Source organism: Ictidomys tridecemlineatus, chromosome 5 (assembly GCF_052094955.1).
Source record: "Ictidomys tridecemlineatus isolate mIctTri1 chromosome 5, mIctTri1.hap1, whole genome shotgun sequence".
NCBI classification, from domain to species: Eukaryota; Metazoa; Chordata; class Mammalia; order Rodentia; family Sciuridae; genus Ictidomys; species Ictidomys tridecemlineatus.
In genome coordinates, this window is record NC_135481.1 from 124,743,980 (window position 1) to 124,816,068 (window position 72,089).

Consider the following 72,089-nt stretch of genomic DNA (forward strand, 5'->3'; position numbering starts at 1 on the left):
TTGAGGGATTGTTGATTTGGGGGGAAGTTGTTTGTCTGTTTCCTTATGTTTTCACAGGTCTTCAATTTGTGCATCTGCTAGTTAAATTCCTTTTTCTCTTTGTGAAGGGACCTTTTAGTCACATGCTGTCACTTTATCTTAGCTTCCTAACATGGCTTAGCCAAATCCGACTGTTAACCTCAATCTCCAGGCTTTTTAGAAAAGAATGTGCTGCAAGTAACAGTGTTCCTTAGAGGTAAGGCAGACACCAGTGAGTACTGTCAGTGGGCTACTCCTCATCTAATTCTATGAGCCCAGGCTCAGTGTGGGTGAGGAGAAGGCAATACTGACTCAATAGTTCACACAGGAATGATTAGAACTCACTTTAACCAAAACATGCAATAAAGTGTGGGGAAGGTGAGGGGTGGGTGATGATGGGAAGACTGAAGTCGGGGCAAAGACAGGGTGAGTGGGCTGGATGTGTGTTGGAGAGACACCTGATTAGCAAATGCCATTTGGATAATGAACCAATTTTCCCTCAGACGTTCATATTATTTGTGGTAGCAGGACCTGGGGCAGTAGACCTAGGAGAGGCTGGTCAGAGTGGAGGTCACTTCTGATAAGCAGGAGGAGGACCTCCAAGACAGCAGGAGGCTCTGGTGAGTCACCACCTACTGTGCACCTGCAGCAGTGCTGAGAGAGCAGGCTTTGATTTCTCACCATGGAATGGTAGAAGTCAGAACTGCAGCACCTGCTAATACTTGGATTAGCCTTTCCAATATGGGTGCCCATCGGGAACCTTCATGCTAGGTAAAGGGTCTCCAGGGGCCCTGCTCTGCCCTCTGTGGAATTTATAAGAATTACATTTAAATAGTGATGGCAGCAGACACTGAGACCCAGAGGTTTAGTGCCCTCCTTGTCTGCAGTGTTCTCTTTGGAGAATGGTGAATGTGTTAACTCAGAGAACACGGCCATGACCTCAGGTCAGAAGATTGAGCTTCATAAGATTGTGGAGTTAATAGTTGACAGAAGGAGGCACATGAGGTCCATTAGCATGATGGGCTTCTCCCACCTGTCAAGTGGAGCACTGAAGTGTCCCTGCTGCTGTGCAGACAGTGTGGGCACAGAGGACCTGGGCTAAGGAGCAGTCCAGGCCACCCCTCCACAGGGCTCTGACATGCCCCTCAAGGTCATGACTCACAGTGTCCTAGTAATACAACCAGGAAGCACTGAGGTGGGGCCTGGGTTGTGGGGCGCTGCGGGAACTGATGAGGGAACAGACACAGCACCTCGGGGCCCTGGCTCAGTCTCTGCCCTGAGCACATGAGGTCTGGTTTCCCTTGATGGCCCCTGACCCCACAGGGAGCCAGCAGTGGGCAGCACCTGGGGCTCATGAGAGGACAGGCCCCAGGTGGGTGCCCACCTGCAGGAGGACCCTCCTCAGGCAGCACACTGAGCTCTGCCCAGGAACGGGCTGGGCACCAGGAGCATGGCTCATGCTGCTCAGGAAAGGACCCCACAGGTACCATGGAGATGTGCAGAGGTAAGGCAAGGACTGGGCACTGTGGCTGGTCAGACGTTCCCTTACTCCAAAGAGCAGGGTCTTCTCCTAAGCCCACTGCTGAGAGGGACCCTCGGTTTTGTTGGCAGCATTTTGACTGCTCAGCTGTGCACCCCATCTTCCCTGGGGCAGGACTGACCCCAACATTCTCTCCACCCTCCCTCCTGAGGATGATGGAGAGTGGGCACTGATCCTGGGACCAGAGCAGGGCTGGCCCCTGGGTCTGCAGACACATTTCCCAGTGAGACGTGGGGGGAGGAGGGGGCTGGAACCTGACAGGCAGGTGGTGTCACTGCTGAGGGTTCAGACAGCAGCATCCTGGGCCTGGGCTGCTCTACACTGCCACCCCGGTCTAGCACAGGCAGCTGAACTGAAGTCACTGTGTGAATTTGGGGTGACACAAAGTACCACACAGACACAGAATACCTTTTATAAGCTTCATGAAGGCTTTCTCCATCTCCCAGCCTCAGACTCCCAAAAGGGGGGCAAGAGAAGGTCAGAGAGGCTGACAGGAGAGAGGGGGCACGTTCAGAAGTGGGCTTTTATTTTGGGTGATGCTGTTTCTTAGAATTTTCTATCTGAAAAAGGCAGAAAGGGTAGGATTACAAAGGAGCAGGTGAGAGTGACTCAAGCCCAGCAGGTGACACCTACTCCTGGAGCCACACCCTGGTGTCCCAGCTGGGGGAGCACCCAAGTTCCTGGACCTGGCAGTACCCTGCTCGACTGAATGCAATAACTGTTCAGACCCTGGAGCATCAGGACTTAGGAGGTTCATCGAGGGCGGCTAACCTCATTAATGGCTGTCCTCACCTGGGACCTACGCTGAGCTGATCCCTTGGAATCCAGGGAAACCTCTGCAGATGAAGAGGGAGCTGGACATAGAGAGGAAGTCACATGTCAGTGCACAGCTCCTCTGGGGACAGCCACTTAGACAGTCTGTCTCCTCCTCTTCCCAAATGGTCTCAATCACATGTTGCATCCAGTCTCCCTGCTGGTGCTGATGTGTCCTAGATTACAGGACATTAGAAGATGAGAAAAACTGTACCTATGTCACACAATCAACATGGCAGTGTCACAAGTTCTCCAGGAACAGAAGGACCATGTCACAGTAGCAGACAGTGAGAGAGAAAGCAGTGTGCTGGATTCAGAACTGAGCACTAAGCACCCAGAGCCTGAGAGGGTGTGGTGAGTGAGACTGGTCACCAGGAAGGGATCAGGGTCCTGAGGAAGGTGCTGGGCTCAGGAGGGTGGACTCCCCTTCTGACAGCCTTCCAGCCCCCTGAAACCACCTGCTCTCCTCTCACAGGTAAAGCTCCACCTGGGTTCAAGACAGGGACACATCTCAGGAGCACACAGGACCTGGGCAGCCTGACCTCAGCCTCTCCAGATATCATAAGAGCCTCACCCACATGCAAATCCCTCCTCCTGCTCTGGGTTCAAAGGCCCTCTGGGCTATGGGAGCTCCCAGCTCTCTGCTCAGACAGGGCTGAGGTCTCTGGGAAGGCAGGTGTGGTCTAGAAGATGAGGCTGCTGGGTCTTGTCCTGTGCCTGGTCACAGCTCCCCAAGGTGAGTGTCCCCAGTGTCAGACCTGGGTCCATGGGGAGGTTGTAGCTGCAGGTGACTGACAGGGTGTGACTCTCTTTGTCCCCAGGTGTCCTGTGCCAGGTGCAGCTGCAGGAGTCAGGACCTGGCCTGGTGAAGCCCTCAGAGACCTTGTCTCTCACCTGTTCTGTCTCTGGATTCTCCATCACAACCAGTGGTTACTGTTGGGACTGGATCCGCCAGCCCCCAGGAAAGGGGCTGGAGTGGATAGGGGAGATATGTAGTGGTGGTAGCACTTACTACAGCCCATCCCTCAAGAGCCGAGTGTCCATCTCCAGAGACACGTCCAAGAACCAGTTCTCCCTGCAGCTGAGCTCCCTGACCTCTGAGGACACGGCCACCTATTTCTGTGCCAGACACACAGTGAGGGGACCTCAGTGTGAGCCCAGACACAAACCTCCTGCAGGGTGCCCAGGGCCAGCAGGGGGCGCTCTGCACACAGGAGCTCAGGTCAGCCCAGGAGCAGGTGTAGAGGAGGAGAGAACTTGACCTTAGTCCTGGGCCTCGTCACCAAGCAGCTCCTCCTGAGAGCACCAGCTATGGGGGTCCTAGATAAGCCTCCTCCCCTTGGACACCCTCATTTCCCTCCAGGTGAGGTGTGTCAGGAGTGCTCCTCTTCAACAGCGGCTGCACAGTCTCCTCTCTAGCTGAGGCTTTCTGTGCAATGACAGGCACTGCTCAGGGCCATCACGTGAGCTGTGTGGACACTTCATGGCTTGGGGAACTCCCTCCACTCTCAGAAGGGTCTGGATGTTCTCCTGCCCAGTGTCCCTCCCAATCCAGTGTTCCCTGTGACCTTCCTGTGACTGATCTGTGCACTTGACACATGTAGAGGTCATAGCCCACATTGTTCCTGAGCCATCCAGCACAGGGGACCTTTGGCAATGACAAGGCACAGTCTGTCTTGTCACAGGTTAATGAACAGATGGTCATGCCACCATGTAGGTGATAGAGACCATGGATGCAGCTGATAGTCTAAAGCCACCATCAGCAGGCACAACAAGGTGTCCTCTGTCCCCAAACACAAGCAGGACTGAGCTGAGGGATGCCGACAGGAAGCCCTAACCCTGGTCTAAATGCACAGAACGTGTGTATTCAGAGTGAGCTTTGGTGTATGTGAGCTCTAACCTCATGATGAGGCTCTGTGACACCAAACCCCAACCCATGGCCCCAAAGGGAGAGGTGCCCACTCCTCCTGCAGCTGTGTGGCCTGTGGACAGGGGTGACCTGAGGAAGGTCTTGGAGGGAAAGGGGCTCCCTTGGCACAGACCCAGGAGGGAGGGTGGTCAGCTCTGCATGGACTGTGGCAGCTGCAGGTTGGCTCTGCCACTGGCCTCAGGACCTGAGACATGCTGTGCCCAGGACCACTCTGACCCCAACTTGGTTGGGAGCTGACCCTGAGCCTGAGAAGCCCCAGGACACCTGGCTGCTGGGGGGAAGCAACTGGAGCCTGGTTACTGCTGGAGCTGGATCCGTCAGCCCCCAGGGAAGTGGGTTCCAGCCACTGTGGCTGGACTGCAGGGTCACAGTCAGGGACACCCTGGACCCCATTCCTGCTCACGTCAGTGCCCACCCTGTCCTGGAGCCCAGCTCCAGTCTGGGTGAGGATGACCATGAGCAATGTTTACATCCCAGATTGTCCTAAGCCTGTCCTGGAACATGCCATGAAATAGAATCACTTTATGTATTTTCAAATTATGTTTTGAGAGCTAGAGCACAGATTTTATATAAAACATTTACAATTTGCTAACTTAAAGTTTTATGTTCTGTATCACCATAAGCCTCTTATGTTTTTATTAATAATGAATCCAAGTTTTAATCACTTTTAATATTTTATTTGAGATCATAATCATAGAAAAATGGGTGCTTCATTATCACATGTTGATAGAGGATAAACAGATGGTGAAGAGGAAATGCTTCTGTGTATTCTGTGTGTCTGACATTTCTCTATGGGGCTTACTCCTTTCAATTTATTATCTTTATTTATACAAAATATAAAAACAATGATTTGCCTTTGTTTTTAAGTCCTTTGTAGCCTTACAATTAACTCACTATAATCATAATTCTATACTTTTTTGTATTTTAGCAAACAAAAATAATATTGCATTTTAATTAAGAGAGACTTTCCACAGTGGTGTAGGTTCTGTCTCTCAGGACTTGCTCTGGGGGATCACTAGGCTTCTCCCTGAGCCCTGGTAGTTGCTGGGAGCACTTTTAACATACAAAATGCCCCTTAATAGTAAAGATTCTGTATTTGATTGCTTAAGCCTGTTTTTATGAGTATAATATATTCACTTAGATACATAAACTAGACTTATGGATTTGACATTTGAATATATTTTTAAATTCATGAATAAGCAATGAGGTGTTCTATGCTGTTGATTTCTCATGTGAGGTTGTTTGATCATGAACATCACTAAGAATGTCAGCATCTCTCCATCAGACAACAGCTGGCCATTCCAGCTGTATTTTCATTCTTACACTGAAACCTAGCTCTAGTGAGGCAGAGGACAGCACCCTGACACAGGGGTGCCAGGTGCCATGATGGGTCCCAGGCTGTGCACGCCCAGCTGTCCATCACCTGTCCCTCCTGGGGGTGGGGGCCCACCAGGTGCTCTGCCCCAGTCACTGTGAAGCACAGCCTGGCTGTGGGCCACAGGTGCCCTGTGAGCTGCAGAGCCCCAGGACAAGGCCCTCTCTGCACGTGGCCCTCACCACCCACCCTCACCCCTGCCCTCCCTGCACCTTCCCATCTCCAGGGCCACTGTCCTCTCTCTTTCCAGGACCTGATGCAGTAGCTTCCCCACATGACTGATGGTGTGGTGATGGTCTCCCTCTGCCTGACCCATTACAGCTAGATCCATGTGCTCCAGGGCCATGCTCAGTGCCAGGAAGGAGAGCTTGCCACTGTTTGGGGCTATATAATATTTCCTAGTCTATGAACAATACATATTCTTCATCTAGCTATCCCTGATGGACTCATTGGTTGATTGTGAAAGGTTCTTCAATAATCAAGGGTGTGCAAATACTTTCTTGACATACAGATTCTCTACTATGGATAATTATTCAGTCCCTGGGTGGCTATATCAATGGTAAGTCCTAATTTCATTTTTGAGGAAGCTGCACAGTGTTCTCCATGCAGCTGTGGAGTGTGTGTTCCCAGCAGTCAACCAGAGCTCCCTGCCCTCCCCTGTGAGCATCTGCCATCTGCTGCTCTTTACAGGGGGCCTTTCCACCAGAGAGGATTGGAATCTCCCTGTGGGTTTGTCAGCATTTTTATGGATTCGTGGTATCAAGTATTTTATTTGATGCTGGGGATTGAACTAAGGGCCCTTTGCACACAAGGTACACACTCTTCCAACTGAGCTATCTCCCCAGCCCTCAAGCAGTTTAATGAATTATTTCTGTTAATGTCTGTGTGCTCATTGAGGAATGCATATGCAGGTCACTTGTCCAAGAGCTGCCAACTGTCGGGTACTTGCTCTGGGTCATCTCTGGCTGCTGAGCTGCTGGCTTTTCCCACTCCTTCTGCATTTCTGACCCTTGTTGGGGAAACAAGCTTCCAGATGCCTGTTCTGCTACTGTGTGGCTGTTCTCCTCCTCAGTAGCTTCCTTTGCTGTGGGGAACCCTGCTCCTTGGTGAATCCCAGTGTCCACTTTGACTCTATGGCCTTTGATTTCAGGTTCTGACCCACAGTCTCCCCTGTATTAGCTCCATGCAGCGTCTCCCAGGTCTCCTTCCAGGGCTCTCTCATCTCAGGGGCTGACTGTGAGCCATCACTGATTTGGAGCTGAGGTCTGCACTGGTGAGAGTCAGGGTCCAGTTCCTCCTCCTGCCTGTGGTCGTCCAGTTTTCCCAGATCTGTTCAGTAAAGAGTTCACCTTCTCCCAATAAGTGCTTGTGGGGTTTTGGTCAACACCCCGGGACTGCATGTGTGGGCCACCCCTGACCTCTAGTCCCCCTCTGGTCTGTGTGTGGGTTCAGTGCAGGGCCAGCTGTCTGGGCTGCTGTCACCTGTGGTATGTGTTCTGTCCCATTTACTGATTCCTGGATTTGACCCTTGCACTTTAGTGACCTGGTTGAGGAAGTTGGTGTCTGTGTCAGTACAGACGAGTTTGGTGCAATATTTGATTCTAGCCATTGCAGAGGGTCCAGGCTAATTAGTCAATATCTGATCAACTTTGAGGTGACATTTTACAGGGTGAGTGATAGTGACCTAGTATATTCTTTTACATGTTGATATTCAGTTTTCCCAGCACTCTCTCTTGAAAAGCCTGTAATTTCTGCAGCATGATTTTGGAAACTCTGTCAGGTGCCAGATCAGTGCACTAAGGTTGGTCTGTCTCTGTACCTCCTACTCTGTCCCCTTGGTATCCATGTCTGCTTTGGTGACAGTGCCATGCTGGTTCAGTTACTGCAGCTCTGTCAAGTAATTGGAGGTCACATGTTGTCATGTCTCCAGGTTCACTCTTCCTGCCTAATCACTTTGCCTACTGTGTGTTTGTGACTTCTCCACACCAATACTAGGACATGTGTCTGGTTCTTCTAAGAATGTTGTTGGTATTTGTTGGAGATTTCACTGAATCTGTGTGACATTTGAGGTAATCAAGGGTGTGCAAATACTTTCTTGATATTATTGATTCTGACGATAGCAGAACATGGGGGCCTTTCCATCTCTAAGTTCTTCAAAGTCTCCCGGAGTTATTCACTATTTCCATTGTAGACATCTTTCACCTCCCCAGTTGAATTTTTCCCCAAGTTTTTTTAAAGGTCATTAGAATGAGAACATTTCCTTGGTTTATTTTCTCAGATGACTCATTTTGGAATATAAGAAAGTGGGTTATTTATCTATGCATGATGCATTTAGCTCTATTGCTACAGGTGTTTATCAGACCTAGAAGCCTTCTGATGGAGATTTTGGATCTCCTAGATATTGGATCCCATCACCAGCAAGCAGCATATTAAGACTTCTTTCTTTCCTCAGTAATACTTTAATTTCTTTGTCTTGCCTGGTGGCTCTTGTTAGAGGTTTTAGGGACTATGGTCACAATACCAACTTTCAAATAAACTAAGAGATGTTTTCCAGAAAACATAAAGAAGATTGAAAATCCCCTAACAAACTAAACAAATCAAAAAGAAGAAGATGCAATCAACAGAGATAAAACAGAAGATATTTCTACTGAAATAAAGAAATTAGAAACTATTTTTAAAAATATCCTCCAGTAAACTAGGAAAAAGTAAAGAAATTGGCAAAATTCTAAATGCATGTGAACTAGACAAATTGAAGCACAAGAATCTACAAATGAAAAACAGAAAACCATGAAGCAATGAAGCTGACCAGCCATTAAAGACCTTCCACAAGAGGAGAGCCCAGAAGCAGAATGATTTACAGTTGATTCTAAGAGACTTTAGCAAAGAGATGAGGCCAAACTCCTCATGTTGTTCCATGAAATGAAAAAGAAGAAAACACTAAAAACATCCTTCTGTAAACTCAGTAACACCTGGAAACCAAAACCAGACATAGAGACACCCAGAGAGAAGACTTGAGACCAACATCACTGGTGAACAGAGAGACCCCTTAATAAAATATTGGCACCTGCAGTCAAGGACACACGAGAAGGTGGGGACCATGATCAGTGGGTTTCTCCACAGGGTCGGGAGGTTGGCTCAACATACAGATCAATAATGTCACATCCATCTGTGAGTCACCACATGAATAGAGGTGAGGACAAGAGTCTCACCATCACATCAACAGAGGCAGAAAAATAATTTGACAAACTGCAGCTCCCCATCGTGTTTAAAGGACTGGAGAAGCTAGAGGTACAAGGGCCTTACCTCAACTTCATCAAGGCCACATGTGACAAACCCAAGGCCACTACCATACTAAATGGAAAAAACCTCAAAACAGTTCCTCCAAGCTCAGGACAGGACAAGGTTGTCCCCTCTCCCACTCTGACTCTGTGGGGTCCCTGCCCTGCACACATTGACACAGGAGCATTGTCACAGGAACAACATGCAGAGCAGCATTATTGAGGCTCAAGTGACTGCTCTGGGGTCACCAGGGTCAGAGGTGAGGAAGCTCAGAGGACCCTGGTGAGTCTTTCCCATCAACTCAGAGGGATTTCAGGGGGATTCACTGATTAGGACCACCCTCAGGATTCTGTGTACAGCAAGCACTGAGATAGTCCAGGGTTCATACGATGGACACTGGGTGACCCTCAGGCCCATGGTCCTCCTGGCACCCAAGGAGTCCCTGAGACTCAGCACTGTCCTCTGGCACTTTTGCTGGTTATAACTGGATGGTGAGGGGCTGAGGATCAGGTGAGTTTCCTGCAGGGGGACAGGTAGTCCATCTGGGTCACCACAGCAGCTGAGCACTGGTGAGTGGCAGGGGAACCTCTGACCATCCTGCTCACTAGGACCTGTCCTTGCCAAGTCTGCCCACCCCAGACCTGGCACCTGAGAACAGGAGCCTGACTGCCCAGGTCCTGCCTGAGGCTCCAGGTGGCCCTGCCCTGAATTGTCCACAGCAACACTCTGTGGGACAGAGAGGAGGCCTCATGACATCCAGGGAGGAAGTGTGACGAACCTTGTGCCAGGAGCTGCTGAGAGGGTGACTCAGATGTCCTCCATTGCTGCCCTGCTGGACTGTGGCCTAGAAAACATCCACCACAGTGACCAGCACAGCCAAGAGCTCTCTGCTGTGGAAGCCCTCACCAGGTCAATCAGGACAAGTCTAGGGGACTCCAGACCCCAGGGGCCATTAGGGCCAGTCAAGTCCTCTCCTTGGCCCTGTGGCCATAGTCTCCCTCCTCATCAATCCTTCTCATTAAATTTGAAGTTGCTATTTGAACAACTGCCAGGGAAGCAAACAGGACCCACCTGCTTCCACACTCAAGTGGAGGCCAGACGTAGGGCACACATGGCCCCTCCATGTCAATACAACAGAAGGACAGAGGGTAACAGGTCCCCCAAGCCACAGCTAGCAGGGACTCCATCACTTGTCCATGTTAACGAGGGTCACCATCCTTCCTGGTCATCCTCCTCCTGGTCATCCTCCCTCCTGGTCATCCTCCCTCCTGGTCATCCTCCTTCCTGGTCATCCTCCTCCTGGTCATCCTCCTTCCTGGTCATCCTCAGCACTTGGAAGAGGCCCAGGCCCTCACCATGACCTCTGGCCCATGAAGCAGGAGCAGGGCTGCTGGCCCACAGCTGTGGCCATGTCCTCTGACTCTCTCCTGTGGTATTGATAACTGTGGTGCATTGTAGGGAAACAGAGCACTGGGGTTGGTTTCCCATAGTGATTCAGACCTGGATCAGGACCCCATTTCTGTGGGCAGCCCTTCCCCTTCCTGCCCTCTCCCTCCCTGCTCCCCTCCTGGGCTCTGTGGTCTTTCTTCTATGTGTTACACATGTCTGAGTTGGAGGTTCATGGATGTTCATGAAGGTGGAGTTCACTGTGCTCCTTCACATCAGCTCACAGCATAGATGGTGAGTTCCCTTCTGCTCTCCTCCCTTCACCCCTCTGCCCACCCGCAGGCCCTTCCTGGACCCACTGACCTCCTTCTCTGTCCACATCACCCTCCTCTCCTCTCCCTCTTCTCCAGCTTCCTCAATTGGGACAGAAGATGGGCCCTTGGCCTCTGCGTCTGGCCTCCTTCATCAGCTTGATGGTCCCAGTTCCACCTGTTTCCCAGCAAATGCTGTCACTCCATTGTCTTCCTGGCTGAAGACCCACTGTGCGCAGACTCCAAGCTTTCTTCATCTACACCAGCCCCTGTAGGGTGCAGCCCGTCAGAGCTTCTGCTGGAAAGTTGACCATTTCGTCTTCTTCATGAAGAGCTAGTGTTGCTTCTCTCCTGGAAAATTTTTCAAGACCTTGTTTTCCCATGAGATCTTGGACCCAGGAGATGCCAGCCCTGGAAGTTGTCCAGAGGCCTTCCCTGGACACGGGCATCACCACCTGGGCACTGCTAGGATGGTTCAGTGGTTTCCTAGAAAACAGGTTCCATCTCCATGTTGAACCTGACCCCAGGTGATAAAATCTGACAGGTTCCTCCATCCCCATGTTGGCCCAGACCCCAGGGGACAACATCTGACAGGTTCCTCCATCCACATGCTCTCCCTGTCCCCAGTTGGTTCTGTGTGACCTGTTCCCCTCCCCGTGCTCACTCTATCTCAAGTGGATAATATATAACATATTGCTGCCTCTGCATGCTAAACCTGTCCACAGGGCATGGTTGCCACAGTCTTGGCTGGGCACAGAATCACGAGCCACCACACACCTTGTAGATTCAAACAGCAATTCTTTATTCCCGAACTCACACCGGCCTCTACACAAACACGTTCTGGGGAAATCCCAGTTCTGCCCACCCAATTCACGTCTCAAATACTTTCTCAATTCCAGGAGAACTCAACGGGAACTCAGGCAGCAGGAATGCCCTGTACCCAGCAGCAATAACCTTAAACCTCGAACTTCCCTAAACCCAGATTGTCTTAAACCAGGAACGCCTTAAACCCAAATTACCTTAAACAAGGATACTTCCTAAAACCTGCAGGATACACCTTAAACCTGGATCCACCCTGGTCCTTGACTAGGGTCACCTTTCTCAAAGGCACATGCAATGTCGCAGCAAATTTCCATTTAACATGGGGTACGCTGGCAAGGAAATTTCGATGCGTCATTCCTACTTGGCAATGGCCCTCAGCACATGATATCAGAGCTGTCACACCATCTGACACTTGACTGTCCCCAGGTATAATACCTACCTGTTACTCTATTACCATGCTGCCCTGTCCCCAGTGGACAATATCTGACATGTCCCTCCATTCTTGTGCTGGTAAGTCCACAGTAGATGACATCTGACCTGTTACCCCATGCTGGCCTGTACCCAGTGGATATTATCTGAACACTTACTCATTCCCCATGCTTCTCCTGTCCACAGTGGATACTATCTGGCCTCATAACCCATCTACACACTGGCCCTGTCCCCAGTGGATACTATCTGATGTATGACCTGATCCCCAAGCTTGCCTTTCTACAGTGGTAATCCCTGATCTGTTACTGCATCCCCATTTGGCCTGTCCTAGTGGATAATATCTGCATGTATAAAACTAACCCTACCTAATTCAGTTACTGTGGCATTGGCTGTCCTTAATCATTCATATGCTCCTCTGGTGAAGCCATCACCCCTTGGCCTTATCTTTCCTGGGTTTGGACTCATGATGTGACCTGTGTGTCTGTCCCTGCTCTGCTCAGGATGCCTGTTGCTCCTAGGCTCAGCTGGGCAGGGTGCACACTTCTGGAAATGCATGCATCTGCTCCTCCATATCATTGGGGAAATACATACAGATGGCCTCATGACCAGTTGTATTCCTAAGGACTCAGAAACACCTGGTTGAGCAGGTATTATGTCTTTCATTCTTTCCCCCTTTGTATCAACCCATAACATGAATAATTTTTTCCTAAATGGTGGCTGAAGAGTCCCATGGGATCCTTGTTCTTTCCACCTGAGGAGTGCATTCACTGCACCTTGGTCAGGTGTTCCTGGAGCAGCTGGGCCTCACAGTTCTGGGGGCTGCATGGTGCTGGGGCCACTCTGGCAGCCTGGACAGCTGAGGGGCTGCTGGCAGAGCAGCAGAGGTGCAGGCCATCTGTCCCCCAGGGCTGCCTGGGGTGGCCCTCCAGCAGGCCCAGGTCAGCAGTGAAGGAGGCCCCATGAGTGCAGAGGTGGCTGTCAGATTAGAGGACAGCACAGGGCAGGCAGCACCTGGGGACAAGGGCGAGATGCTCTCAGCACCCAGGGCTGGCTTTGCACCTCCACAGGGACTCTGTGCAGTGGCTGCTCAGGGCCTGCTCAGCTGCCCTGGGACCTTGTTAGGGGTTACAGGTTCCTGCAATGCCACCTGGGGTCCTGGGAAAGGTGTGTGGCCCTTACAGCTGGCCCTGCTCTCAGCATGCCCTGCCACTCAGGGAGGGCACAAGGCTCTTCTCCCCTTTGTACAAGTGTGGACTTAGGGCAGCTGCGTCCTGTGTCTGCAGGTGGATGGACAGTTCCTCCCTGACCAGCACACAGCAGGGTAGGGAGGCTGAAGGGAGCAGCCAGCCAGCTGCTTCCCAGGACTCTGGGTGGGGTCCCTGCATGGCTCTGTGCAGTGGAACCTGGTGTGGGGCCCAGGCTGGCTCTGCTCTGTCCCCACCACTGCTGGGGCCTGTTTCCCAGAAGTTCCCAAACTGTGCTGAGGGCTGGGGGCTCAGTGGCTTCTGCAGCACAGGTGTCCCCTGTCCGGGGTGAAGGATGATTGACAGCTCCTTGTGTGGCAGGCGCAGAGGCAGCACCTGCACAAAGGGCCCCACTGAGGGTGGCTTCAGCAGAGGTCCTGCCTGTCACCCATGTGCTCTGTGTTTTGAGGCAGGATGAGCCCTCCCTCCCTCCACAGTGCTCTGTCCTGCACCAGTGGCCATAGACTGACCCAGGCCTATGGGCAGGGAGAAGAGCAGGGGCCTCTGCAGCTTCCTCATCCACTACAGCAGCCTCCAGGGACCTGGCCGTGTAAACTAAAGTGCAAATTTCACATGTGCTAAGTGTGTGGACGTTTTTGGTTCAAGAACACGCAAACACACAGAAAGCATCCTTTGTAAACATCTTGAAAGTAAGTGGAATACAGGTTTACATTTGAAGCACAAGTCCACAGCTTTTCAGATAAAAACAATAATGTTTTGATTGTTCAGTCTGACAGCGAACTTTGTGGTGTATGTCAAGATACAGAGGATGGGTCCCTGAAATTAATGTCAAACCTGCTGGAGCTTGGGCCACTCAGAGGCGAGGGAGAAGGTGGATGCCCTCATTCTCCCAGTGGGCACTGGGTGCTCAGGTCATGGCCTGTCCAGCTCTGTGCTTCATAGCACCAAGGTGATCGCAGCCAGTGTGCCTGCTCCCCTGCCATAGGGCTTGTCCCCTTGTGCTGGCCACAGGCAAGGCTTCTCCTGCAGTCCTGAGCTTAGGACTTGGAGAGGCTCTTCTGCAGACTCGGATGTTCACCTCACAGGGCAGTATAACTGGGCACAGTGTGCATGACACCAACCACTGCCATGGGAGACCCTCACCTACCACAGGACCTTGGTGTTGGCTCTTACTTGCCACAGATGACTAGTTTTATTATGTAGTCACAGCAGCTGTGGCTCAGTGTGTCCAGGGGCAGTGTGGGCCTCTGTGGCTGCCCCCACTGAGATCCACTGCCTGCATAGAGATGGTGTCCATGTGCTTCTCACAGTGATAGGGCCAGAGTCCAAGATCTGTGGGGCATGGCAGCAGGACACAGTCCTCAGAAAACACAGAAACCCCAAGGACAGGAAAGGAGTCCTGCAGGAGGGAGTCCCTGCAGAGGCCTCCACAAGGTCACCCTCAAAGGACTGAGGCTCTAGGAACATTGCAGTGCCCCCAAGGAGGACTGCAGAATGCAGCCAAGGACATGGCCAACTCATACTGTACAGAGTCACTTCAGGGGACCTCAGTGTGAGCCAGACGCAAACCTCCCTCAGGTGGATCCTGTGGCCAGCAGGGGGCGCTCAGGAGCAAGGAGTTGCTGATTGACTAGTGGATTTTTTCCAGTTGTGGTTCTCATTTTTCTGTAAACGTGACACAATTCCTGAGTAAGACCTCCACAGTTATGCCTGTGGGCCTTCAATAGATGTTTATCAATTTAAAAAATAACAATTAACTGGGATGGATTGAAAAGGGTTGATGGTGTAACCTTGAATTCCTTAGTCCTCAAATGAATATTCAGAGAGCAATATCTTCATGTCTCATGTACATAAATTATAAATTTATAAAGGTCCCTGAACATACAATATACTTCCTCAAAGAGTAATTTGAAATCATTAAAGTTGCAATTATTGGCATTTCTAGCCAGAGATTAATTGATGGCCCAGAACATCTGGGCCACTTAGCACAACCACACAGAGACCCACAGTTTCATGTGCAAGCTCCGACCCTCAGGCTCGAGAACTCCAGGAGCTGGCCCAGGAGATCTGGCTGCTGTCACTGTTGCTGGCTCTATTCTGCAGTGAGCTTCCAGGAGGAAAACCTGCTGCCTTTCCCTCAGGCCTGGCCTTCCCTGGAGGACACGTCCACCTTCTCTGTCCACAGTCACTCCCTGTTCCTGGGTAATTCTTCTCCCATCCAACAGATCAACATGGTCCTCCCTGTGACGTCTTCCCATCCTCTGTGCCCTGCGTCTGTGTGGACACAGGAGGTGCATTCTGCATGCTCCACATGAGACCACAGGCTTGGCAGACATGGTGCTGGTGATGGATAGCAACAGCCTGGACACGCCTCGCCCCTCCCTGAACATGAGCCTCTCACACAGTCGGTTATTTCCCTGGGATCTTTATGTCAATATGAAATGAGGAGATTAAATCCCTGGGAACTAACCAGGTGGAAGGATTACCAGGACCAGGAATTTCCTGTCATGGTTCACATGTGAGGTGGCCCACAAGCTCACGTGTGAGACAAAGGAGAGAGGACTAGATTACCACAGCTCAACCTAAAGTGGATTAATCCACTAACATGGATTGACTTGCAGCCACTGTAGGCAGGAGAGGTGGGCTGGAATACTTAGTTCACGAGGTTTGCTTCTTGGGGACACTCTGTGCAGTTCACCTGCTTCCTGGTGGCCATGTCCTGAGCTGGTTTCCTCCTCCACGCCCTTCTGCCATGCTGTTCTCCCTCCCTGGCCAGAGCTAAGGACTTGCCACCATGCACTCCAACCTCCTAAGTCATGACCCAAAGAAAGCTTATCCTCCTCTGTGTTCTCACAATTTTGGTCAGGTGACAAAACAATGTCAAATATTGGTATATTTTTAGGAGGTTTTCTTATGGCCACATCATATATCCACTAAGTTTTTCTTATTTTCATGAACACTTTGGGCTGAATGTTGAAAGCAAACTGAAGCCCTGGAACAGGTGAGTTGTTGAAGACCCCACACCTGGCACAGGTGAGAGGGAAAGACTGTCACATGGAGGGCTCCAGGATCCCCAGATCAGGAGGTGGGGTCATCTTAGGATGCCTCCTAGTTAGATGCCTGGAAGAACAGCTTTCTAATCAGATGATTTGCTAGGACTTGGAAACTTCACCAAGTGGCTCACCTGGATTTGCATGAGGTGAAAACATGGAGACCAGCAGGTCTTAACTGAACCACCCCAGGACCAGGAGGTGGGAGCTACAGGCTCAGTGTTTGCAGGGAGTTCATGGTCAACACCACAGGGAACAAGGACAGGAGCCCACATGTCTTATTGGTGTGCTGTGCTCACTCAGTTAGGCAGGAGGTCAATTCCTGAACCTCATCAGGAGGTCAGCAACTGCACCTGCCCTCTCAGTGACCCCACCTCACTAAAGACAGTGTCCACTGATCTCTCCAAATGCTGGGCTGTGGGTAAGGCAGGTCTCACTGCACTGATGCTGCACAGGGAAGGGGACTGGGCCTCCTCCCTCACCCAGCCTGCCCTGCATGCCGTCCTGTCTACTGTCAACCTGGCTCTGCTGCTCTGGGGACTCAGGGGATCTCAGCCTCAGGCTGCAGCTGAGAGCTGCCTCTGCTCCAGGACTCTCACCTGGCCCAGCACCTCCCTCCTGTCCTCTCCTGGTGGAGACCAGAGGGCAGGACGGGTGAGGGGAAGAGTTCAGGGCAGATTCCCACCCACTGCTGTCCACAGGCATTGGCTGGACACTCAGGAGGACAAGCAGGGCAGAGGGTGAAGAGGGCAGTGGGCACACAGCAGGAAGCCCCTGCCCTCCTGAGCCCCTGTTCCCCCCTCTCCTGCTCAGTCTGTAGCCCCCAAATCTCACAGAGATGACAGAGAAGAACTAGTCCTGAGAACAAAGGGGGCTCTTCTCCTGGATGTGGGGAACCCCATCCTCAGCCCTGGGCTCTGTTCAGTCATCACTGAGGGCTTCTCCTTCAGGGCTGGGAGGTGAACCTGGGCCTCTTGCATGCTGGGCACGTTCCTGCCACTCTGAGACCCTCCCAGGTGCAGGGAGGAAGGGCTTGGAGGGGGCAGGGCTGGGCTCAGGAGGGTGGGCTCCTCCTCTGACAGCCTTCCAGCCCCCTGAAACCACCTGCTCTCCTCTCACAGGTAAAGCTCCACCTGGGTTCAAGACAGGGACACATCTCAGGAGCACAGAGGACCTGGGCAGCCTGACCTCAGCCTCTCCAGATATCAGAAGAGCCTCACCCACATGCAAATCCCTCCTCCTGCTCTGGGTTCAAAGGCCCTCTGTGCTGTGGGAGCTCCCAGCTCTCTGCTCACACAGGGCTGAGGTCTCTGGGAAGGCAGGTGTGGTCTAGAAGATGAGGCTGCTGGGTCTTGTCCTGTGCCTGGTCACAGCCCCCCAAGGTGAGTGTCCCCAGTGACAGACCTGGGTCCATGGGGAGGTTGTTACTACAAGTGACTGACAGGGTGTGACTGTTGTTGTCCCCAGGTGTCCTAGGCCAAGTGCAACTTCAGGAGTCGGTACCTGGCCTAGTGAAGCCCTCACAAACCCTGTCCCTCACCTGTGCTGTCTCTGGTTACTCCATCACCAGTGGTTACCATTGGAGCTGGATCCGTCAGCCCCCAGGGAAGGGGCTGGAGTGGATAGGATGCATACGTAATGATGGTGATACTAACTACAGCCCATCCCTCAAGAGCCGAGTGTCCATCTCCAGAGACACGTCCAAGAACCAGTTCTCCCTGCAGCTGAGCTCCCTGACCACTGAGGACACGGCCACCTATTATTGTGCCAGAGACACAGTGAGGGGACCTCAGTGTGAGCCCAGACACAAACCTCCTGCAGGGGTCCCAGGGCCAGCAGGGGGCGCTCAGCACACAGCAGCTCAGGTGCCCCCTTCAGAGCAGCAGAGGAGAGTGGATGGTTTCTCTCCAGGTGATCAGTGTCTCCCTGGATCCCATCATGGAGAATCTGGAGGTCTCTTCTGCCTCAGATCATCCCATGCTGTTCTCTTATGGAGTCAGGCGGGTCTCTTTCCACCTGTCTCAGGTCAGGTTGCACAGTACACATGTGAGTCTGTGTGTCCATGTGTGTAAATATGTGTATGTTATGTGTTGTGTGTGTGTCTCTGTGTGACACTGTATGGGTGAGACCCCTGGAAGGCAGAATCTGCTACCTTGTCACATGGCTGTCCCTGAGCTCCAGGCCTGCCCCCTGCTCCAGCAGCCAGTCCCTGGGCAGCTGCAGAGGACTCACCTGGGGAAGGCTCAGCAGGCTCTCAGACACCTCCACCCATCACAGCCATGACCTGACCCTGCCAGGTGCTCTGTACACACTGACCTGGGTCACCCTCCCCAGGGCAGGCAGCTGTCAGTTCACACCAAGGCTGCAGCCTCCTCTTCCAGACCAGAGCACGGGATCCCAGAGTCCTCAGCCCACGTGCACACACTCACACACACACACACTCACACTTGAAATGGAAACCTGTGTCTCCTACTCAGCCTACCACACAGTGTCCTTAGCTGTCATCATAGAAACGTCCTTTGACACAGTGGTTCTCCTGGTGACTGCACAGCTGCCCTCCACCCTTGCCCACATCTCCTCCTCATCTCTTCCTGGTGACCTCTCCCACCCTGGTTCATGGGTTGCCTGAGCCTTTCCCTGGGCAGGTGGCGTCCTGCATGAGGATGTGGTGTCCACGGGTCCTGCTGCTGCTGGGCTCCACCCCAGGGACCATGGCAGTGTCTGGGGTCAGTCTGGGTGTCTGCAGGACAGTGGTCCTCTCCTGGCCCTGGGTGGTAGAGAGCTCCCTGCTGCCTCCCACCTCACAATCTCAGAGCCCAATGCCAGCTCTGCCAGGCTGAGGAACCTGTGCCCACCTTAAGCCTCATCTCAGTTCACCCCACAAAGTGACTTGGCTGTGACTCACTGACCTGGACACCCTCAGCTCACCTGGTCTCAGTGTGCACAGAGGGCACTGGGTCCATGGACCTAGGAAGGAGCTGCTGTCAGAATTTCCCATGAAGCCTGACTTACACCTGTAAGATGTCTTCATCCTGCGTCCTCAGACTGCTCCACATTATCTCCTACAACCAGTTCTGAGGCCTTGGGATCTCATGGACAAGGTTGTCACAGACAGACCCCTCTCCTGGTGCTAATTGCTGTGACAGTCCTCTTTCCCTCTATGTGAGAACGGCCCCTGACAAGACCCATGTAGAGGAGGTGAACGTTGTTTTGGCTCCAGGTTGTACAAGTTCAGTCAATGGTTGGCCACTCCATGGCTCTGGGCCTGAGGAGAGGCAGAGCATCATGGAGGAAGGACACCAATGGAAAGAAGGGGCTCACCTCATGGAGGCCACAACACACAGGGGAAATGACAGTTTACAGTGCAGAGGAAACTCCCCAGGACACACCCTGTGACTCCCCTCCTCCAGCCAAGCCCCACCTGCATGAAATCACCCCCATCTAGTCCATCAAACTAGGGTGGATGCACATATCAGGTTAAGATCCCATCATCTAATCATTCACCTTTGACTCCTCCTGCCCAAACACAGGAGCTTGGGGGACAATCCACCTCCCACCTGTAACAGAAAGATGAGCAGAGTAGAGGGAGGGAACAGGAGGAGGGAAGGAGGGACCGTGGAAGGGCTGGGGACTGAATTGGAACCAGTTAGAGTCCAAGGTTGTATAATAACATCAAAACAGGCCACGCACAGTGGTGCACGTCTGTAATCCCAGCAGCCAGGGAGACTGAGGCAGAAGGATCACAAGTTCAAAACCAGCCTCAGCAAAAGCAAGTCACTAAGCAACTCAGTGAGTCCCTGTCTGTAAATAAAATGCAAAATAGGACTGAGGATGTAGCTCATGGTCAAAGGCCCCTGAGTTCAATCCCCAGTACCAAAATACAAAACAAATAAAATGCAATATTATGTGTATTTATGATGAATTAATAAAATATTTTTTAAAAACTGCTCTATATATTCAGGATCCCTTTCTATTTAAACTATATTGTAAAAGAGTTTTGCCAATTCTGTAACAAAGGCTATTTCGTTTAAATAGGAAGTGCACTGAAACCATAGATCTATTTGGGAATTAAAACACATTCATGATTTTTGTGTTTCTACTCCTGGGACACTGGGTTACCTTCAATTTCCTTCTTTTTTTCTAGAATATATCATAAATTTCAGCATCTCTCTTTGAACAGATTAATTATACACCTCAGTGCTTTGCCCATTTATATGTTTTTGATTCACTAATAATGTGGTTGGTCCTGTTCTTTTTCATGCCACCACCTCATGCTGCTCCCTCATGGCAGGAAGGCCCTGGTCAGTGACAGGCTCCCCTGGTTCTCAGGGAGGGGTCTGCCCTTCCCCTCCCTGTCCCCTGCAGCCCTGCCCTCTTCTCAGGTCCTAACAGGATGGTGCACAGTCACGCTGTCCTTCTGTCTCCTTCTGCTGCTTCTCATCCTACCACGTCCTGGAGGAAGGCAGCCTGATTGTTGTTTAAATCTCTCTGTAAATAGTGCTGGGTAGTGTTTGGGTCACCTTTTGCATTGCTGTCACCAATATGAGTGCCAAGGGCCATGTGAAGAGGAAACATTTATTCAGGCTCACAGTTTCAGAGGTCTCAGTGCACAGTCAGCTGACTGCACAGCTGTGGTCCAAGGTGAGGGAGAGCATCATGGCAGAAGGGTAACCAGCTCAGGATATGGTAACAAGGAATCTTAGAGCTCTGCTCACCAGGGACACAATCACAACTCCAAAAGCACACCCCCAGTGACCTACCTCCACCAACACAGCTTTCCTACATTTGGCTGCCACCCAGGTGATCCACATCAGTGCATGAGTCCACTTATTAGGATCCAATGCTCAGGATCTAATTTTTCCACCTCTACAATCATTGCATTGCCACACACGATCTCTTGGGGACACTCCATTTCTAAACCTTAGTGTTCTTCCCCAGGACCCCAATGTTCATGCCCATCTCACATTTCAAAATGCACTGAGCCCACCTTCAAGAGTCACCCCTGTCTTAACAGCCCCAGGGTCACCCAAAGTCCAGGTAAAAATCTCATCTGAGGCTCAAGGCAAACTCCTCACTGTGGGAGTAAAGTTCAAAACCAAGTTACAGGTGTCTGATATATAAAGGTGCAGAGTCTACATCTCCAGCTTGAAAGTTAGAAATGAGGCATAGAATAAAGAGATGGAAGCAAAGACCAAAGTCCAGATAGACAAGCAGGTCCTGTAGCTCTGTGTCCAGTACCTGGGGCACATGGCATCTTCTGCTTTACCCACAGGGCTGGTGCTGCTCAGCTCCAGCAACCTTGCTGGGTGCAGCCTCATGGCCTCTCTCGGGGCTGGTCTCTGCTGGACTCATGCAGTTTCCTTGGCATAAATTCCATGTTGCTGGCATCTCTTATTGGGGACTGTGCCCCTGGAGTTTCACCTTTCTCCTCACGTCTCCATGCCCCGTCCTCTCAGGGGCAGACCACAGGGACTGTGACCCTCCAATCTCTGGCCTTCCCCACCTTCCTTGGAGTCTTGTTGGAAGACCTGTCCCTACCTCCAGTGTCCAGCAATCCTGCAGAATCTGCACCACGTGGTTTGCACCCAGGTCTGCCACCATCTCCAGCAGTGACCTGGCCTCCTGGGACCATGGCCACAGTGGCCTCTGCCTGCCTGGGTGGCTGAGAATGGTGGAATGACTTTCTACTCCCCCTGTGCAAGCAGGGTGTCCCCTTGGTCTCTTCTCACCTTGAGCCTGAGATGGGGGTGGTCCTGCCAATGTCTGAGGTGCTGCAAAGCCATCTTTTATCTTGTTTCCAGGGAAGTATTTAGCATTTCTCTAGTGACAGTGTTGTCTTGAACAATCCCAGTTTCTTTAGCCTCAGGTGCACTCACACATTTCTAACTGTACTGCAGGATTTCCACACCTTTCTGCTCTGCTCCTCCTCCTCATTATCACACTAAATGGCTAAAACCAGGCAGCCTTCTCCATGCCTCTGCCTGAAGGCTGTGCTGTCCTGAAAGTCCCTCTGCTATTTTAACAAGTGCATCCCTTTAGACCAGCTTCACAAGAGGAATCAGGACCTGGGGGAAAGTAGGCAATTCTGTGACAGAGTTATGGTCTCCTCAGCTCCCACCATGAGCCCCTCCCCCTATCAAACTCACACACAGTGGTCTGACACTTTTCCAGTGTGTGTTTGTAGATCTTTCTATAATCTTCCACAAACACCAAAAAACTCCAAAAGCTTCTGAACCACACAATCAGGTTAGTTGCAAAGTCACCTCTATGGATTCCTATTTCTATTTTAGTGAATATTAGCACTGATGAGGTCAAAATATCTGTCAAGAACATGGTGTGGGACACAAGATTCAGTCCCCCACCATCTGACTGCATTGGTCAGGACACAGTTAATGCAGAACTTCATGTCAGAGGTGTTTGGAGAAGGAAAGCTGCTCAGCACAGTGTCATGAGTAATGAGAGAGAGAGAGAGACAGAGAGAGAGAGAGAGAGAGAGAGAGAGAGAGAGAGAGAGAGAGAGAGAGAGAGAGAGAGAAACACTCTCCATATCAAAATAAGACTCCACTCATCAAAAACAAACCCCCAAATATAAACCCCTCCAGGGACCTGTACCTACAGACACACCCTAATTGTCTACATTTACCAAACCCACTCACTCCCTGTTGGTGCATTAATCCACTGATTTACACCAACCTTCAGAATCTGACCCTGTCACCTCTGCAAATTCTTCCAATGTCTCACACAAGAGGGTTGGAGCACCTCAGATCTAAACTAAAGCTGATACTCAGCTTCCAACATGGCTCTTTGAAAGAAGTGATAGGAAGGAGATCTTCAGAGAATGCTGGACCTGCATCAGTAGATGCACATGAGAGGGCACAGGGAGGGGGTTCTGTGCCCAAATGACAGCTGTGGCATGTCAGGGCAACAGCAGAGCAGGTGACCTTGTGGGCTCCAGGATGAGGGTCAAAGAGAAAATTTAAGTGTCCAAAAGAGAATCATGGCACTAAAAGTAGAGGACAATATTGTTTTCCTAAGGCCCCTGCTGTAGAGATCACACACAGAGTTCCTGGACAATCCCCACTGTGTGCCTTTCCAGACTGGAGGTCACTGTGCAGTCCACCTCCTCAGGGTCTCATGGTGAGGAGGGCTGGGCTGGGCTCTGTGTGCCACACCACTCTCAGGAGATCTCACCACAATCCAGGACTCAGTGACATGTGGCCATGGAGGGCAAGTCAGAGAGGGACTCTCCACCAAGGGCAGAATCCACAGGACCAGCTGCCCCTGCAGGACCTCGCTCTCCACAGGAAAATGCAAGAACCAGGCCTGAGTGCTCTGCCAACAGTCTAGGAGTGGACCCAGATGAGCAGGGTCTACACCCCACTGAATCACAGTGTGTGCAGCTTGTGAGCACCAACCCTCCCAGGGATGTCCTTGTCACCACACAGTCCAGAGCAAGGTCCATGGAGAAACGTGGAGCTCAGTCATGAGTCACCCAAAGTCCTCCAGCACCTGATGAGCTTTGGGTCTAAGGGAATCTGCTCTGAATGACATAGATTGCAACATGCAGATGTTCCATCAACTCTGGAACCCCAAAGCTGAACATGAGCTTATGGTGACTGCACATGTATTAGAATCATAATTCTGTAACTTAGGGTGAGATATAGGTGTGTATTGCCTGCACTTCTGTGATCTGTTCACACACACACACACACACACACACACACACACACGAACACAAACACACACACAGAGAGAGCCATTAGCCCTATGTCCTCTGGGAGGTGAGCCTGGTCACCAGTTCCCAAAGCCCTCTATCATGTGTGTATACATCCTGCTCCCTGGAAAGTCCCACCGCATATCCCACCCTGGAATGAGGGTTTCCTGGGCCTGGTGACATGCACCCCAGGAAGGTGATGGACCTTCCTGAGGGCGCAGCCAGCAGTCTCCCCAAGAGAAAGGTGTCTGCCCCTTCCTCCACATTCGTGACACAGGCCTCCCCACACCAGATGCACAATGAGGCCCAGGTTGAACCACAGACCTGCTCACTCACATTCAGGGTCTTCTCCAGCTGGAAGGTGTTTTCTAGGATGGGCACCTGCTCTGGGGAACGTGGGGACATCCTGGTCCTTCTTCCTTTTGCTGGAGGCTCCCAGATGTGAGGTCTCAGATATTCGGGGAGGAAGACGTGGGGCAGCTGCATCTGAGTTCAAGACTCACTCAGGTTCTCTGTGCCCAGGGTCCTCTCCCAGGTGCAGCCACAGGAGTCAGGACCCAGGTGGTGAAGCTCTCCAAGACATTGTCCCTAACCTGGGACGTCTCTGGATACTCCATCACCAGTGGTTACTCCTGGAGCTGCATCCATCAGCCTACTGCAGTGGCTGCAGTGAATGGGCTCACTGATGGTAATGGAGGCACAACTTATAACCGCTCCCTGAAGAGTGGAGTCTCCATGTGCAGAGTCCATGTAAGGACCAGTTCTCCCTACAGTTGAGATCTGTGACCAGAAAGGATGTGGCTGTGTATGACTGTGCAGGACCACAGTGAGGGTGTTGTAGGCAAAGCACCAAAAATAGCAGGAAACAGTTTTATTTGGCTGCAGCCAAGTTCAGAGGGCACAGCTTTTGCTATAATCAATCAATCCCCTGAATCCTAAGTTCAGGGAGTTTCAGAGTTTTATACCCAGTGTGTAAGGGGAGGGGCTCAGAGGTTCAAGGTCTGCAGAAGTTCACATAAAAGCAGCTTTTTTCCCACTCTGTTCTGGGCAAGTTACCTCTTCAAGGACCACACCTGAGAAGGGGGGAGCTTCTTCTACCCTTTTTAATCTCCCCCTGCCAGCTGTTACCATGGAGCCCAGTTGATAACTTCTCTTATCTTAAAAATGTAGACATCTCTATGAAGCTCAGCTCAAGCCCAGGGGCCTTGTTTGCACATTTCTTCAAAGTACTGTAGTGGATAGGTTTGTGAAAAACAAGTAAGAGGTACCCAGCACCTGAAGTGCTGATATCTTCTAGGCCAGTGGCCAAGTAAACAGGGAGACACAAAAATAGGAAGTTTATCTACATAGAGCTCTTTTGCAGAGACTCTTTTGCTGACAGTCCTAAACTCAGTCTAGGTGAAGATTTTGGAGAGGCCCAGTTAAGACTTTTCAGTGGAGAAAGAGGGTACCACTTCGAAAGTACTTCAGGGTGAACCTAAGCACAAGCCTCCCTGCTTGATAGTGAAGAACAAACAGGAACATTAGGACCAGCAGGGAGCTCACGACCAGCAGGGGGACCAGAATCAGTAGCAGAAAATCAGGAGCAACATGGGAAGCTCAGACCAGGGGTGGGGCTCAGGACAAGCCTGTGCACTGGGGAACCATGAGGGACAGGAAGGGAACAAGGAGCAAGTGCAGAGAGGAAGCTGGGAGTGAGGGGCTTCCTGTAGGCCTGTGGGGTTTCCTCTCCTTCTCTACCTTATAGAACCTCAGAGACACTGCAATGCACCTGCTTTGGAGGACCTGGGGATGTCCAAGCCCCTGGCATGGAGCAGACTCTTTGTTAAATTTTCCTGCATTCATAGGTACTTGTTTTCTTCATCTCATTCTTATGAATCTCTCTGAGAGGCAAACACCCCTTGTACACAACTGAAAGTAGACTGCAGTCTGCACAACTCAAGGGCCTTTGGAGAATGGAAGCATCAGAGTCCTTACCCTCATCTGAAGCTCAGTCTGCTGTGTTGTCATCAAGAGGGACAGCTGCATGCAGGACTCTGTGTCTCTGATTAAGAATGAGGGCCTCATGCCTGTCCTCATGGTCTGAGAACTTCCAATCCCTGCAGCACCATTGAACTGTCCTGAGGAGGCAGGAGCAGAGGTCCAGGTGCCTGAGCATGGCCTGTGGTCAGCTCAGGACACGTGGTCCACCCATCACCCCACACTCTCCCTCCTGGGAGGAGAGCCCTCCTGATCCCTCCTGCTGGCTCTGCTGGGTCTGCAGGGTGAGCGTGCTGCCCACAGCCACCCTCAGGGTGAGGACAGACAAGTGCTCCTGGGTCAGCCATGGCCTTGTGCCTCTTGTCTCAGCCCCTCCCTCTCCTGACCTTGCTCACCACAACAGCCACTGTCCAGCTCTGCCCTGTGAGGCCAGCTTCTTACATGGACAGGAGACTGAGGCCAGGAAGAGGCTGTCCTTCAGGCCTGGCCTTTTCTCCTAGCACTGTAACCTAAATTGGGCTCCTCAGCTGTGCACCCCTGTGGCAAGTGCCTGAGGCCATCAGCACATGAAGAGGGGCTTTCCTTTGGCTCCTGACTTCCAGTGCTCTAGTCCATGAAGAGAGGAGTCCACTGCATTCACACCTTTCCTGGGTGTGCCAGGGGCAATGCAGAGAGCCCACTGTGGGGACAGCCTCTCACCTAGTTTGAAGGACTCCAAAGGGAGGACAGAAGAGACGGGGTCTGACAGTCCCCTTGCAGGGCATGCCCACAGTGATTGAAAGATATTCCCTGAGCCCCAATGTCCTAAGGGATCCCCACTACCCCAAAGCTCAAGGGGCTGAAGAACAACCTTAGCACATGGAATTTTGAGAGGATAATTATGCACACTAATCGTTCTATCCCTGGACAGAAATCTCTCATGTCCGTCTCATAATGCAGACACATTCAGTCCTCATCCTTGAGTCCCTAAAGGCACAAATACTTCATCTTAGCTCAGAAGTCCAGTCCACAGACTCCAAAAGATTCAGGAAAACCCTACTGTGGGCCTGAAAATCAAAGAGGGATTCCATGCTCCCAACTTTTATAAAAGGCTCTCAGCAGCCCCACCACACAGCCCAGCTGGACATACTCTCTGGACTCCCTCTTAGTGAGCCTGGCCTGCAACTTCCTGGGCAAGGGCTGCTCACTGCTGGCTCCTCTGGTCCTGGGGTCTCCTCAGCAGCCCTGGCCTCATCTCACAGCCCCATGCATCACCTGCCAGGGCTGCCAGCAGGGACTTTGACCCCTGACCCCCATCTGACCTCCCAGTCCTTCCATTCAAGTATTCATGTAACCATCCCTGACCCTGTAGCTCTCACAGTCTGCCACCTGCAAAGCCAGCATGGTGTGGCTGAGGACAAGGTCACCCTCAGCAGGGAGCAGGTCCTGGCCTCCCTTGAACTAGGGCTGGGAACCTCTGAGCCCCTTGCTGGCTGAACAGGGGAAACCATGCCCTGGGCAGTCCTGGGTCAGGAGCCAGAGCTCTCTCCCACAGGCCCTGCCTTGGAGGGTCTTTCAGATCTTCATCTCTGCCTCTGAGCTGGCGAAGCTGGGCCTTGTTGATCCCTGGGAACCTGAAACACCCTCCATCCTCTGGGTGCAAAGCCCTGGGCTGCTCCCAGTGGAGCTGCTGGCCTCACCCTCCTGGCCACAGCTCCTGGGCAGCACCACAAGTGTGCTGCTCTCCTGGACAACTGCAAAGCCCCAGCTCTGCCTGCACTGCTCCTCTCTGCCCCTCCCTGTCCTGCACATGGCCTGACATCAGTCAGGGGGTCACAGGCCAGGGCCTCACCTGTGCCCTTGAGATTGTCCAGCCCACAGTCTGCTCCAGCCTGAGTGAGCCCAGCTCCCACCAAGTGTGGGATCATCCACAAAATGGGGCTCTGAGGTTGTCACCAGGTGTGTCTGCCTGGGAGTTGGAGGAAGGTCTGTGGGGCAGTCATGTTCAAGGTGAGAGCAAAGCACAAATACTCAACTTGCTCTTGCCAGATATGATCTGCTGGACACATTGAACCAACACACCTTCTTCTGTGTGTAATTTTACATTTATACCATTGAATTAACAGTGAACCTTCCATCATATGATTTTTTTGTATTTAGTATATAAATTAAGATAATGGAAAACAAGAACAAATTGAAGAAATAATATCTTCCTAAATGCTCCTCTGTCCACCGTGCTGCCCATGACACACCCATCTGCTCTCAGAGCTGCCCTACCTGGCCCTCCACCCAGAGCTGCTATATAGCAGGAGGACATGCAAATAGGGCCTCCCTCTGGTCATGAAAACCAGCCCACCTGACCCTGCAGCTCTACACAGGAGCTCAGCCCTGGACTCCCAGCTCAGCCCACTCAGGGATCAGGACTGAACACAGCTGCTCACCATGGAGAGTGTGCTCAGCTGGGTTTTCCTGGTGGCTGTTTTCAAAGGTAATGAAAGGAGAACCAGAGATCCTGAGTGTGTGAGGGGACAGGAGTGAGAGGAAGAGTGGATGAGTGCCAGTGTCCTGACCAGGCTGCCTCTGTGTTTGCAGGTGTCCAGTGTGAGGTGCAGCTGGTGGAGTCTGGGGGAGGCCTGGTGCAGCCTGGGGGTTCCCTGCGACTCTCCTGTGCAGCCTCTGGATTCACCTTCAGTGACTACTGGATGCACTGGGTCGCCAGGCTCCAGGGAAGGGGCTGGAGTGGATCTCATTCATTAGTGAGTGTAGTCTTTACATAAACTATGCTGACTCTGTGAAGGGCCTACTCACCATCTCCAGAGACAACTCTAAGAACACACCGTACCTGCAAATGAGCAGTCTGAGAACCAAGGACACAGCTACCTATTACTGTGCTAGAGACACAGTGAGGGGACCTCAGTGTGAGCCAAGACACAAACCTCCTGCAGGGTTCTCAGGGACAGCAGGGGGCATTTAGCACACAGGGAGCTCAGGGTCACCCAGGAGCAGGTACAGAGTGGGATTGAGGGCTGGTTTCCTGCATCTGGGGCCCTCTCTGTTTACCAGCTTTCCAGGGGAGCTCTGTGGCCTTGTGGTCTATGCTTATTTTTGATTTGTCTGAAGGTAATTTTCCTGTTTCTGTGATTTTTTTCTTTTAAAATAGTGTTTTATTTTAAATAATATTGTAAATAAAATAGTGCATCTTACATATATTGATTGGGATACATTTTGACATTATCACATTCATTCATTGAATATAAAAGCCCTTGGTCTGTTCCAGTATCTCCTCTGTCCTTCCTCCATTACTCCTCAGGTACTGTACCCCCCTAAGTTTTATTCCATATTTTTATACTTTTTAATTAAATTATCACTATGTGTATGCATATCTACATGAGAAACTCACTGTGGAACACGCTACATGTGCAGAACTCACACATGTGCAGAACTGGCCATTCACATCTGCTCACTTCACTCCTGGCTCCACCAATTTCCTGTCCCTCCTCCCTCACCCTTAGTGACCTCTGTCTTGTCCACTGATCTCTTCTATTTCCTTGAGTTCAACCTGCCTTTATATTCCTTATTTGTTCTAGATTCTACATAAGGGAGAAAACACTCAACCCTGACTTCCTGACTTTTTCATATTTCTCCTGCCATAATGTTCTCCAGCTCCACCCATTCACCATCATCTCACTCATCCTAATGTCGGAGTAGCTCACTGTTGTATACAACCCACATTCCCACCCTAATGTTCATGGACCCAGCTGAGATGCACTGAAGGAAAGCCCTAAACCTGACCACAATGTGAAGACATACAAAAACTCACTGTGTATATATGCCACATCTATTTTTTATCCATTCATCTACTGAAGGGCATCTAGGTTGGCTCCACAGTTTAGCTATTGTGAATTGTGCTGCTAGAAACATTGATGTTGCTGTGTCCCTGTAGTGTGCTGTTTTTAAGTCCTTTGGGTATATACCCAGGAGAAAGATAGCGAGGTCAAATGGTGGTTCCATTCCCAGATTTCCAAGGAATCTCCATACTGTTTTCCAAATTGGCTGCACCAATTTGCAGTTTGACCAGTAATATATGAGTGTACCTTTTCCTCACATCATCACCAACACTTATTGTTGTTTGTCTTCATAATAGCTGCCATCTAACTGGAGTGAGATGATATCTTAGAGTGGTTTTTACTTGCATTTCTCTGATTGATACAGATGATGAGCATTTTTTCATATATTTATTGATTGGTTGTATATCCTCTTCTGAGAAGTGTCTGATCATGTCCTTGGCCCATTTATTGATTGGGTTATTTGTTTTCTCAGTGTTTAGCTTTTTGAGTTCTTTATATGCCCTAGAGATTGTGCTCTATCTGATGTGTGGAATTTTACTCGGCATTAAAAAAGAACAAAATCATGGCATTTGCAGGTAAATGGATTGTGTTGGAGAAGAAAATGCTAAGTGAAGTCAGCCAATCCCTAAAAAAACTAATACATAATGTTTTCTCTGATATAAGGAAGTTGACTCATAGTGGGATTGGGAGGGAGAGTATGGGAGGATTAGATGAATTCTAGATAGGAAAGAGGGGTGGGAGGAAAAGGGAGGGGGCAGGGCATTATCAAGGATGGTGGAATGTGATGGACATCATTATAAAAAGTACATGTATGAAGACTTGAATTGGGTGTCAACATTCGTTATATATAAAGAGAGATACAAAAATTGTGATATAAATGTGTATTAAAATTGTAATGCAAAATCAAACAAAAAAAAGAATAGTGTTACCTTTGATTAAGTAGAGAGAAGTTAAAGGAGGGGAAAGCAGGGGATTTGGGGATAAGAAAGATAGTAGAATGAAATAGACATTATTACCTTGTATATGACTGTGTGACCAATGTGATCCTACAATATGTATACTCAGAAAAGTGAGAAATTATATCCCACCTATGTATGATACATCAAAGTATATAAGTGCATTCTACTGTCATGTATAACTAATTAAAACAAATTAAAAATTTGTTGTGTGTGAGCTGCCTCCATCACCATGAGCTCTTTGACATCCACACCCCACAGCCAGGCCCCCAAAGTCAGAGGTGCCCACTCCTGCATCTGCGCATGGCCTGTGCACAGGGGTGAGCTGAGTGAGATATTGGGGAGAAAGGGGATCCCTTGGAAAAGACCCAGGATAAAGCATGGACTGTGGGAGCTGCAGGTCTGCTCTGCCACTGGCCTCAGGACCCTGAAGACACACTGTATCCAGGGACATTGTGATCCCCCCTTGCTGTGGGTGCCTCCAAGCCTGAGAAGCCCCAGGACACCTGGCATCTGGGGAGGCGGCATGGAGCCTGCCTGGGTTTCCAGCCCAAGTGGCTGCATTGCAGGGTCACAGAGAGGGACACCTGGGCTCTGTCCCTGCTCATGTCAGTGCCCACCATCCTGAGTCCAGCTCCAGCCTGGGTGAGGAAGAGCAGTGGCAATGTTTATATACAGGTGGTCCAAGGTACTCCTGGTTCATTTCAGAATATTAAACTACTGAGAGTATTTTAAAACTTTGTGCTTGATGAGAGCTAGGCACTGATTTTAGATATGAAATTTCATAATATTAAATTTTGTAACAATGCACTTGTATTTCTATCATTAATAATTTCATGTTTTTATTTTTATTATTTTATTTGTACATAATAAAAATACATTTTTTGTGGTTTGTTTTGATGTAATTGTAGGTGCATACATAATTTTATAGCAGAGCAATATTTCCTCTGTATCTTGTATATCTTAAATTTCTCTACCTGTAATCATCTCCTCAATTTATTATATATGTTTTGTCACACTATATACAAATACAATGCGTTTCCTTTGTTGTATGGCTATGATGTCCTTATAAATACCTAAATAATAATGGTACACTGTAAAAATGTTGGTGTCTTAATTAACAAAAAACATATTGCTTCTGCATTCACATGACATTTTCTGAGGGGTAAATTTTCCCCAATGGTTTGGTTTCTGTCTACTTTTTCTCAGGACACTTAAGAACTTGTCCTGGGGGTCTCAACTCCTTCCAGCCCCAGGTAGACGCAGGATCACTTTACTAAACACGATGCCCCTCATATGCAGACACACTTTATTTGATAGCTTAAGCCTGCTTTTCGGAGTATAATATTTGGTCTTATATAAATTAGACATATGAATTGAGACATTAATACATTTTAAAGGACCTGGAAAAGTACTGATGTCTTGTATGCTGTTGTCTTTCTCATGTGAGGGTGCTGGATCACCAACATCACTAAGAATGTCAGCATCTTTCTCCATCAGACAACAGCTGGCCATTCCAGCTGTATTTTCACACTTACACTGAAACCTAGCACTAGTGAGGCAGAGGACAGCACCCTGACACAGGGATGCCAGGCGCCATGGTGGATCCCAGGCTGTGCACACCCAGCTGTCCATCACCTGTCCCTCCTGGATGTGGGGAGCCCACCAGCTGCTCTGCCCCAGTCACTGTGAAGCACAGCCTGGCTGTGGGCCACAGGTGCCCTGTGAGCTGCAGAGCCACAGGACAAGGCCCTCTCTGCACGTGGCCCTCACCACCCACCCTCACCCCTGCCCTCCCTGCACCTTCCCATCTCCAGGGCCACTGTCCTCTCTCTTTCTAGGACCTGATGCAGTAGCTTCCCCACATAAGGGATGGTGTGGTGATGTCTCCCTCTGCCTGACCCATTTCAGCTAGGTCCATGTGCTCCAGGGCCATGCCTAGGGCCAGGAGGGACAGGATGCCATTCCTGTTGTCTAACTTTATTCTTCCCCTGGGGACAGCACATTTTCCACATTTCATTTAAAGGACAACATGGTGATGATGAAAAGGTCCTCAACACTCATGGAACTTTAGTTAAGGGCAGGCCTCATGAACTCCACTTCCCACCTGATGTGCACACTGGGCAGAGGTCCTGTCCCCAAGCCTCAGGCTATCCCACACCACGTTTCTGCTGACCTCAGGCCACACTGCACAAGCTGGGCAGCCTGACTGCTGCTCTCTAGTCTGGCCCTGCAGCTGGCTGACCAACACTGCTGGGCCTTAAAGGTCGTGATCCCAGGCTCCACTATCATGGCATATGGGGACTGTTGGGACCACACCTACAAAGCTCTGCCTTAACCGAGGCCTACCCAGGGCATCTTCTGGAATGCAGATGGATAATGACCCATCTCCACAATCTGGCACCCTGTGTGCCTGCAGAATGAGCTTCATGGGTGCTTCCAGGTTAGCTCCTTGGTGACTACTTCAGGTCCAAGATGATAGCAGGCACAAACAAACCCTTTACCCAGTCCCAGGGCTCTGTCCACCTCTTTAGATGGTCACTATGACCACCTCAGACCACAGCACAAGTGTGGCTGAGTCCAGTCTGTGCTGCTCTGAGCAGCTCCTGAGGCTGAGCTTTCACAAGGAGAGAGCTGTGCTGCAGCAGGTTCTGGAGACCAGGGTGCAAACACCCAGGTGCTGCTCCTGACCAGGGCCCTGAGGCTGCAGCACCACATGGCAGGAGGCAGGAGGCAGAGAGAGGAGAAGGGGCTGGACCTCTGAGTGGTGCTGGGGTCCCACTGGGGCTCAGGGTGCCAGGAAGGCTCTACCAGCCCTAGGGGAATCCAGGTGATCAGGACAAGGGTTTCAGTTGTCCTCTATGTTCTGGAATCATGTGGACATGTGAAGAGTGAGAGGGTAGCCGTACTGAGGGCATGTGGCTGTGATTCTAGGAAGATTCCAAGACACTTGATCCAGACAGAGAGTTCCTGCTTCCCCTGGGTCTTAAGAGCACAGGAGAAAGACAGGAGGCCTGGATCACAGATGACATATTAGAGAGACCAAGCCCATGGAGACACTGGCTGGTCCTAATCCCTGGTCCCTCACAAGAGTTGCATATATGTGGCCAACTGTGGACACAGCTCATGACAAGTGAAAATAAGAACAGAGCCTGGGTTTCTCCCTGCCCACACTTGTACCCTGTGCTCTCCACGGATGGAAGCAGCATGTGGACCTGAGGGTTCTGTGTCAACTGGATGCTCCTGAGCTGAAGGAGGCCCTCACAGGGAGGCACAGCCTTCCCCCTGCAGGGAGCCTCTGAGGCCCTCAGCTGGACGCCTCCCTGGAGAGCAGGTGGCAGCAGAGGGGAGAAGACACACAGCACATTTCCAATGCAGGACGGTTCTGAGCACCTCACCAGGTGTGTGCACCTGGGATCTGGAGGAGGGTCAGGGCAGCAGTCATGTCCAGGGTGAGAGCAGAAGATCAGGTAACCAGTCACTCTTGCCACACATGAGCTGTTGGACAGTGAACCAGCACTATTCTTCTGAGTATTATTTTACATTTGCATCAGGGTGTTAACACTGATACCTCCATCATATGATTTTGTGCTTATATTAAATAAATTAAGATTATGTACAATAAGATCATAGCAGAAGCAATTGTACCTTCCTGAATTCTCCTCTGTCCACCATGTTGCCCCATGACCCTCTGATCTGCTCTCTGTGCTACTCTTCCTGGGCCTCCACTCAGAGCTGCTATATAGCAGGAGAACATGCAAATAGGGCCTCCCTCTGCTCATGAAAACCAGCCCACCTGACCCTGCAGCTCTGCACAGGAGCCCAGCCCTGGACTCCCAGCTCAGCCCACTCAGGGATCAGGACTGAACACAGCTGCTCACCATGGAGAGTGTGCTCAGCTGGGTTTTCCTGGTGGCTGTTTTCAAAGGTAATCAATGGAGAACCAGAGATCCTGAGTGTGTGAGGGGACAGGAGTGAGAGGAAGAGTGGGTGAGTGCCAGTGTCCTGACCAGGCTGCCTCTGTGTTTGCAGGTGTCCAGTGTGAGGTGCAGCTGATGGAGTCTGGGGGAGGCCTGGTGCAGCCTGGGGGTTCCCTGCGACTCTCCTGTGCAGCCTCTGGATTCACCTTCAGTGACTACTGGATGCAATGGGTCCGCCAGGCTCCAGGGAAGGGGCTAGAGTGGGTTGGAGAAATTAACCATAATGGTGGTACAACAAACTATGTCGAATCTGTGAAGGGCCGATTCACCATCTCCAGAGAAAACTCCAAGAACCTGCTGTACCTGCAAATGAGCAGTCTGAGAGCTGAGGACACAGCCACCTATTACTGTGCCAGAGACACAGTGAGGGGACCTCAGTGTGAGCCCAGACACAAACCTCTTGCAGGGCGCCTAGGGCCAGCAGGGGGCGCTCAGCACACAGCAGCTCAGGTGCCACCTTCAGAGCAGCAGAGGAGAGTGGATGGTTTCTCTCCAGGTGATCAGTGTCTCCCTGGATCCCATCATGGAGAATCTGGAGGCCTCTTCTGCCTCAGATCATCCCATGCTGCTCTCTTATGGAGTCAGGAGTGTCTCTACCTGTCTCAGGTCAGGCTGCACAGTACACGTGTGAGTCTGTGTGTCCCTGTGTGTATATATTTGTGTTTTTTTTCAATTTGTTTTATTATTTAAATATATGACCAAAAAACGCATCACAATTTTATACACATATGGAACAATTTTTCATACCTCTGTATATAAAGTACATTCACACCAATTCATGTCTTCATACATGTACTTTGGATAACATTGAGTATCATAGTCCACCATCCTTGCTAATCTATGCCCCCTCCCTTTCCCTCCCACCCCCTTGCCTAATTAGAATTCATCCATTTCTCCCATGCTCCCACTCCCTACCTCACTATGAGGCAGCCTTCTTATATTAGAGAAAACATTCAGCATTTATTTTTCTGGGATTGGTTCACTTAGCATTGTCTTCTCCAAAGCCATCCATTTACCTTCAGACTGCATGGCTTTGTTCTCTTTTATTGATGAGTAAAATTCCATTCTTTATATATGTCACATTTTTTAATCCATTCATCCACTGAAGGACATCTAGGTTGGCTCCACCATTTAGCTATTGTGAATTGTGCTACTATAAACATTGATGTGGCTGTGTCCCTGTAGTGTGCTGTTTTTTAAGTCTTTTGGGTATAGAACCAGAAGAGTGATAGCTGGGTCAAATGGTGGTTCCGTTCCCAGCCTTCCAAGGAATCTCCATACTGCTTTTCAAATTGGCTGCACCAATTTACAGTCCCACCAGCAACATATGAGTGTACCTTTTCCCCACATCCTCCCCAACACTTGTTGTTTGTCATCATAACAGTCGCCATTCTGACTGGAATGAGATGAAATCTTAGTTTTGATTTACATTTCTCTAATTTCTAGAGATGATGAACATTTTTTCATATATTTGTTGATTGATTGAGTATCTTCTTCTGAGAAGTATTCAGGTCCTTGGCCCATTTATTTACTGGGTTATTTGTTCTTTTGGTGTTTAGCTTTTTATGTTCTTTATAAACCCTAGAGATTAGTGCTCTGTCTGATGTGTGGTGTGAGGGATAAACATTTGCTCCCAGGATGTAGGCTCTCTGTTCACCTCACAGATTGTTTCTTTTGCTGAGAAGAAACTTTTAGTTTGGTTTCATCCCATTTATTGAATCTTGGTTTTAATTCTTGTGCTATAGGAGTCTTATTAAGGAAGTTGGGGCCTAATCTTGCATGATGGAGATTAAGGCCTACATTTTTTTTCTATTAGATGTAGGGTTTCTGGTTTAATTACTAGGTCCTTGATCCATTTTGAGTTAACTTTTGTGCATGGTGAGAGATAGGGGCTTAATTTAATTTTGTTGCATATGAATTTCCAGTTTTCCAAGCACCGTTTGTTGAAGAGGCTATCTTTTCTCCAATGCATGTTTTTGGCACCTTTGTCTAACATAAATGTAGTTTCTCTGTGTCCTCTATTCTGTACCATTGGTCTACCAGTCTGCTTTGGTGCCTATACCATGGTGTTTTTTTTTTTTTGTTTGTTTGTTTGTTTTTTACTATTGCTCTGTAGTATAGTTTAAGTTCTGGTATAGTGAGGCCACACTTTCTGCTAAGGATTGCTTTAGCTGTTCTGGGTCTCTTATTTTTCCAGATGAATTTCATGATTGCTTTTTCTTTTCTATGAGGAATGCCATTGGTGTTTTAATCAGAATTGCATTAAATCTATATAGTGCTTTTGGAAACATGGTCATTTTGATAATATTAATTCTGCCTATCCAAGAGCAAGGTAGATCTTTTCATATTCTAAGGTATTCTTTGATTTTTCTCTTTAGGGTTCTGTAGTTTTTATTGTATGGATTTTTCAGTGCTTTCAGTAAGTTGATTCCCAAGTATTTTTTTTGTTTTTGAGGCTATTGTAAATGGCATAATTTTTTTTTATTTCCTTCTCAGAGGATTTGTCAATGATATACAGAAATGCCTTTCATTTATGGGTGTTGATTTTATAACCTGCTACTTTGCTGAATTTGTTTACTAGTTCTAGAAGTTTTCTGGTGGAGATTTTTGGGTCTTCTAGGTATAGAATCATATCATCAGCTAATACAGTTAATTTAAGTTCTTATTTTCCTATACATATCTATTTAATTTCTCTCATCTGAATAATTTCTCTGGCCAGTGTTTCAAGGACTATGTTAAATAGAAATGGTGAGAGAAGGCTTCCCTGTCTTGTTTCAGTTTTTAGAGGGAATGACTTCAATTTTCCTCCATTTAGAATGATGCTGGCCTGGGGCTTAGCATAGATAGCCTTTACGATGTTGAGTTATTTTCCTGTTATTTCTAGTTTTTATAGTGTTTTGAACATAGAGTGCTGTATTTTGTCAAATGCTTTTTCTGCATCTGTTGAGATGATCATATGATTCTTATATTTAAATCCATTGATGTCATGAATTATATTTATTGATTTCCATATGTTGAACCAACCTTGCAACCCTGGAATGAATCCCACATGATTATGTTGCATGATCTTTTTGATATGTTTTTGTATTCGATTTGCCAAAATTTTATTAAGAATTTTTGCATCTATGTTCATTAGAGATATTGGTTTGAAGTTTTCTTTATTTGATGTGACTTTGCCTGGTTTTGGAATCAGGGTGATATTGGCCTCATAGAATGAGTTTGGCAGTACTTATTCTTTTTTATTTCCTGAAATAAATTGAAGAGTGTTGGTTTTTAGTTCTTCTTTAAAGGTCTTGTAGAACTTGGCTGTGTAACCATCCAGTTCTGGGCTTTTCTTGGTTGGTACTCTTTTGATGGGGTCTTCTATTTCATCTCTTGATATTGGTCTGTTTAAATTGTGTGTATCTTCATGTGTGTATGTAATGTCCATCGTTATGATTAACTTTGGCTTGAAGTCAATCTGGGCAAGTCGTATGACTTAATAAATTCATTGATACACTATCTTCTATTTTATTGGAGTGTAAGTTTTCAAAATAATTTCTAATTATCTTCTGTATTTCTGTAGTGTCTGTTGTGATATTTACTTTTTCATAATTTATGCTGGTAATTTGAGTTTTCTCTCTCCTTCTCTTCATTAGCATACCTAAGGGTCTTTCAATTTGACTTATTTTTTAAAAAACAAACTTTTTGTTTTGTCAATTTTTTCAATTGTTTCTTATGTTTTGATTTCATGATTTCAGCTCAAATTTTAGTTATTCCTTGCCTTCTACTGCTTTTGCTGTAGATTTGTTCTTCTTTTTCTAGGTTTTTTTTTACTATTTATTTATTTATTTAAGAGAGAGAGAGAGAGAGAGAGAGAGAGAGAGAGAGAGAGAGAGAGAGAGAATCTTAATATTTATTTATTAGTTATTGGTGGACACAACATCTTTGTTGGTATGTGGTGCTGAGGATCGAACCCGGGCCGCACGCATGCCAGGTGAGCACGCCACCGCTTGAGCCACATCCCCAGCCCTTTTTCTAGGGTTTTGAGATGTAGTGTGAGGTCATTTATTTGTTGGCTTTTTCTTCTTTTAAGGAATAAACTCCATGCAATGAAGTATACTCTTAGTACTGCTTTTATAGTGTCCAAAGATTTTGATATGTTGTGTCTATGTTCTCATTTACCTCTAAGAATTTTTTAATATTCTTCTTGATGTAACCTCTGTAACCCAATGTTCATTCAGTAGCATATTGCTTAGTCTCCAGGTAATGGAGAAATTTTTATTATTTTTTATTGTTAATTTTCAGTTTCACTCCATTATGATCTGATAAAGTGCATGGTAGTATCTCTATTTTTTTGTATTTTCTAAGAGTTGTTTTGTGGCATAATATATGGTCTATTTTAGAGAAGAATCCATGTGCTTCTGAGAAGAAAGTGTATCCACTTGATGCAGGTTGAAAAATTCTATATATGTCAGTGAAGTCTAAGTTATTGATTGTATCATTGAGTTCTATAGATTCTTTATTCAACTTTTGTTTTGAAGATCTATCCAGTGGTGAGAGAAGTGTGTTAAAGTCACCCAAGATCATGTGTTGTGGTCGATTTGACTCTTGAACTTGAGAAGAAATTGTTTGATGAACAGCTGCACCAGTTTGGGGCATATATATTTATGATTGTTTTGTCTTGTTGGTGTATGGTTTTCTTGAGAAATATATAATGTCCATTGTTATGATTAACTTTGGCTTGAAGTCTACTTTATTTGATATGAGGATGGAAACCCCTGCTTGCTTCCTCAGTCCTTGTGAGTGGTATGATTTTTCCCAACCTTTCAGCTTCAGTCTGTGTATGTCTTTTCCAATCAGATGAATCTCCTATAGGCAGCATATAGGTGAGCCTTTTTTTTTTTAATCCAGTCTGCTAACCTGTGTCTTTTGATTGGTGAGTTTAAGCCATTAATATTCATGGTTATTACTGAGGCATGGTTTGTATTTCCAGGCACATTTATTTATTATTGTTATTTAACTTGACTTGATTTTCTTTTTTGATTGGTTTTTCCTTTAGGGTACTACCTCCCTCTGCTGATTTTCATTGTTGTATTACATTTACTCTAGAAGGAATATTTTGTCAAAGATGTTTTGTAGTGCCAATTTTCTAGCTATAAGTCATTTTAACTTTTGTTTATTGTGCAAGGTTTTTATTTCATCTTCAAATCTAAACCTTAATTTTGCTGGATATAAGATTCTTGCTTGGCACTCATTTTATTTCAGAGCTTGATATATGTTGTTCCAGGATCTTCTAACTTTCAGGGTCTGTGTTGAAAAATCTGCCGTTATTCTAATTTGTTTTTACCTATATGTAATCTGATTTCTTTCTCTAGTGACTTTTACAATTCTCTCCTTATTCTGTATGTTGGGCATTTTTATCATAATGTGCCTTGGTGTGAATCTGTTGTGATTTTGTACATTTGGCTTCTTGAATTTGAATTTCCAATTCATTCTTTAAGTTTCATTGAATAGATTGTTCATTCCTTTGTTTTGGACCTCTATGCCTTCCTGTATCCCAATACATCTTAAATTTAGTCTCTTTATGGTATCCCATATTTCTTGAATGCTCTGCTCTGGTTTCTTATCATTATCTCTGTGTGCTCTATGTTTTTTTCTATATAACATATTTTATCTTCATTATCTGATATCCTATCTTCTAAGTGGTCTACTCTGTTTGTGATGCTTTTATTTGAGCTTTTAATTTGGTTTATTGTTTCTTTTATTTCAAGGACTTCTATTTTTTTTCTTTTACTTTCTTTTTTTTAGAACCTCTATCTCCTTGTTGATGTTATCTTTTGCTTCTTGGATTTGTTTATGTAGCTTTTTGTCAAAGTGATCTTTCATTGCTTCTATTTGCCCTCTTATATCTTCTTTGAGTTCACAGAATATTTAAACCATGTATATCCTGAAGTCTTTTTTGTCATTTTTTCTGCTGTGGCTGCCAATGATTCTAATGATGTGGTGTCTTGATTTGTTTGTGTTACTTTCTTCCCTCATCTTTCATGTTGCTCATGTGTCTTTCTTTCCAGCTCTGCAAGTCTGGGGTGTTATTACTCTATAGGTCTGTAGTGTTCTTATAGGGTTTCAAGATCCCTATTTTGTGGGGAAGGACAATACTAACTATTCCCAATATCCACAATATATTACTATGTACAATTTGTTGTTATTAAGAAATTTACAGTTTAGTCTCAATGTACAGAAATTTTGGATTCAATTATTATCTAAAATATAATCAGTAGTTTCATAAAAGGATTATAGTTTCTGACATTGGACAATGAACTGGGGGTGAGGAGTAGGATATGCTGAGGAGAAAGGATGTGAGGATAAGAGTTAATATGTCTTAGGAAGTGTGAAAGAGAAATCTAATGAAGAGGGTTAGTAGCAAGAAAATAGACAGGAAGTAATTTAGGGTAGAAAAGTATGTGGGATGACAGTAGAATACATAAAAAACACATATATGTATTTAGAGAAATACAGGGTGTTACAATAGTAAAATTTAGGGAGAAGGAAAAATAAAAGAAGAAAAAGGGAAAAATGGCATATACAACACCTCTATATTACATTATTCAGATGACTCAGTCCTTGAATTCCTATTTCATGTGAAGTTCTTGGTTTCACATGTGTTGGGAGTGTGAGGGCTGGAGGATAGAGGGGGTAAAAGAGATAGAAGAAAAAAATACTCAAAAGAAGAAACAAGTGTTGTTGCTAGTTTTAGAGATCCACATCTTTCCTGCTTCTCTTCTCATCAAATAGGTGAGGCTGTGTGTTTTAAGCTGGTGTCTCTGCCCTCAGGATTGTGTAGGTAACCAGGGTGGCAGGACTGATCCTGGTGTAGGGCATCTGGAAGAGGTGAGTGCCAGCCTACAGTCTCTTCATGGAGGGTGCACCTCACAGGTCTCTTTTTGAGACTGTTCCTCTGACATTGCACCTGGTTTTGTCTCTCTCTCTTGACTGGAGCTTTCCCAGCTCCTGGTCTCTCTGTTAGGCTCCAAACTTTGGTCCCATTTCCCTCTCACTTAGCAGTTGCCACGTGCAGGACCTCTCACAGCCAGGCTCACATCAGGTGAGTGGTGCCCTGGTCACACTGCACACCTGCCCAACTGGGAGCTGCTTTTGTGTTGAGTGGTCACTGTACCGAGTTATTGCCACTTGGGAGGGGGTGGATAACTGGTACCTGGCCAGATGGAGATCTGATCTGAGAGCTGCCCCCACCCAATATAGTAAGAAAGGTTATCCAAGATGGAGTCAGTCTGTGTCCAGCATTGGGTAGTCTAGTGGGATGGGGGAGCCAGGTGATGGCATTGTTCTCTGAATAGCTAGTTGCCAAGTGACCTGTAAGGGAGCAGTACCAGAGAACATTCTGGAATTCTGCAGAGTTTCTGATAGGTGATTCTTCAAGGCCACTTGAGAGCTAAACGTGAGTTAAAACTGCAAACTTTGGGTTTGAGCACCAATGGTCCAGAGCCCTGCTTGAATGCTGAGGCTCTGAGCCTTGTGTGGGGGTCACAGTGGTGGTGATTTCTGAGGAAATCAGCTGTATATGGGTCTCTCACACTCTCTGAGATGCAGTATTCTTACTAGATGAGACCTGAGTCACAGAGTGGCTCAGGAATCTGGCTGCTTCTGGCCCACCATCTCAAGATTCCACAAAGAATTCCAATGAAAACCTGTGTCTGATACTCAGCCTACCACACAGTGTCCTTAGTTGTCATCACAGAAACATCCTTTGACATAGTGGTTCTCCTGGTGACTGCACAGCTGTCCTCCACCCTTTGGTCACATCTCCACCTCATCTCCCTGGTGAACTCTCCCACCCTGGTTCATGGGTTGTCTGAGACATAACTTGGGCATGTGGTATCCTCAGCTCACCTTGTCTTAGTGTGCACAGAGGACACTGGCTCCATGGACCTAGGAAGGAGCTCCTGTCAGAATTTCCCACAATGTCTGACTTACACCTTGTAAGAAGTTTTCATCCTGTGTCCTCAGACTACTCCACATTATTTCCTACAAACAGTTCTGGAGCCTTTGGAATCCCATGGACAAGTTTGTCACAGACAGACCCCTCTGTTGGTGCTAATTGCTGTGACAGTCATCTTCCCTCCCTATGAGAACAGCCCCAGATAAGACCCATGTAGAGGAGGTAGATGTTGTTTCATCTCAGGGTTGTACAAGTTCAGTCAATGGTTCGCCTACTCCATTGCTCTGGACCTGAGGGGAGGAAGAGCATCATGGAGGAAGGACACCAATGGAAAGAAGAGGCTCAACTCATGGAGGCCACGATGCAAAATGGAAATGACAGTTTATAGTGGAGAGGAAACTTCCCAGAACACATCCCAGTGACTCCCCTCCTACAGCCCAGCCTCACCTGCATGAAATCACCTCACATCTAGTCCATCAACTAGGATGGATGCAAATATTAGGGTACAGATCTAATAATCTAATCATTTCACCTCTGGCTCTTCCTGCTGAAACACAGGAGCTTGGGGGACAGACCACCTCCCACTTGCAACAGAAAGATGAGCAGAGTAGAGGAAGGGAACACAGGAGGGAGGGAGGAAATGTGGAAATACTGGGGACTGAATTGGAACAAATTATAGTCCAAGCTTGTATAAACATCAAAGCAAGCAACGCACAGTGGTGCAAGTCTGTAATCCCAGCAGCCAGGGAGCCTGAGGCAGGAGGATCATGAGTTCAAAGCCAGACTCAGCAAAAGCAAGTCACTAGGCAACTCAGTGAGATCCTGTCTGTAAATAAAATAAAAAATAGGGCAGGGGATGTAGCTCAGGGATCAAATGCTCCTGAGTTTTTTATAATTAAAGCTTCATCCTCGGGTTTCATAAACTGACTTCCAGACCACTCACATGTAATAAAATCAAACGTTTATTAAAGCACACTAGTGGTGGCTGACCAGAACATAAAGCTTTTCCCCTGATCAGCCCCGAACAATTGCAAGGGTGCTACTTATAAGCCTAAAAACTGCAAAAGGGATGTTGGGGATCTAGCCAATGCAAGCAAGCCAGCTTACAGAAGCGGGAGAGTGCAGTCAAGGGGTGGGAAACCTAACCTATCACAGTTATCCCAGTCACCCCCATTACAGAAACAATGCCTCATTAGGTAGTTCCATGTTCTTAAGAGTTTCTACAGGAAAAGGAAAAGAATATCTTGCCCCAGTTATGACCCTTCTACTTGGCATGGTTTTTTTACAGGATGAAGTCATGAAACAAAATAGAGTCACATTTGCTTCTACTATCACATCCCCCACTGGTTTTAGTAGGTTTGATGTTAATCTTGCACATCTTTGGACCTCAGTTTTTTTTCCATCCTTCTGTGTCTAAGGAACCTCATTGGGCTCGCAAGACCATAAGTCTGACCTCACCTACATTAGGTTTTTAAGAGGCAGGGTCCTACAGTAATCCCAATCAGGAGAAGAAATAGGGACATAACTACAGCTGAAATGATGGTAGTCAACCAAGGGGACCATGAGAATAGGTTTTGAAACAAATTGCCTGAAATTTAAATTTATATCTATTTGACAGCAGAGGGACTTAATTTTTTTTTAGAACCTGTAATAAGAGTTATAGTTCCCAAAGCAGTAGATCCACTGTTGGGGACCACAAATCAAGTCAAGATGGTTCCTGGAAGTTTGCCAGGAGGAGTGGTTTGTAAGGCAATGCCACGGAGCCATTAAGTTTTGTGAGGACTCTTTATTGGTTGACTGCTGTATCTAGATGATGCTAATTGAGTCAAGATGTGTGTAATAAGTTAGGTATATATACCTCTGCTGTTCGGCAATAAAGCAGCTCCCACTACTGTGTGCCCACTACCTTGAGTTCCCGCTCAGTTCCTGCTGAGTTTCCCTGCAATAAAGCAGTTCCTGCTTCAGGTAGGAGGGGAACTAAAATGGGGGCAGCCAGTCTATGTTGATAAATCAGTGGGCCCTGGCCTTTTAATAAGTCCAGGTGTTCTCTTCCTTTTACTCCATCAAAATAGTAGGTTACATAGCTTAGAGTTATTGGCAGTTTGGGGATTTAGGCAAGGAGTTTGAAGTGGGACCTGGGAAGCACAATTTTAATGGGGAGTTTTTCCACATATAAGTTGGATTGTGGAAGCAAGTGTCTCTTTCTGGGAGATAACCCAGAGTGATCTTGGGAGTAGTTTCCCAGGTACATCTTCCTGAGCTAGACATACTGGTGAACATCTATATTGACCAGAATTTTTTTCCTCTAATGTTAGGGACCTCCTACTGCTATAAGGGAAAAGAGCAATGACCATTCTTGCTACTTCAAACTGAGAGGGGAAGATGTGAGTGGGCAAGCAGTTTGGAGTCCCTTTTTAGAAACTGACTGGGTCAAGGAGTCCATGGTAAAAATCTGGTTCAGGAATAACAGAATGTAAATTCACCTGGGGTGGGCACTTCTATGACAGAAAGAAAAAGACATGAGTGCTGAAGTAAGATTAATTCAAAATAGCAGTTGCAGCATCTGGAACCTGTTATTAATATCATGAAAATGACAGAAATTAATAATTGTTTACCAGGAGGCAGAAGACCTGAGAAATTGTCCCCGTAACAAGGCCTAACAAAGTCTAATAAGGCACTTTTTGGGGGAATATAAATCATTAACATTGTCTGAGTTATCAGAAATGAAGACACAGCACATTAATTAAGTTAGATAATGTCATCTGATTTTTGTAAAATATCTTTATTGGCATTACCTCTGTGTTTAGTAATGATTCTTTGTTACTTAGGGTTAGATAATTATATTAATAAACATTGATTACATCTATCTGTGTAGGAAGTTAGGAAGATCTGTAGGCCTTAAACTGACTAAAAACTTCTGGCAGATTTTTTTATTGATAGTTATCCAGTATTTTTGCCTAAGACTGTTGTCTCCAGTCTTACTCATTCTGAGAGGTGTTAACATAAGTGTACATTTTAAGTTACATTAAAATAACTGTTGTTTCTTTTTAAATGTCCAGGAATGGCTATGTTTTGGTTTTAACTGTTTTTGCTAAGTGTTTAAGACCAAGCTGGTCAAACTACCTTGTTTCTATCTATTGGTAAGAGTCATCTGAGTTTCCTTGAGGACACCCTTGGGGAACCTGTGAGCAGCATTTTAGCTCTGTTAGTGTCATCTGCACTACGATGGGTCAAGATCTTGCTGACCATGTGGCTTCCCTTGGAAGCATCAGGTTGTCTCCCTTTTTCAATGACCCTCCTCTTTTGCAGCATGTACACTCATTGGCTTTCTGTTCTCAAGGGTTCTCATTAATCTCCCTTATCAGGAGGTTATGTGGCCCAGAGTTGCAAAGCTTTTTTCCCCTGTCCTCGGATCAGGCTGACTCAGAGGTCAAGAGCCAAATATTGGTTTCTTTGGCCCCTTTATTTTAACCTTAATATTTAAATTTGGCCTTAAACATCCAGCAAGTTAGTTTTACCAGTTTTAAAGTAAGAATACTGGGCTTTAACTTTAATGTTTATAACTTTACAGTTAATTTTTACATAACACAATATCCTTATTTTATTTATTAATTTATGTAATGCTGAAGATCTGCCTGAGGGCAGAAGATGACACCTTAGCATCTACTCTATGATCCAATCACTGTGCATCAACAAGGCAGCTTGCAGACCCAGAGATCCCATTAGATTTGGGCTATAAAAACTCTCTTGCCAGGTCCCCCCCTCTTGCTCTCTTTCTTCTCTCACGTTTGTTCTCTTTCATTTTTTCTCTCACTCTTTTCTCTTTCCCTCTCTCTTACCCTTTGTTTTCCCATTCTCTCTCTCTCTCTCTCTCTCTCTCTCTCTCTCTCTCTCTCTCTCTCTCTCTTTCTTTTCTTTTCTTATGTGTGTTAATCAGACACTGCCACAATAAAGGTATATTGGTTGCTCTAAGCATCATGGTCACTTTTTTATTTATAATGAAAATAGAAAGTGAAATTAACAATAGTAAAAACATATTACATATTTATCTTGTATATAATTTTGAACCTTGGCTGATTTATACATTTTATTTCCTATATGAGATCACAGTAATCTTTCTAATAAAATCAATCTTTGAATATAGCTTTAAATCAACTGAAATCTGGCCTACATTGAAGTTATTTTGACATGCTGTATGGTGGGAGGCAGAGCCTTATCTCAAGTAAGGCAGGGCTCTTTACAAATCTTAGGTAAAGTGTTTTATTTCTAAAGCTGATCTTGTCTCTCTTTTTAGATACCATTTTTATAAAGTTTACATATACTGTTTTCTGACTCTGAATGTTAGTAGCACAATATGACATACATCTGAAACATTAATTAAGGAAAGGCTGAGGGCCCTTAACATTTTTTTTCCATTTGGAAAAGTGGCAAAATGTTTTATAATATTAATCTTTAAATAGATTAGGCTCTCATTACTTTTTAAAATATCTTTAAATTTTTATATTTTAGTGTAAAAGGTAACATAAGATTTGGTTTCAAAGAATCAAATAATATAAATAAATCCCCAATAAATCTATTATATTTATAAGTTTAAATTTAAATTTAAATTTGGAGAATACCAGCTTGATAAAATATTCCTTTAAACCTTTTACTTTAAAGACTTTTATAATCTGAAAGATATGAAAACATTTAATCTGTAAAGAAGAGTAATGTACCACACTTTTAGTGATGTTTTTATATTAACAAAGGTTAGCTTTTACAGGAAAATCTAGACTCTGTAATGTAGGACAATACTTTAAAAAAAAACTTTTGTTGTTTAGCCACAGTTGTATAAACCTTATGTTTTCAAGATGTTTTGTTCTAGGGGATAAAACCTAATACACACAATGCAATTAATATTTTTAGAAATTTTTGTCATTTTAACATATAAGTATATCAGTACATTAATATTTGTCCTTAGGGAACAACCTTGAATAGTTTTAAATATTTGTGTTATATATATACCAATTTAATTACATATGGACATTTTAATATTTGTCTTTTATTTATAGACCTTTATATCATTAATTAGACCCTTTTCTTGTTTAGTTAGATGTATTATAATTATACCTTACCACATAAAGACTTTTTACCTGGAAATGTTTTCCATTAAATATATTTTTATATTTAGAACTTTTATTGATTTTTAATCCATTGATCCTTTTCTTTCTGTTTGTACCTTGAAATAACCATTATAAATCTCTGAATTTAAATAAATTAATCCATTTTAATAAGATGAAATATTTGTTATTTACAGTACTTTAATTTAAATACAGTTGAAAGCTCTTGACTCCTTGTATGTAGAATTATACCTGTTGGGACTTCGTAATTTATAGTATCCGTGTTTTTATAATAACACAAAAGAATTTCAAATTTCTTTTTTAGTTTACCAATTTATGAAAATACCAACATTGTTTAACTATTTTACCTTATGAAATTTAAGGAGTTAAATTCAGTCAGCATATTAACTTTGTAAACCAATTAGTTTTCTCTAACAAACACATCCATGATTAATTTATATATGTTGAGATGTAATTTATATATCTCTTTTTTAAAAACAAGGTATCAGACAAGTGCATTGATCAGTATTAGTAATCTTTTTTTCCTGTTGAAGAAAAATCCTAGAGACAATGGATATCAGCACTTTATAAACATTAACACTTTAACAGTTGTTTAACCATCTAAAAATAAAACTGTGCATTAGTTACTTTAAAGACATTTGTACTTTTATCTATTTTTTCAATTTAAATTGAAACTTTTAAATCATATTAACCAAAGGCATTTTGATACATTTTTAAAAATTATAATTTATGAGCTCATATGTCAATTTTTTTGTACCAAATATATGTAGACACGGCAGTACATGTAGAAGGACAGTATGCCGGTGCACCCACACAAAGCAAACAGTTAAAGGTTTTTTTTAAAAACCCTTAGATTGAGAGTTAATCTTTGTAAATTGGCCTTAGAATAAAGCAGAGTGTAATTAGAAAAACATACTAACCTAAGTGTATTGGATCAAAATCATGAATTTAACAAATATAGAATTTTAAAAGTTTTCTAACCTTTTACCAGAGGTGGTCCTGTTCATGAAAGCTGAAAAAAGTTGAGGGAACATAGACAAATGAAAGGGGGATATTTTGCCCTGGAGGAGCTTCATTGATGTCCTTGGGAGAGTCCCCCAGTTTGGGGTCCCATTTTAAACTGGTTTTTCTGGTTTCTTGGATAGTAGCCACCAACTTTTAGCCTGACATTGAAAAATCTTTAGACCATTTTTTTAATAGTTGGGAGTTATTCATGTTTGCAAATACTGAGAGACAAAAATCAAATTTTGTAGACAAAATTATGCTTTTTGTTATACAATTTAGGAATAATAATTTTACAAAACACTTCAATTTTAATCTGTCCTCTGTAGGAACTGACATGATTTACCCAGTTAGCCACCTGGCCCAGTTTCTAAATGGAGGTAATCTCTAGAATAACTTTTTCTTTTTACTTTTAGCTTTTACTTTTGACAATTCTTTTAGTCCTGTTGGCAGCACTTTACAATGCAAGCTGTAGGGAGAACATTTAAAACCATTTTAGCCATTTTTTTTCCATTAGAAACAAACTGAGATAGAAATTAACACAGAACACAAAGGGAACAAACAAAAACAAACCAACAAAGTCCTGATAATTGTTAAAAAAAAAAAAAAGTTAAAGGGGTCCAGGTAGAGACCTCTGTAGAGCTTCCTTGTCCCATGATGTCGGTGGAGAGAAGGAGTCCTGATGAAAGAAGAGCGGTTATGAGAACAAGAAAAGGGCCCACTCACAACACTCAGACAGATAAAAACAAGACAAATGGCTGGTGAAAAGACACGGGACAAATGACAAACAGCAAGGCAGACACTAGACTATACATGTATAGATAAACAGGACAAATAGCCGGCGAACTGACACTGGACAAATAACAAACAGCAGAACAGACACAGGACAAGCAACAATCACTGAGGTCACACAGGGAGACCTTTAATAGGGTAGAGACCACATCTCATCCTGTTTCTAGACAGATGAGGCCTCACAGGGAGGCCTCCAGTGGGCCTCAGATACAGACACATGAGCTCACACAGGGAGACTCCAGAGAGACAGTGACAATGTCTCATCCTGTCCCTGGGAAGGTGTAAGTGACTGCATTCAATCTGATCTTTTCCCCAGAAGAGTCAGCTCACCAGAACTGACAGGTGGGCAGGAGGCTTTTCAGAGCATCCTAGGATGGATTGGAGTTGCTCTGGGAGTGAGGCTGAGGAACATCTCTCAGGAGCTCCCCTCTACTACAGGGCTGAGGTCCAAAAGCCGTCGGTGGAGGCAAATTTGGCATGAGGGTAGGGAAGAAATAGATCCCTGGTGAGCCCTTAGATTTTACAGTCAAAGCTTCATCCCAGGGTTTCATAAACTGACTTCCAGACCACTCACATATAATCTAATCAAGCCTTTGTTGAAGCACAACTGTGGTGGCTGACCAGAACATAAAGCTGTTCCCCTGATCAGCCCCGGACAATTGCAAGGGTGCTTCTTATAAGCCAGAAAACACCAAAAGAGATGTTCGGGGATCCAGCCAATGCAAGCAAGCCAGGTTACAGTAGCAGGAGAGAGCAGTCAAGCAGAAGGAAGCCTAACCAATCAGAGTTAGCCCAGTTACCCCAGTTACAGAAACAGAGCCCCATTACCCTAGTTACAGAAACAATACCCTATTAGGTAGTTCCAGGTTCTTGAAGGTTTCTATAGCAAAAGGAAAAGAACATCTTGCCCCAGTCATGACCCTTCTACTTCCCATGGTTATTTTACAGGATGAAGTCATAAAACAAAATGGAGTCACATTTGCTTCTACTATCACAAAATAATTTAATGTCCTCTGATCTTGTAAAATCCTTTTACTAGTATGACCACTGTGTCTACTAGAGAAACCTTTAATTATGTTACTTAGGGCTGGAAATTGTACTAGCAAACACCAAGCCTACATGTGTAAGTTGGGTATATCGGTATGCCTTAAATTAACTTAAATCTTCTGTCTCTGGCAGTTCTTCTTGATAGTCTCTTTTGATAGGTATCAGGCATTTCTATCTGAGAATCCTTTGTAGCCTCCAGTCTTACTTATTTTGGGGGGCTAACATAAGGTGTATACCTTGAATTACTTATTATTTGATGATGATGATGATGATGATGATGATGATTTAAAATGCCCAGAAATGGCTGTGTTTTGGTTTAAATTGTTTTGCTAGGTGTTTAAGATTAAGTAGTCAAACTGACTTTTGTTTCTATCCATTGTTAACAGTCAGCTGAGTTTTATGGGAGTCATTCCTGGGGAAACTTGAGAGCAGCTCCTTAATTCTGCTAGTGCCATTTGCGCTAGGATTGGTCCAGGTCTTGCTCAACCATGAGCTGATCATAGCTGCTAGCTGATAGCTGTAAACTGACAGTTATTCCAACATTTCCTCCCTTTTTGTTAAGTTTGTTGCTGAAGTGGAACCATGAAGAGAGAAGAAAAGAAGAGGGAAAAGCATAGAGAAATAGGAAAGAACCTAGAAAGAGAAAAGGGGAAAGATGCAGACATGGCCCATTCCTGTAGCTGCAGTTGTTTCCTGCTATGGTGAGAGGGCAGCTGCTGCTAACTAGTTCTGTCTGTCACTGGGGTCCCAATCTGAGCTGGGCATGGGGAGCAAAGCAGCCATGGGGTAAGAGACCTATCTCAGAATGGGTGAAGACTTAGGCCTTTGCACAGGTGGTGGGGTGGGATTCTGGGCCTCACCGATGTTGGCCCCTGAGTTTTCTCCTGATGCCCCCTCTGTGGCTGTGCCTGTCTTATGTTGTTCCTCCCTTGAGAAATCTTAACCGTCATTGACTAACCGGCCATCCTCTGGGGCCAAACAGGGTGATGTGGAGTGTTCAAGGCATTGCCCTGAGAGAGTTCTCTGTCTTCTTGATAGATAATGCCCCTGTGGCCTCCAAGCCAGCATTTATCTTAGGATTGGGAAATTCAGGTTTCTTCTTCATGGAGGGCGCAGCTCACAGCACTGGGCTGGTGAGGCTGCGTTCAGGAAGGAAGGAGAAAGCCATAGACAGACAAACAGTAATATAGTGACAGAGCTGAAAGAGATAGATAGATGAAAAGGAGAGCAGTGCTAAGACTCAGGGCATGATCTCTCATAGAAAACTGGCCCTTAGTTGGTACTATTTAGATCCTGTCCATAGCCACCATCCATACAGCTGCAGGAAATCATTGTTTTCCTTTTGACTTTCCTTATATGCATGAACTAATATAGCTTGTTTTGTTTCTACTTTGTTGAGCCTTTTTCAGAAACATCTTAAAATAACATACTCTAAAATAAGAAAAACTATGCTAATACCAGTGAGGACTCAATTATCAGGGTCAATTAAAGCTGAAAATTTATCCCATAGTTGCTGTAAGATTTAGGGGTTAAGAATTAGCTCTGCTCTGGTTTCATTTAGGCTGAGGATATGAGCATGTAGTGTCATAGTGAAATTTCTAAAAGTCATATCCCAAGGTTTCTTAAGTCTATTTGCTAGTTCAAGTGGAACTTATGTTGTGGTGAGCCGTTCCTGCGGACTGTGGTCGCCATTACATGATGGCGCTGGCTCCGTTGTGGTCTGTGAAGGACAACTCCATATCAAAGAGAGTTGGCGTGTTCCCAGCTCCTTATCAGAGAAAGTTGGCGTGTCATTTTCTAGCACCCTGTGAGGAGGGTACACGTGGCAGCTTTGCATTGGGGTTCGAGGTGCTTTATTAAGGCTGGGAGGGGCATCCAATTATTATTCCGGGTAGTAGAAGAATCATTAGAAGAATATCAAGGGCCTGAATAAACTGCTGAAAGAAGATTCCTGAGTCGCGTCTTCCTTGCGGGCAAGGGGGGTCGTGACAAGTGGTGCCGAGACCCAGGAGAAAAGAAACAAAGAAACACCCAGGAACCAGAACTTTCAGCAGTCAGGGAGGCGCGCCGGTAAGTCCCAGGTAAGGTGGGACCCGCTGTTAAAAAGCGGAGGCTCCTCTATACATAAAGAGGGAGCATTAAAAGGTACCTGCTCCTCTGTAAAAAGAGAGGGCGTTACATCTCATAGCAATTGCACTCTGTATTTTCGTTTTTGTTTTCTGTGTATGTTCGTTTTGTTTTGTGTACTTTCACTTTCGATTTCTGTGTTTTCTTGTGTTGCGTTATGGGTGCTGTGACTTCAAGTCCACTCCTTCTAGCCCTCGATGGCCTTTTAAGTTCCAAGGGACTGGAGGTGAAACGCAGTACCTTAGAGAAATTTTTACAGAGAGTAGATGTCGCTGCACCATGGTTTGCATTTTCAGGCAGCCTCACTACACCCAGCTGGGATAAATTAGGCAAAGACCTTGACTTTGCTCGTGAGCAGGGCATGCTAGAGGGCGGGGTGATACCCCTCTGGAAGATGGTCCGTAGTTGTCTTACGGATGGCCGATGCCAAGAAGCGCTTGTTAAAGGGCAGGAGGTTTTAGAACAATTACATGAAGAAAAATCAGAAACAACAGAGAGTGAAGTGTCTCAGGAAGAGGGGAGTGTGCGGGGCGTGGAGAACGGGAGGAGACTGTATCCAGATCTCAGTGTGCTGCGCACGCCCCCATGCGAAAGTGGGTCAGAGGTAGAAGATAATGAAGAGGAGGAGCTGGAGACGCTGTCTCGACAACTAGGGAGTTTAGGTACAGGGAACAGAGATAAGCAAGGGCTCAAGAACAGACAGCCTCCGGATCCGCCTCCGTATGGCAGGGGTGTTTCAGGACAAAGTTTCCACGCCCAAACAAAGAGGGCTGCTGCTGCTTTCCTCTGTTCCTCAGGGCTGGCATATCATTGCTATTGACATTAAAGACTGTTTCTTTTCTATTCCTTTGCATCCTAAGGACTCACAGCGTTTTGCCTTCACCCTTCCCTCGTGTAATCACGAGGAACCAGATCAAAGGTTTGAGTGGGTTGTTTTACCACAGGGAATGTCTAACAGTCCTACGATTTGCCAGATGTATGTAGGGAAGGCACTCGCACCTCTCAGACAACAACATCCTTCCATCAAGATTATTCATTATATGGATGATGTATTATTGGCAGCCAAATTACAACAGTCAGTTTATGAGGCCTATAAAGACTTGGTGAAGTTGTTAGCTCAATATGGATTACATATTGCACCTGAAAAGGTTCAAACAGGGGATTCTATTCAGTATTTGGGAGCGACAATTAGATATGACATGTTAAAACCACAAAAGGTTACTATAAGAACTCAAGATCTCCAAACTTTAAATGATTTTCAAAAACTGTTGGGAGATATTAATTGGATAAGAGGTTATTTACATATTCCTAATATCATGCTCCAGCCTTTGTATGCTATTCTTAAGGGTTATCCAGATCTTACTTCCCCTCATACCCTCACTAAAGAGGCCAGAGCGGCCCTTATAAAAGTAGAAGAAGCTATACAACATGCTACTCTATGCAGGCTCCAGAGTGATAAACCTTTCCAGTTATGTGTGCTTGCCACTATGCGGCAGCCTACTGGAGTACTGTGGCAAGATGGGCCTTTACTATGGATCCACCCACATGTATCCCCAGGAAAATCTTTAGAATACTATCCTGATGCTGTTGCAGCGTTAGCACTTAGAGGGATTCAACAGAACATTCAATTTTTTGGACAAGCACCTTCTTCTCTTATCATACCCTATTCTAAAGTTCAACTTAATGTTTTGTGTGCTACTCTAGACAACTGGGCCATTCTATATTGCTCGTTTCAAGGGGATATTGATAATCATTACCCTTCTCATCCATTACTCCATTTTGTTAAAGAGCATCCTATCATTTTCCCTAAAGTAACTTCACCCACTCCAATTCCGGGGGCTGTTAACATTTTTACTGATGGCTCTAAGTCTGGAATGGGAGCTTATGTGATTAATGACTCTCCCCCTGTCCAGCATCAATTTGCTCCTGGAAATCCACAATGGGTAGAACTACAAATTGTCATTGAAGTTTTTAAACAGTGTTCTTTTCCTTTCAATCTCATTTCGGACTCCATCTATGTGGTGCAGGCGCTCAAAATTCTGGAGGCTGTAGGAGCTATTAGTGACACCCATGCTGTGTCTGCTTACTTTAATCAGCTTCAACAGCTTATCCGTAGCCGTACTGCCCCTTTCTATCCAATGCACATTCGGGCTCACACCTCTCTTCCTGGCCCGTTATCACAGGGTAATGCCTGTGCTGACTCGGCAACTAGAAGCCAGTTGGTATGCTTGGCCTCCTCCTTAGAAGAAGCTAAATTGTTTCACCACAACTTTCATGTCAATGCTATGACACTGCGCAGACGTTTTTCCATCTCCAGAGCAGATGCTCGTCAGATAGTATTACAATGTCCCCATTGTGTCACATTTCTTCATCCTCCTACTTATGGTGTAAACCCACGAGGATTGAAGCCATTGGTCGTCTGGCAAATGGACGTAACTCACGTGCCTGACTTTGGTAACCTCAAATATGTACATGTTTCTATTGACACATACTCTGGAATTATTCATGCTTCTGCTTTATCGGGAGAAAAGGCACGTAATGTTATTACTCATTGCTTAGAGGCATGGGCAGCATGGGGTGCACCTGCATCCCTTAAGACTGATAATGGACCTGCTTATACTGGCAGACAGTTTACATCTTTTTGTTCTACTATGGGAGTACAACTTGCTCATGGGTTGCCTTACAATCCTCAAGGGCAAGGCATTGTTGAACGTGCCCACCGCACCTTAAAAGAAACCTTAGAAAAACAAAAAGGGGGAATAGGAGTTGACCACACTCCTAAAGAACGCCTGTCCTTAGCTCTTTTTACCATTAATTTTTTGAATTTGGATATTCATGGCCGCTCCGCGGCCGATAGACATGTGTCCCCTCAGCCCTCTATGACTGGCTATGTTAAGTGGAAGGATGTTCTTACGGGCCAATGGAACGGCCCTGACCCCGTGCTGACATGGGCACGAGGATCTGTATGTGTTTTTCCCCAGGATCGCACGGAGCCGCTGTGGATCCCTGAACGCCTGACAAGAAGAGTCTCGAGATCTACTAACCAGCAGCAGGAGGTGCCACAACATTCCCATGATGAGGAGCTTCATTCTGATGAGTGCTCTGGCTCTGATGCTGGTGCCAACGGTACAGATGGCACCAATGCAGTGGTGGGCAGTGGCACGGGCATGGCCAATGCCAATGCCAGTTCATAGTAATTCTAGTGTCCTCCCCACTCTTTTTTCTACCTCATGTGAGATGTCTGCTCCTTGTACCTCTCCTAGAGGGGACATGGAAAATATTTTTAATCAGTCTCAAGTTAATCTCACAGGAGTTTTTTGTTTCAGCCTTGGGAACACTAATTGTATTAGCCTTAAGACCAAAAATTTGACTAACTGGGAGGACCCATTGCGGTCCAGTCGAGTCTCAGGGAGTATTCTCAGTGCTGTATTGAGCCAAGTAGTTTCAGGGAAGCAATCAGGCTCAGGGACCCCCACAACTAGCTCTGTTTTAAACATAACTACTTTAGCTATTATCTCCGAGGTACTAATCCCAATGCCTCCTTCTTCTAATAGTACTTGTAATGCCACTCATTTCAAGGCCTCTCCCTACTGTACCCCTAATTTTGGTTTTCCCCCGACATTTACGCCTTGTCAGGATCATTCTTGGGAGAAACATCAAGTTGCTAAAGGTTTCTCCTTTTCCCCCCCTCTGAAGAGATATGTTTATAACTTTAACAACAATGCCAACTCCTCTACAGGAACAGGTTGGTCCTGGTTTCAATGGCTCATTTCCAATGAGAAGGGGGCTTCAGCTGATATTTCCGCATTGGCTCAATTACTAGGAGCCAAAAGTTGGCTGGCTAATGTTTCTGGCACTACTAAGGAGAGTGAACGAGGTAATAGGCTTACATCTGTTTCGTTCAACTCTCTGTTACATTATGCCACATTGCCTCCTGCAATGGTCTGTATCCAATCCCCGTTCCTGTTCCTTTTAGCTAATCACACCTCATCGGGGATGCTGGATTGTTCTATTATTACCTGTTTCTTATCGGAGTGTTGGAATGGTTCTTGGACTGTAGCAGTAATTATGAAAATTCCAACTTTTGTCCTAATCCCAGTCACTGCGGATCCAGATAAATTTCCTATTGTAGAGCTACTTAGAGTCCGCAGAGATTTTGGAATCACAGCAGCTATAGTGACAGCCGTGGCGGCATCTGCTGCTGCAGCAGTTACGGCCGGAGTAGCCATGGCCAGTCAAGTACAAACTGCTGCCACTATTAATCAAGTTGTTCAACAAACGTCCACTATACTTGAATCACAAAATGCGATTAATCAACATATTTTGTCGGGGATTTTAGCTACCAACCAAAGAATAGATTTTCTTCAAGCTCAGGTAGAAGAATTGGCTGACCTAGTACTTTTAGGCTGCATTGACAACGTGCACATTTATGTATAACCTCTGTCAGATTTAATGATTCCAGGAATGCTTCCCACATCATTGGTGGATATCTGGCCGGAAATTGGTCCATGGAAGCGGAAGACATGATCCAGTCTCAACTAACCCAGATAGCTGTCTTGAATAGTACCCGTGTCGATCCCGTGACTCTGGGTCAATTCACCAATTGGATATCTTCTGCCTTTTCCTTTTTTAAAGAATGGGTGGGAGTAGGCATTTTTGGTGCACTGTGTTGTTTTGGTATGTTCCTCTGTTTGTGGTTTCTCTGTCGCCTTAAGGCTCGTAGTGCTCAAGATAAGGCTATGATCATACAAGCTCTTGCAGCTTTAGAAACTGGCAACTCGCCACAGGTCTGGCTTGCGCATCTTAAGCACTAAACTTTTGACATGGTCATTGCACCCCAAGTTATTATAACATTGCACTGGGATTGACATGTCTTTCCTCGTTATTCTCTTAGTGTCAGAAAGCCCTTGCACTCTGCCGGTCTTGCTACCATTGCACGCAGATGGGTTTCTACACTAGTGCCTTTGACATGGTCGTTGCACCCCAAGTTATTATAACATTGCACTGGGTACGACATGTCCTTCTTTTGTCTTTCTCTTAGTGCTGGAAAGCCCTTGCACTCTGCGGGTCTTGTTGCCATTGCACGCAGAAGGGTTTCCACACTGGTCTTTATCTATCACTTTAAAGTCCGTGCCTTTCTTTCAGGGTGCTGCCAACTTGTTTGTAGTTGTACCTCTGCATGGCCACAGTTCGACCTCAGCTATTCCCTCTTACTCACCATCGTCACGATACAGGATGCGAGGCAAGGCACTGCACTTGAGTGATCCATTGAGAAGAGGGACCTCAAGGGGAGCATGTCCTATTGCATGCGGGTTTGACGTGTCTCCGCCCCGCCCCACGAAAAAAGGCGTCGGCTGATATGGTGTCAGGTCTGGGGAAGGCGCCCCCTGGGGCTGGCCCATACTATGCAGCCACTTTTGCACAGTGGGATAGGACCTCTACTCTCGCCTGTATTGTCTTAGTGAAACAAAAAGGGGGAGCTGTGGTGAGCCGTTCCTGCGGACTGTGGTCGCCATTACATGATGGCGCTGGCTCCGTTGTGGTCTGTGAAGGACAACTCCATATCAAAGAGAGTTGGCGTGTTCCCAGCTCCTTATCAGAGAAAGTTGGCATGTCATTTTCTAGCACCCTGTGAGGAGGGTACACGTGGCAGCTTTGCATTGGGGTTCGAGGTGCTTTATTAAGGCTGGGAGGGGCATCCAATTATTATTCCGGGTAGTAGAAGAATCATTAGAAGAATATCAAGGGCCTGAATAAACTGCTGAAAGAAGATTCCTGAGTCGCGTCTTCCTTGCGGGCAAGGGGGGTCGTGACATTATGTTACATTTCTTACTGAGACAGGAGTTTGACAAACATACAGAAATTGAGGACTGCAGGGTACTTAAACATTCAATTGAAGCATGTCAATTTTTTATCAGTAAGGTCAATCTGCTGTTGTAACATTAAGATACCTCCTTTCAAGTGCAGGTTTAGTTGCTCCTGGGTGGTCAGGGATTTGGGGCAGCACTGCACTACCTGATTAATGGTTGCAGCATTTGCTGTGGACTGGATCAAAGCTGCACCAGCAGCAGTAGCTGTTGCGACCACAACTACAGAGGCAGCTATAATGGCAGCAGTATTCCCAAATCTTGCCTAACTCTCTGAAGGGAAATATCTTTTGTAAAGTGAAGCTCTTGAATGGAGAAGTCATCCTCTGTTGGAAACCATAACATGGGGGGGGGGGTGTTCTCATTAGCACTACTGTTTTAACAGAGAAATTCCAGCGATTGGTTAACTCACACTGGGAATCATCACAATTAAAACAACCATTTTTGTGATTTTGAGTGGAAGTTACAAAGAAGAAGAGTGGCTTAACACATACATGGCCTTTAGTAGAACATTTGCTGAGGGTTTTTCAAAAGAACCATTAAACCAAATGGCATCCATGGTGACAATAGGACTGATATCTATACATTTGTAAGCACCACATAACAATTGTTTGCCTAATTGCAAAAAGTCTCCTGACTGTCTTTCTTATGTATTTTGAGCATTTGCTATCAAATCTGTATGATATTTAAATATTAATTTATGTATTTCTGTTAAAAATTCCATTCTTCATCGACCTTTTGTAGGGTCTGGACCAACTAATAAGCTCGTTAGAAATAAATTAGGGTCTGGAAAGGGAGAGACAATTTCTCCAAGATATAGCTCTTAGAGGTATACCTTCATTGATATCATTAAATTCTTTCCATGGATATCTCTGCAGAAAGGATTGGGGCCAATAACGTCTCTAGCATGAGGGGGGCATGGTCATTCCACTAGGCATATCACTGACAGAAACTACTTTTTTTTATTATTGTTGGTCATTCAAAACATTACACAGTTCTTAATACATCATCTTTCACAGTTTGATTCAAGCGGGTTATGAACTCCCAACTTTTCCCACGTATACAGATTGCTGTGTCACATCAGTTACCCTTCCATTGATTGACATATTGCTTTTCTAGTGTCTGATGTATTCTGCTGTCATTCCTATTCTCTACTATCCCCCCTCCTCTCCCCTCCCCTCCCCTTTTCTCTCTCTACCCCTTCTACTGTAAATCATTTCTTCCATTTGTATTATCTTGTCTTACCCCTCCTTTCCTCTTATATATCATTCTCACTCCCTTTCCCTCCCACCTCTCATCCCTGTTTAATGTAAATCTTCTTCTGAAGCTCTTCGTCCCTACCCTGTCCTTGTTTACTCCCCTTATATCAAAGGGGTCATTTGGTATTTGTTTTTTAACGATTGACTAGCTTCACTTAGCATAATCTGCTCTAATGCCATCCATTTACCTCCAAATTCTATGATTTTGTCGTTTCTTAATGCAGAGTAATACTCCATTGTGTATAAATGCCACATTTTTTTTTATCCATTCATCTATTGAAGGGCATCTAGGTTGGTTCCACAATCTTGCTATCGTGAATTGTGCTGCTATGAACATCGATGCAGCAGTGTCCCTGTAGCATGCTCTTTTTAAGTCTTTAGGGAATAGACCGAGAAGGGGAATAGCTGGGTCAAATGGTGGTTCCATTCCCAGCTTTCCAAGAAATCTCCATACTGCTTTCCAAATTGGCTGCACCGATTTGCAGTCCCACCAGCAATGAACAAGAGTGCCCTTTTCCCGAATCCTCTCCAGCGCTTATTGTTGTTTGACTTCCTAATGGCTGCCAATCTTACTGGAGTGAGATGGTATCTTAGGGTAGTTTTGATTTGCATGCTACTCCTTCTAAGGAGAGTGGCGAACACCTATGAGGCCCCTTATTCCTGGCTTCCAAAGAATATCATTATGAAGGCAAATTGTACACTGACACAACCTCTGTGCCCTAGACACTTCCCTTAATATAGTAAAGGCCCATGAATGATCAAGTGAGAGTGACATATTCCAAGGGTGCCTTGCTATTGGGTCAGATGTAACTGGGCATCATGAGAAAACAGTAGTAGCAAACAAGAAAGGCAATACTGTATCTTCCAAACCAACAGGTAAAAGAATCCTGGGAGATGGAGCCCCCACCCACTAGGCATATACTTGTGGGCTGAATGACAAAATGTTGCACAATAGCATAAAAGGGTCCTTTTCTACATTGATCAAAAGAAGGGGAAAGTCCAATTAAAGTCCCAGCAACAGCATAAGTAATCTCCAATCAGTTGGGTGTGGTCCTTCTGGTCGGGTGCAGGGGAGCGGCAAGAGAGGCAGTTGCAATTGTGGCTGAGAGGGCCACAAGCCTTATGATAATGTTGATCCAGGGGACTCCTGTTGTTCTCCTGAGTTTTGTCCTTGGGATGCATTCTGCAGGATTTAAGAGAGAAGTATGTACAACATCTTGATCACGATTAATTAAGCATGGATTGCTTTCATGGCTTTTTAAAAAAATTTTATTTATTTATTTATTTATTTATTTATTTATTTTTATTGGTTGTTCACAACATTACATAGCTCTTGACATATCATATTACATACATTAGATTGAAGTGGGTTATGATCTCCCAATTTTGCAGTGGCATGAGTATTTTGCTCACTGAAGGGCTTTTGCCACCAGATGGTGCTAGAGTCTCTCTGTTAGAGGAGAACTATCCCACAGACAGCCTTTCATGAATGATAGCTATCTACAAAGCAATTTTTCCCTCATGGGACACACTTTGAAGTGTGTCTGTTTTGCTTGGACAGGCCAGCATAGGGACTTGAGTTATCAGGCCATTAGGCAGAGGCCTTTCATCCTCCATACTTACCTGTTGTGCACTTACCTGTGAGTTGCAGGTTATTATTGCACACATAATAAAGAAGAGAGTACAAGGGCTCTGGTCTCTGGCACGTGGCATGATCTGAGCTTGATCTTATATGGCTTTGATATCACCCCAGGTTATCTTGTGAGCCCTCCAGTGGAGAGATCCTGATGATATCTTCGTTTCCTTTTGGTTTGGTTTCTGGGGCCTGCCTGTCGGTGGCTGGTCTGAAATTTGTTGCTGGTACACAAATGGGGTGAGAGGCATCCTCTAGAAAAACACAGGTGAATCCTCTACCCTGAGTAATCAAAGATGTGGCCATTCCATGCATTAGTGAGTGGACTTTCCACCATACCAGGGGGACTAGAGTCAGGGAGGGAAAGGGTCCCCAGTGCTTGTGTGCAGGGCTTATCCCATTTAAGACAAAAGTAAGAAAATTGAGGGCAAAGAGAGCAGGTGTCAATGCAAGGTGAGGATCTAGACATGTATGAGCATTCTTTTGTTTCTGCAATGTTTTTTTCAATGTCTGGTTAGTCCTTTCCACTATACCTTGCCCTTGTGGGTTATAAGGAATGCCTGTTGTGTGAATGATCTTCCGGGACACCAGGAAATTTTGGAACTCCTGTGAGGTATAAGCTGGTCCATTGTCTGTTCTTAGAGACCAAGGCACCCCAAGCATGAACATTGCTGCTTTCATTGCCTTTATGGCATTTGAAGCTTTCTCTCCTGACTGTGCCATAGCATGTGTATTTGGAGTAAGTGTCCATGATAACATGAACATACTTGAGCTTACCAGAGGAGGGGATTTGAGTGACATCCATTTGCCAAAGTTTATTAGGGGAGAGGCCTCGAAGTTTCACTCCCTGTGTTTGCAGAGGTCCAAGTGGTGCCAGAAGGGCACAATTCTTGCAAGCCTGGACTAGATGCTTTCATTGTGTCATAGTAAGTTCAGGAAACAAGGCCTTCAAATTAGTTGCAGGCATGTGAAACTTATTGTGGAGGATGTGGGTTTGCTCCAGCAAGTCCAATGACAAAGGGGAGCAGGAAATAAATGTGTCCATTTCCTGCAGCATAGCATCCTTAGACCCTTTGGAGATAAGTTTGTCCACCTGAGAGTTGCCTGTAGCAATGAATCCACGTAATGCTGTATGGGACCTCATATGTAAGATGAACCATGGGTGTTTCCTGTTTTCTGTAAGATCCCTAAAGTCTGGAGAGCCTGATCAATAGGTTTACCTGTGGGTCTAAAAATTGCACAGAGGAATTGCTTTTGCCACCTGGACAGAGTACTTACTATCTGAAAAATTATTGTTGGCAATGTCTGCACTCATAAAGAGTGCCTGTATTATTGCCTTAAGTTCTCCCAGTTGTACTGAGCCTGAGTGGTGCTTCACATGGGAGATGGCCTATTTATTGGGAATTTTCAGGATAACACCAAAGGTGTGTTTGATTGCATTGTTAAATGCACATGGTGCTAAAGGAATGGGCTGAGATGCAGGGAATGCATGCTTAGGAGTTGTAGTCTCCAAGGTTTGAAGTATTTGGAGCAACTTATCAGGGGGGAGGTGATTATCAATTTGTCCAGGGAAGTCAGACAGTAAAGTCTGAAACAGAGTATTATTCTGTAGGAGTGTTGAAACATCCATGTACGTTAGTGGTAACACCAAGGTGTCTGTCTCTGTGTGGAAAATCTTGTTACAGTAATATCTTACTTTTAGCCCCACAAGGATTATACTTTCTAGCCTACCTGTGATTTTATGATATTCACTCCAGGCCAGACGCACCCAATATAGAGGTCCCTGGGCTTGCCATATTATGCCAAGCATTGTTCCAGAAGTCATTAGTATTATTCCTAACAGGGGTTTGGACTGGTTATATCTGTGGGTCTCTAATCTCAAGAGACTGTCATTGATCATTTGAACAGTTGTCTCTGCTTGAGGAGTGAGCCTATCTTTGAGGAAGGATCCTTCCCTTTTTAAGCAAGTCAAACAGAAGCGTTAGTGCATCTGGAAGCAAACAAAGAAAAGGCTTGAGCCAATTGATTTCACCACATAAATGTTGCAACTCATTAACTGAGTGTTGAAGTCTAATAGTCAGATTAGGTCTAAGGGGTTGTATTTTTGCAGCAATTCTGTAATCCCAAAAACTCATATGGGGCAGAATGTTGCACTTTATCAGTGGCTATGGGGAGGCACAAAGTGTCAAGGTTAGACATCAACTTCTTAAGGCAGACTCGTAATTTACCAGAATATGCATGAGCATGTAAAATGTCATCCATATAAAGTATGAACAGGAAATGTTGTGTGAGAGGCCTGGTCACATGAGAAACACAGAACTGACATATTGGAGAGCTATTTTTCATCCCTTGTGGAAGGATTGTCCAGTAATAGGAGAGGCATGTATCATGGTGTTAGGTTCCCACAACATAAATGCAAAATAGGGTCTGTCCCGATGTGCTATTGATATGGAAAAGAAGCAATCTTTGAGGTCTATGGAAACAATAAAATATTTGCTTGGGATGCTGGCTGGATGAGGAATACTTGATAGAAATGAACCTATCTTTTTATATGTTTATGTATTGGCCTTAAATCTTGAAGTAACCTATGTTTCCCAGTTTTCTTGGGGACTAGAAAGATAGGCATGTTGTGAGGGCTGGTGGAGAGTTCAATATGCCCAAAATCTAATTGCTCCTAAACTAATTGCTTAAGAATTGTTAACTTGGGCTCTAGGATAGGACACAGTTTCACCCAGATGTGATCTGTGGTGTCCCATTCCAGGGGGATGGGATCTGGCTTAGTGGTCAGTGGAATAGTGGCCCCTAGAATTGGGGGGCACTGGTCTCCCCAACAGTCCTATTTTGTCATGTATCATAATTTTATCATAAAGGGCTTTATCATCAGTAGTTATGACAGCATCCATTTCCTCCAATATGTCCCTTCCCCATATGGTGTTAGGGACTTCTTGTAATCAAAGGATAAAAGGGACCTTTCTCTCTATAGGTGTCCTGCCAGATAACAGGGGAGACGACTCTCCTGGTTGTTTGTAAGCCACCAACATCCTGAATTTGGGGACCAGGTACTGTCTTCCACTTTGTCATCTTGGATGCTTAGTTGGAATCTATTATAGAAACATCAGCCCCTGTGTTTAACAGTGACATCATCAAGCATAAGAGTCATTCTGGGCTTGATGTCCAAAATGGGCAGCGTCCAATGGATTTGAGGATGTTTCTTACCTCTTACTGGCAGGGCTGATGGTTGTCCTGATTGGAGTTTAAAGTCCTGACCCTGCACTCTCTTGCCCAATAATAGCCCTTCGTACATCTAGGACTAAGAGTCTTGGAAGTGAGGGGTCTGGGGGACTATCATTCCTGGGACAGGATCTTCTGATGTGATCTGGTTGATTGCAGCCCTAGCTAATGGGATCATTTCTTTTTTAACTGATAGTTAGTTAATGATAGCCCTTAATGCCTGAATGGGCCCTGAGGAGGGGGATATTTCCTTTGTAGCAGAGATCCATTTTGAAAGGGATTCACTGCTTACTGGGTCAATTGCAGCCCTAGTTCCTGCAGTTGCTCCTTCCCATGCCAATTGTTTAACTAATGAGCCTTGAGTAGGGCCAGGTTGAATGAGCTTCCCAAGTGCCTGGATTACTCTAGATAAGAAGTCAGGAAACCATTCATGTGGGCTTTGGATCATATTTCTGAACAATTCCTCATATATATATATATATATATATATATATATATTAAGAGTTCTTAAAGAAATGTCTTTGACTTGACAAGATGCCTAATACAGGGGCTCAAGATGCTGACATGGAGGGCCCTGACTAAGACAAACAAACCATGTGTTTAGGTCCAAAGTCTTGTACTTAGTGCGGGACTTCCTTGACTTGTTAAATCAAGGCCATATGCCCACACGGTGTCTCCAGAGCAGAGTTCCCTTTAACAGAGAAAACCAAGGTTCTGAATCCTGGGAGGACCAGTCCCTTATGTGAATTCACGGGGTGAACCAGGGGGAAGGAGGGACATAAGATGACACCAAACTTTATGACGGTGTGTGCCTCAACTCAGGGTACCAACAGTATGACAGGGACAAGGAAAGGGGGTAGAGGAGGAGATTCATTGCTCACCTTCAAGGAATGTGAGCACAGAACACAAATGGGGTCTACTACCCAAAATCCTACCCGAAATCAATGGGATGGCCAGTCCTGAGGTTCGAGGGTGTGAGCAGACACGTTGGGGTGCCAAATTGCTATGGTTCTTGTCAATTAGTTGCTCGGCTACCTTGTGGTGGGGGTTAGAGACGTGGAATCAACACACAGACTCTGGGAGCTGGTGAGAGAACTGGCTGAAGACTCCCCATCAGGTCATCCTCTGGTAGCTCAGTTTATTTTTGGAATGCATAAAATTGGTATAAGGTTTGAGTGGGGTGTACCTATCAATCAAACACAAGCAAAATAGTATCCATAAGCAAATCAATCATCTTATGCCTAATGTAACTACACTAGGAACATGCCCTAAATATTGCTATCATCAGGAAGGGTCTTTGTCCCTAGGGAGGGGGTTTCTAAGAAGTTCCATGTTGAAGCTCCTGGGTATCAGTTTCCTGGCCTGGCAGCTTGGCAATGCTCACCACAAGTGCTAAGGATGTGGTTTCACTAACGGCTCATTACAGCAGAGCATCCCATGCTGCAGGCGTTCCTATCAGGCCTGAATGAGTGTAGATTCTTCAAGCACTCTCAGCTGCTCATAGCTGCTAGCTGCTAGCTGTAAACTGAAAGTCATTCCAACACTGGGGACTGCTTTAGAGTTCCCTCTGGGGTGTCAAAATTTGTAACTGAAAGTTTGGTTCCTGACCTTGAAGCCAATTAATATCAATTTAAAAGGAGGACAGGGTTTTGAGAAAAAGAAAAAGGGAGGTTTATTGCTTTGCTAACAAAGGAGAAACACAGAGGACTCTGCCCCAAAGGTTGAGACTCTCTTGATCTGGAGGGACAAGGGGATTTAAAGGACTTCCACTTGTTAATTTGGGAGATATTGAGTTCTTAGATCCCCAGCAGGCATTTCTCTCTGCAGTGGGTGTACTTAAGGCAGCCAACTAGGGGAAGAAAAGAAAACGTTGGTTTCCTAATCCTGCTTAACAAAGTTTATCACAGTTTATTAAAACTCATTTCAAAGCCTGACACCCCATTTCAAAGAGGTGTCAGGCTTACTTGCTTTATTACTCATTTTTATGTCCAATTTCCTTAAGTTTTTACCACAGTAGTTACACAACAAAAGGCAGAAAAACATAGAACATAGAACAAAACACAAGAAAACAGAAACCCAGCGCCAAAACTGAAAACTTGAGGAGCAATCCTAGTCTTGCTTAAGCTCCAAGGTAGGAGCACCTGCACACCTCTTTACCCTTCCAGAGGAATTACCTACAGAACAGTACAGAGGACAGAACTACATCTCATCATTGTCCCAGACAGGAGTATATGTGAGCCTCGCCAGATCGCAAGAGATCTCCCTAAACTGAATACCAGATGTTATAAAGACACAACTCACCTATGGAGGCCTCCTCTATCAGGTGCTTGTTAATTGTTTTATGGTGGCAGTTCCCTGTAGTACTCGGGACCAAAGGCTTACTCACAGACCTTGGAACCTCTCAAGAGTCGCACCCCCTAGAGTGGCTCTCCAGGCTGAAGTTCTGGAGCAAATGCTGGTTTGAGAATTCCTAGCAGTCTGGTCTTGTGGTCTGGTCTGGCAGGTTCATCTTGCTGGGGCCACCAAAATATTAGACCAGGACACAAAGAAAAGACCACTGATTCCAATTAAAATCAAATTAAAGCAAGCTTATTATTTCAACCAGAGAGGCTGCCTCTCCCAACAAAAACCATGGGAACAAGACAGCACTGCATCTTTATTTTAGCTCAGTTTTGTAGCCCAGAAAGTTACACAAAGGGGGATTACATATGCTCTGAGGAGTATAACATAAAGACTAGTTTACATTTTCTTTTCTGGCCCTGACATCAGAATTTATGAAGGTCATTAGAGCCTCAGAGAGGGTTGTTATCTGGCCAGGGAAGGCTAAGATTTATGATGCATCCCTAAAGTTTCAGAGAGCCAGGCATGGGTGAGTTCAAGGCATGGGCAGGCATTCCAAGCTAGTTCAGAATTTGCAATAATTTATAGTAAATCCAAAATTAGCTTTTATGTCTTTGTGGTGAGATGGCTCCCAATTTTAATAGAGAATCAGATTGGGTTTATCATCACCAGGTCTCCTTGCTCACAGGAGAGCTCATCAGTGTTTCCAAAAATTTAATGGTAAGTTTTCAGGGGCCTTCTGTGTCCATCATCAGACTTTCCAGATCACTGGCAAAATGTCATAATGAGCCCTCATGACCCTGTATTTCTGTGCATGGGTTACAATGTCTCCCTTTACATCTCCCTCTTTCTCTGATTTTATTTATTTGCATTTTCTGTCCTTTTTTTCCTGATCAGTCTGACCAAAGATCTGTCCATTTTATTTATCTTTAAAATTGAAAGCTCTTTTCATTGATATTCTGTAAATTTTATTCTCTTTCATTTATGTCCACTTTAGCTTTGCTTGTCCTTCCCTCCTGGTACCTGTGAGCTTGGTTCCTTCTTGCCTTTCTAGCTGGTTGAGCTGGGGCAGCTGTCTGTCCTGAGTCTCTGTGTCCTGAGCCAAGGCTTCAACTACTCTGACCTTCCCCTGGTGCTCTTTGCTCTTTCCAGCAGGTGTTTCTAGGCTGAGCTTCCACTTTGGTCTGCCCAAGCACTTTTACTGTTCTTGCTCCTTCCTCATTATGGCTTGGGTGTTCTAGTTATGTGCACACTCCCCTACAGAGGTGCACACTCCCTTGCAGAGGTGCATACTCCCTACAGAGGTGCACACTCCCCTACTGAGGTTCACACAGCCCTACTGATGTGCACAGTGCCCTACAGAGGTACACACACCCCTACAGAGGTACACACTCCCCTACAGAGGTGCACACTCCCCTACTGAGGTTCACACTCCCCTACAGAGATGCACACTCCACTACTGAAGTGCATCATGTAGACCCCTCCTGGTTTTCTGTCCAATTCACAGTTTCCAACCAAAATGTCCATAAACCTATCTGAGAAACCTTAAGGAAATCCCAAACCCGCTCATAATGTAGATAAATATATGAATTAGAGTGCACTTTGGTGTATGTGAGCTGTCTGTCCCTCACAATGAGGCTCTGTGACTCACACACCCCACAACCAGGTCCCCAAAAGGCAGAGTTTTTCACTCCTCATGCAGCTGTGTATGGCTTGTGGATAGAGGTGGCCTGAGCAAGATCTTAGAGAGAAAGGGACTCCCTTTGGGAAAGACCCAGGATGAAGAGTGGTCAGCCATGCACTGCTTGTGGGAGCTTCAAGTAAGCTCTGCCACTGGCCTCAAGACCATGACAGCACCCAGTGCCCAGGACCACTCTGACTCCATCTTGATGTGAGGTGACCCCAAGCCTGAGAAGCCTCAGGACACCTGGTTGCTTGGGGGAAGCATCTTGGAGCCTGCCTGGGTTTCTAGCCACTGTGGCTGCATTGCAGGGTCACAGACAGGGACACCCTGGGATCTGTCTCTGCTCATGTCAGTGTCCACCCTGTTCTGAGAGTCCAGCTCCAGTCTGGGTGAGGATGAGTAGTGGCAATTTTTATATCCCAGATAGTCTTAGATACTCCTGGTCCATTCCAGAAAGTTAAATTCTTTTTTGTTTTTCCAAAAGATATTTATTGGTGGTTTAAACACTGATTTTTGTATACAAAATTTATAAGTCCCTCATTTAGTCTTTTATATTTTATATTAATGCAAGACATTTCTTCACCAATCAACACTACTTGTATATTTTTAATATTTTATTTAAGTGGTATAATTATATGTAATTATGTGGTTTTCATTGGCATATTCAAAATTCAAAATGTATACACTAAATTTTGTAGAAGAGTCATTTCTTCCTGGTTTCTCTATGAAATTTCTCTACCTCCCATGACATTCTTAAATTATTAACTATTTTTCTTTATACCAAGTACATATATAATAATTTGTTTGCCTTATGTCTCTGATATCCTTATATATCTAATTAATAATCATATTTTGTACAAAATTTTTTTCATGAATGAACACAAATGATATTGCTTCTGATAAACATAGAATTTTCCCAATTATTTATTTTCCCAATTGGTTAGTTTCTGTCTCCTGTGTCTCACTGAATCTTCTGGACTTGCTCTGGGGGCCTCATTCAGCTCCTTCCTGGCCCAGTTGAATCCTGGAATCACTTTCCCTAAACAAGACATTCCTCAGTTGCACACTATCTGTATTTGATTGATTAAACCTGCTTAGATTTGGAAAGTAGGCACAAGGGATTGAATTTAGGGGGTCTTGCCCACATCCCTCACTGTTATGTATTCTATTTAGAGATGGGTACTTACTGAGTTCTTAGTGGCTTGGTGTTGCTGAGGGAGGCTTTTAAATGCAATCCTCCTGCCTCAGCCTCCTGAGCCAGTAGGAGTACAGGTTACACCACTGCACCTGGCTTATGCTTAGTTTTATAAGTATAAAATTGGGACTTAGATACATACATTTGATTTAGAGATTTGACAGTTTAATACATTTTGAAGGATGTGAGTGAGAAAAGAAGTGTTCTATGCTGTTGTCTTTGTCATGCGATGGTGTTTGATCATCAAAATCACTAAGAATGTCAGCATCTCTCTCCATCAGACAACAGCTGGTGATTCCAGCTGTATTTTCACACTTACACTGAAACCTAGCTCTAGTCAGCCATAGGACAGCACCCTGACACAGGAGTGCTAGGCGCCATGATGGGTCCCAGGCTGTGCACACCTAGCTGTCCATCACCTGTCCCTAATTGGTGTGGGGAGCCCACTAGCTGCTCTGCCTCCGTCACTGTGAAGCACAGCCTGGCTGTGGGCCACAGGTGCCCTGTGATGTGCAGAACCCCAGGACAAGGCCCTCTCTGCATGTGCCCATCACCACCCACCCACACTTTTGCTCTCCCTGCACCTTCCCATCTCCAGGGGACACTGTCCTCTCTCTTTCCAGGACCTGATGCAGTAGCCTACCCACATGAGGGATGGTATTGTGATGGCCTCCCTCTGCCTGACCCATTTTAGCTAGGTTCATGTGCTCCAGGGCCATGCCCAGGGCCAGCAGGGACAGGATGCCATTCTTGTTCGCTAACTTTATTCTTTCCCTGGGGACAGCATATTTTCCACATCTCCTTTAAAGGACAACATGGTGATCATGAAAAGGTCCTCAACACTCATGGAACTTTAGTTAAGGACAGGACTCATGAACTCCACATCATATCTGATGTGCACACTGGGCAGAGGTCCTGTCCCCAAGCCTCAGGCTGTCTCACACCATGTCTCTGCTGACCTCAGGCCACACTGCACAGGGTGGGCAGCCTGACTGCTGCTCTCCACACTGGCCCTGCAGCTGGCAGACCAACACTGCTGGGCCTTATAGGTCATGCTCCCAGGATCCACTAGCATGGCATATGGGGACTGTAGACACCAATCTTACAAAGCTCTGCCTGAACTGAGACCTACTCAGACAAGCCCTGGAAGGCACGTGGAGATGAACCACCTCCACATTCTGTCACACTCTGTGTCTGCAGGGTGAGCTTCATGGGTGCTGCCAGGTTGGCTCTTTGGTGACTATTCCAGCTCACAGATAAGGGTTGGCATAGGCCAACCCATTTCCCAGTCCCAGGGCTGTGTCCACACCTTTAGATGGTCACTATGACCACCTCAGGCCCCAGCACCAGTGTGGCTGAGTCCAGTCTGTGCTGCTCTGAGCAGCTCCTGAGGCTGAGGGTTCACAGGAGAGAGCTGTGCTGCAGCAGGTTTTGGAGACCAGGGTGCAAACACCCAGGTGCTGCTTCTGACCAGGGCACCTGAGTCTGCAGCACCACATGGCAGGAGGCAGGAGGCAAAGAGAGGAGAAGGGGCTGGACCCCTGAGTGGTGCTGGGGTCTCACTGGGGCTCAGGGTGCCAGGAAAGGCTCTACCAGCCCTGGGGGAATCCAGGTGGCCAGGAACAGGGTGTCAGTTGTCTACTACATTCTGAGAACATGTGGACATGTGAAAAGTGACAGAGCACCAGTACTGAGGGCATGTGGCTGTGCCTTGAGGATTACAAGACACTTGATCCACACAGAGAGTCCCTGATTCCCCAGGTTTTTGTGCACAGGAGGGATACAGGAGGCCTGGATCACAGATGACAGATTAGAGAGACCAAGCCCTTGGGGACACTGGCTGGTCTTTCTCCAATGACCCTCACAAGAGAGGCTACACAGGAACCCCTGTGGACTCAGCCCATGACACCTGAAAGTGAAGACACAGCCTGGGTTTCTCCCTGCCCACACTAGGGACCTGTGCCCACCACAGATGACAGCAGCATGTGGACCTGAGGGCTCTGTGCCAACTGGATGCTCCTGAGCTGAAGGAGGCCCTCACAGGGAGGCACAGCCTTCCCCCTGCAGGGAGCCTCTGAGGCCCTCAGCTGGACGCCTCCCTGGAGAGCAGGTGGCAGCAGAGGGGAGAAGACACACAGCACATTTCCAATGCAGGACGGTTCTGAGCACCTCACAGGTGTGCACCTGGGAGCTGGAGGAGGGTCAGGGCAGCAGTCATGTCCAGGGTGAGAGCAG